The sequence below is a fragment of the Humulus lupulus genome, chromosome 7, assembly GCF_963169125.1.
Source record: "Humulus lupulus chromosome 7, drHumLupu1.1, whole genome shotgun sequence".
Classification (NCBI taxonomy): domain Eukaryota; kingdom Viridiplantae; phylum Streptophyta; class Magnoliopsida; order Rosales; family Cannabaceae; genus Humulus; species Humulus lupulus.
Window position 1 is genome coordinate 19,343,629 of NC_084799.1, and position 69,424 is coordinate 19,413,052.

The 69,424-nt window shown below is 35.8% G+C and overlaps 8 protein-coding genes across 15 annotated transcripts; 2 read left to right on the forward strand and 6 right to left on the reverse strand.

The window, feature by feature from the left end:
• Window positions 1-6,258: 6,258 nt before the first annotated feature.
• On the reverse strand, window positions 6,259-10,697 carry LOC133790865 (glutathione synthetase, chloroplastic). Its single transcript, XM_062228688.1, has 12 exons — window positions 10,356-10,697; window positions 9,767-9,936; window positions 9,492-9,567; window positions 9,065-9,195; window positions 8,851-8,973; window positions 8,664-8,745; window positions 8,266-8,345; window positions 8,069-8,138; window positions 7,774-7,895; window positions 7,162-7,301; window positions 6,900-7,092; window positions 6,259-6,699 (listed from the first exon to the last, which is right to left on the reverse strand). Exons 1-12 carry the CDS (start codon window positions 10,689-10,691, stop codon window positions 6,576-6,578), a joined length of 1,647 nt encoding a protein of 548 aa, XP_062084672.1. The 5' UTR covers window positions 10,692-10,697; the 3' UTR covers window positions 6,259-6,575.
• Window positions 10,698-21,561: 10,864 nt separating this feature from the next.
• On the reverse strand, window positions 21,562-22,369 carry LOC133790869 (uncharacterized). The gene has a single exon (XM_062228698.1). It carries the CDS (start codon window positions 22,238-22,240, stop codon window positions 21,695-21,697), a length of 546 nt encoding a protein of 181 aa, XP_062084682.1. The 5' UTR covers window positions 22,241-22,369; the 3' UTR covers window positions 21,562-21,694.
• Window positions 22,370-22,611: 242 nt separating this feature from the next.
• LOC133790868 (uncharacterized) lies at window positions 22,612-26,852 on the reverse strand. Of its 3 annotated transcripts, none has more exons than XM_062228695.1 (12): window positions 26,587-26,852; window positions 26,288-26,328; window positions 26,083-26,189; window positions 25,858-25,941; window positions 25,532-25,611; window positions 25,075-25,126; window positions 24,625-24,714; window positions 24,027-24,095; window positions 23,788-23,889; window positions 23,193-23,261; window positions 23,035-23,091; window positions 22,612-22,790 (listed from the first exon to the last, which is right to left on the reverse strand). In XM_062228695.1, the coding sequence occupies exons 1-12, from the start codon at window positions 26,655-26,657 to the stop codon at window positions 22,704-22,706; spliced, it is 909 nt and encodes a 302-aa protein (XP_062084679.1). In that variant the 5' UTR covers window positions 26,658-26,852; the 3' UTR covers window positions 22,612-22,703. The 3 variants fall into 3 exon arrangements, with proteins under 3 accessions (XP_062084679.1, XP_062084681.1, XP_062084680.1); XM_062228697.1 differs by having other exon boundaries at window positions 26,288-26,349; window positions 26,587-26,727; XM_062228696.1 differs by lacking the exon at window positions 24,625-24,714.
• A 144-nt stretch (window positions 26,853-26,996) lies between these two features.
• LOC133790867 (GLABROUS1 enhancer-binding protein-like) lies at window positions 26,997-28,310 on the forward strand. Its single transcript, XM_062228694.1, has one exon. It carries the CDS (start codon window positions 27,141-27,143, stop codon window positions 28,104-28,106), a length of 966 nt encoding a protein of 321 aa, XP_062084678.1. The 5' UTR covers window positions 26,997-27,140; the 3' UTR covers window positions 28,107-28,310.
• Window positions 28,311-28,339: 29 nt separating this feature from the next.
• LOC133790866 (sodium/hydrogen exchanger 1-like) lies at window positions 28,340-32,506 on the reverse strand. Of its 4 annotated transcripts, none has more exons than XM_062228689.1 (14): window positions 32,167-32,505; window positions 31,929-32,047; window positions 31,578-31,675; window positions 31,357-31,416; window positions 31,210-31,256; window positions 30,934-31,128; window positions 30,759-30,805; window positions 30,458-30,524; window positions 29,889-29,989; window positions 29,631-29,732; window positions 29,274-29,412; window positions 29,132-29,194; window positions 28,945-29,028; window positions 28,340-28,859 (listed from the first exon to the last, which is right to left on the reverse strand). In XM_062228689.1, the coding sequence occupies exons 1-14, from the start codon at window positions 32,338-32,340 to the stop codon at window positions 28,530-28,532; spliced, it is 1,626 nt and encodes a 541-aa protein (XP_062084673.1). In that variant the 5' UTR covers window positions 32,341-32,505; the 3' UTR covers window positions 28,340-28,529. The 4 variants fall into 4 exon arrangements, with proteins under 4 accessions (XP_062084673.1, XP_062084674.1, XP_062084675.1 ...); XM_062228690.1 differs by having other exon boundaries at window positions 30,759-30,801; window positions 30,930-31,128; XM_062228691.1 differs by lacking the exon at window positions 29,889-29,989 and having other exon boundaries at window positions 29,274-29,407; window positions 29,631-29,700; window positions 32,167-32,506.
• A 2,500-nt stretch (window positions 32,507-35,006) lies between these two features.
• Window positions 35,007-37,884, reverse strand: LOC133790870 (uncharacterized). 2 transcript variants are annotated; one of them, XM_062228700.1, is made up of 8 exons: window positions 37,507-37,884; window positions 37,203-37,282; window positions 36,912-36,972; window positions 36,689-36,746; window positions 36,415-36,472; window positions 35,919-35,991; window positions 35,550-35,654; window positions 35,007-35,315 (listed from the first exon to the last, which is right to left on the reverse strand). In XM_062228700.1, exons 1-7 carry the CDS (start codon window positions 37,831-37,833, stop codon window positions 35,562-35,564), a joined length of 750 nt encoding a protein of 249 aa, XP_062084684.1. In that variant the 5' UTR covers window positions 37,834-37,884; the 3' UTR covers window positions 35,007-35,315; window positions 35,550-35,561. The 2 variants fall into 2 exon arrangements, with proteins under 2 accessions (XP_062084684.1, XP_062084683.1); XM_062228699.1 differs by having other exon boundaries at window positions 35,007-35,326.
• Window positions 37,885-41,128: 3,244 nt separating this feature from the next.
• Window positions 41,129-42,761, forward strand: LOC133790873 (UPF0603 protein At1g54780, chloroplastic). Its single transcript, XM_062228703.1, has 3 exons — window positions 41,129-41,647; window positions 41,883-42,075; window positions 42,281-42,761. The coding sequence occupies exons 1-3, from the start codon at window positions 41,198-41,200 to the stop codon at window positions 42,526-42,528; spliced, it is 891 nt and encodes a 296-aa protein (XP_062084687.1). The 5' UTR covers window positions 41,129-41,197; the 3' UTR covers window positions 42,529-42,761.
• Window positions 42,762-42,930: 169 nt separating this feature from the next.
• LOC133790871 (GDSL esterase/lipase At1g54790) lies at window positions 42,931-45,250 on the reverse strand. 2 transcript variants are annotated; one of them, XM_062228702.1, is made up of 6 exons: window positions 44,979-45,250; window positions 44,419-44,669; window positions 44,106-44,306; window positions 43,810-43,976; window positions 43,443-43,713; window positions 42,931-43,352 (listed from the first exon to the last, which is right to left on the reverse strand). In XM_062228702.1, exons 1-6 carry the CDS (start codon window positions 45,221-45,223, stop codon window positions 43,084-43,086), a joined length of 1,404 nt encoding a protein of 467 aa, XP_062084686.1. In that variant the 5' UTR covers window positions 45,224-45,250; the 3' UTR covers window positions 42,931-43,083. The 2 variants fall into 2 exon arrangements, with proteins under 2 accessions (XP_062084686.1, XP_062084685.1); XM_062228701.1 differs by lacking the exon at window positions 44,419-44,669 and having other exon boundaries at window positions 44,983-45,250.
• Window positions 45,251-69,424: the final 24,174 nt, after the last annotated feature.

Genomic DNA, 69,424 nt, shown 5'->3' on the forward strand with positions numbered 1-69,424 from the left:
GAAGAGAAACCACCCCTTTGCTAGGAGCCTTATCTGACTTATCTGTCCAAAGATATACTCTGCCTTTGCCGAAAACCTCACAAAATTTGGGACTCCTAATTTTTCAGTAGGCCGAATCCATTTGGTCCTTAAATTCGTCATGGGCCGGCAGCCCTCACCAAAGTCCTTCAAGATTGGATTGAAGAGAGCCCTAATAAGGGTTTGATTTATTTTTAAAGAAAAAGCCTTTTTTTCCAAAGTCAAGGCCCAGCCCGAATATCCCACAGAAAAATCAAATTTGAACTTCCTTTTAGCACACGTGGCTTTATTAGAAGGAAGAAAGCTAAGACACGTGCCCTCCTCCTCCTTCTTTGAGTAAAATAAATTTGTAGAAAGTCTTTTGAAAATAGACTTTAAAGAGCAGCAATAATTTTGAGTAACCCTCCCTAATTTTTCGCGATCTGCCCCCTGAAATTCCGGATCCGAAATTAAATCCCCTACCGACTGGGAACCGCTTTGGTAAACCTCCGGCAACGCCTCGAAAGCTGGACTCCCTGTCACCGGCACAACCGCACCTGGTGGACTCTCCTGCTAACACTCCCTTGGCGGCTCCAGAATCTCTTGCACAGGCTTCGGATCCTGGGTTATTTTCCTAACCCAGATTTTTCTGCCAACCCTTCTTGAAGAAACTGACGAAACTCCCAACTTTGCAAGCTTGAACAATCTTAAAGTAATGAAGTTTCCGTCATAAGGCAAAGAGAGGAATTCTGGGATGAAACCATTCGGCTTACCCACTACTTTCAGCCGAGCAATTGACACATCTTCCATCTCTGCAGTGTTCTTATCCACCTCCATAAATCCCCCGCATAAATTTCCTATCACCTTAAAAACATGCATATTCCATAAATTCAAAGGTAAACCATCCACTCCTATCCAATCTTGGGAGCAGGAAAACTTCTTCTCGAGCAATTGAGCTTTCCAATTCCAAAGAGAAGCAGAAATCAAACAGTTATTCGGGAACTGGAACTCCCCTTTCGAGACTAAATTATTTTGCAAAACGTCAATGGGACACCAAAGAATGGCCCTGACATCAGACAAGAATGATAAATCAACCAGAATCTCAAACTGCTTTTGGAAATTCCTTAAAACAACCTCCCATGCAGTAGCACTTCCAGTTTGAATCACCATCACAGCAAAGCCTTTCCTCAACAACAAGGCCTGAGAAGTGTGACGCTTAAGAGTTTCCTTACAATCAGCCGCACCATTCACTGACACCACTTCTGCCCAGGATTGCTTAGAGACCCTGTGATCTGGACATATTTTGCAACTTGAAACCTTTTCCATCCTTCCAACCACCCCAATAAGGCACTTGTTCCTCTCCATCCAGCTTGACTCCCATCCTTCATCTGGGATAATAACACTTCTAATCGATCTGTTCCTTAATGTGGAAACCTTGAGGAACACACCTCGAATATTCTTGAAACATTCCACGAAAACGACCGTTGAGGAGCTTCTAAAAGTACGCTTGAAACCCACCCTATCCTCAATCTTCAGAGACGCTAACCTCCGGATCTCACCAATCAGCCACCTTGCTCCATCTAGAGGCACCAAAATCTCATAACCTGATATTCTCGTTCTTTCACACAAACGAACAGTCTCGCCATCATCGGTGAATGAAATCATGAAAACTTTGTGTGCTGTCCTGAAACTCCAATAGCGATTATTGGAAATCTCAGGAACAGAAACACCCTTACTCCCTGATTTCTTAACCCCATAACCAGAAGGGTCATGGGGATCTCTCCTAACTCTCCTAACGCTCATACTGTATCACTTAAAGACAGGCATTTCTATCTGTTCACTATATTTTTCTTTTGTCCAATATAAATTGACAACCAAAGCTCGCTCTAACTTTGAAAACCAAGGACAAAAAGTGCCCAATACTCAATATACTTGGGAAAAACAAGAGTATGAATCTACAAGAATCCACTTGAGAGATAACTAACAACCCCAGAAAGAGATTACTTCAACATATGGCTCGTAAACAAATCCTCTGGGATGAACATAGCCACTTCAAGTCTCTACAAAGTAACAGCATATGCATGTGTAATGCCATTGTTTTACTGTGTATAAGCAGAGGGGGACGAAGAAAACCTTCACAAGAGCATTTGACTAGCTCGAATAAATGACAATGGCTGATATAGAGACACAACCGAACTAAAACTAAAACTTATTCAATAGTGGAAAATCCCAAACCATTCTTGTGGGAAAATCTTTATTTCACAAATGGGTACCAAAGTGGATGATTTATTAGTTAAGATGTAAATTCCAATTAAATTAATTCATTAACTAAAGAACATATCCAAATTCCATTAGATGAACAAGCAGGTTTGCTTGTGTTGCTACCAAACTAGTGCCTTTTCAGAACTAAATCAGCAGCCGAAAAAGAAAACAACAAATGATGCCCAATAGATTGCAACAATGAAACATAATTTAACAAAGATTTAATGACAATTCTTCAATACATTGTCAATTTCTTATTATAGCCAAACTAACCATTTTAATGACATTTCTTCAATAAACAAGAAAGCATAAATGAGAAGTTGATTCTCTACTGGTCTCCGCTAACAAATTACCATTTGAATCAACTTGGTCACAGAGAGCCTGAAAATTCAAGCAAAACCTCTTCCAAAACATTAATTTCTATAAGTTTAAAGAAAATTATATGACATCCAAATTAAATTTCATAATGAGAATATCATTTCTGATGATTGATAATCAAATCAAAAACTAAGAAAAATAATAAAAATGGCTACACAAACTAAAAATTGTTGTACCCGTTTTTACATTTTGTACTAGCATTGGAAAGTAGGCTCACATAACGAGGATGGCGAATCAATCCCGAAGGATACAATAGTAACAATTTGTCTGTAAGCTTCGAAAAAAAGCCATTTCTAATGAGAAATCTTCAAAACCCAAACTTGGTTTGATCTCAGATCATTAATATGCGGAGGTGAAGCATGTGATAGGTGTCTTAAGCCATTAACTTATTGGGCTTGAGTTGGCCCAACTCTTTGGTAGGCTCGGTATTTTCGAATTTTTTTGGGGTTTTATCATATTTCTGTAAACTTTTCTAAAGTATATAAAGAAAGGAATATAAAATATTTTGCTAAAGATTATAATAGAAATTACACAAGTACGATTTTTTTTTTCAAAATTTTACAAAAAATGTGGGAATTTTATCTTTGTCAATTTGGGATTAGCATATTTTAATTAAAATTATGGGATTTATTTTATCATATATTATATTTTTATGAAAAAATGTCATATTTTATTGAAAAGTTTAATATTAATTAGTTTATATTATTTCTAAGTGTGTTAATATAATTTTAAATAGTTTTATTTATTTTTCTCCTCCTTTGCCAATAGGTATCCCGACTTTTTTTTCTTTCTAATTCTTCTTATGTGTTTTTTTAAATAAAAGGTGCAAATAATGTGTAATTAAATTTATTAAATATTTATTAAGTGGTTATAATAATCATATAACTTTTAAATAAATAAACAATATTATATATATAATAATGACATAAATATATTAAAGGAAAAATTAAACTTAAACATTGTTTATGATTTTTCTTAAACAAAATACGATAACATTTTAGATCATAAAGTATAGTAAAATTTACACAGAGTGTCTAATTTTAGATATGACATTTAATTTTTAGCCACTTTTTAAAAAAATTAATGTTATACCCAATATTTATTTGAATCTATCAATTATACTCTTTAATCATACATAAATTATGTGTATAAGCAAGGGTACTATGAGAAATGTCATTATAATAATGGGTCAAATTCAACTGAATTTATTTAATGGCTAATTTTAGTCAAGTAATCCTAAAACTAGGTACATATTAAGTTATTCCTAAAGTATACTATTTAATGTACAAAACACCCATGATATTATTCATATCACACATTTATGATTGGAGAAGAAACTTGTTTATTCGTGATTGAAGATAAATATTATTTTAATTTCTTATGTAGTTATACAATTATACTATTTATACACACACGACAACTATTTATATATACTGTAGAGTAAATAGAGGCTAAAATACTCATTATTTTCAAAAAGTTGCACTTTTATACCTATTTTTTTTTTGCGGTAAATATATTCAATGTCTTCAAAATATTGCACTTTTATACCCAAATTTTTTTTGCGGTAAATATACTCAAAGTTTTTTAAATGTTGCACTTTTATACCTATTTTTTATTATTTTGATAAATAATAAGAAAGTTAAGGGAAAATATAGAATTTTAATTATTTTTAAAATTTTAAATTATTTTCTCTTTCTTATTTTTTTCTCAAAATAACTATTTTAAATTAAACATTAATAAATGTTTTATTAAAATTAATAAAAATTATTAAAAACTTATATATTTTCATCAATTTAAAATATAATTTAAAAAAAAATAAAGGAAAAATATAAGTTTTAATTATTTTGATTAATTTTACTAATCTTAATTTTTTTATTATTTTGAAAGTGAAAATAATTTAAAATTTTAAAAATAACTAAAATCCTGTATTTTTTCTTCACTTTCTTATTATTTCTCAAAATAATTTTAAAAAATAGGTATAAAATTACAACATTTTAAAAACATTGGGTATATGTATTGCCAAAAAAAAGTTTTGATATAAAAATGTAACATTTTGAAGACATTTAGTATATTTATCGCAAAAAAAAGATTAGGTGTAAAAGTACAACATTTTGAAATCAGTGGGTATTTTAGCCGACATTTACTCTATATTGTATTTACAATGTTTGTTGTTATTGAATATGAATATATATTTAGTTAAGTTACATTAAATAATAGGGTTTACATATTTTTGGACCCTATATTTTTTCTGATTACCTGTTTGTACCCTATGTTTTAAAAAATTCAATTTTAGACCCTATATTTTGTAAAATTGTTCAAATAAACCCCTAAACTAAATTTTAATTAAGAAAAAATTGAATATAATAACACAGTTTTTAAGTAGAATGGTTTTATTTTTATTCTAAATTGTTAGTTTGGTGAATTATTTGTGATTTCAATTAAAAAAACTTTGTCCAAAATCAGGTTTCGGGTTCTATTTGAACAATTTTACAAAACATAGGGTCTCAAAAAGTATAAACCATAAATAATAAAAAAAATATGTTTTCTTTATAAATATAAATAATAAAAATTAAGATTATGTATTATATATTATCATAATAATGATATTTTATAATATTTATATTAATATAATTATTATTTATCTAGTTTTGTATTAAATATTATTATAATAATGATATTTTATAATATTTAAATTTATATTAATATAATTAATAAATTTTAAAGATATATTTCGTCAAATATTTGTAATATTTTATTAAAATTAACAAAAAAAAATCATTAAAATTAAAAATTTATGTTATTTACGCACTTTTCATATAGAAGAGATATATTCTTGATTTTCATTTTTCATTTTTTTCTAGTATAGTAATTGGTTACTCACATTTTATTTTCAACATTACGATACTATTTCCATTAAATCAACCATTGAAAAACTATTCACTTTGTTATTTGTCAACCAAACAACATAATCCAGCCACTTTTTATTCCATTTTTTTTTTAATGTCTATTTTCTTCGACCAAACACTACCTAATTTTATTCCAGCTATATTAATACACAAAAAAAATTTAAATAAAGTTTTTTACAATGGAAGAGAATGAGATTACCTATGCACATTTCATTTGTCAATGTTCAATGCATTCATACCATACCTAAAAAAAGGTTAAAAGTTGCCGATGTTCACTGTTCAGTAAAAGAGTTACCTTATATGGTGATTATTCTTTTGTTTGCAAATTAAAAATGAACAACTCTTTAAAGGTTCTTTTTAGGAACTGTTTAACATTGTGACAGTTTCTTGAAAAATGAAATAGAACAAGAACTAGTTCTTACATGGTTGTTACTTTTTGCTTTCATTTGGGACAGCTCCAATAATTTTTTTAATTATAATTTTATATATAAATTTAGAGCTATTTTTATTTTAGCCCATCCAAAAAAAAATCAGTAATATGCTTGTAATTAATTTTATTTTTCCATCATTATTATAAAATATGAGATATGTTTATAATTTTATCAGTAATGCATTGCAATGTCAGTTTATATTTTACCTGACAAAAAAAATCAACATTTAAACTAACAAATAAAACATATGAAAGTTGTGTTGATTAAAAGGACAACAAAATAAATAGCATAAGTGGCTTGGCTTGGACTTCACAAGCTATTTTTCGTTAGAGATTCCCCTTTTCCATCTCAAACAATTTTATCATCACAACTTCATTTAACATACATGAATTTGCAAAAAAGGTTCATTTGAAAGAAGAAGACATGAAAAGAAAACAGTAAAGAAGCTCATTCTGCTTTATCCAACATTTCTTGACAGTTTAACTCTCATTTCCAACATTGTACAATGAGCATAACAAATGATGTGTTTATGGTTGATCAGAATTTCTTTGGCTTTCTTTTATTAATAACTGGCAGCAACTAGTATGATGGCAAGGCTTCCTCAAGTCAAATATAAACTATCCAAAACTGCAAATCCTGCTGCAACCCCACCTTCATCTGATGAAGATATCTTTGTTCGCATGAGATAACCACATTGCTCATTGATGATAACCTTCTCCTTATTCCTGCATCATATTCCAATCCAATAAGATCAAATAAATACATTCTCAACTGAAATGTATGGCATAGCAATGAGATTTTGTGCAAAAGAAATTATATTATATATCTGGTCTTTCTCATTCAATGATCTCGTACAAGGAGAATCATCTTTGTTTATATTTATACTATATATTTGGTGATTTGCTTGAAAGCATTAGTTATATACCTCAAGTAAGCACCATATATGCCTAGCTCTGATATAGCATCATCTTTATGACAAATGCCATCTCGCAGCAAAAATGTGGAAAAGACAGAAGGGAATATCCTCTGCATAAGGATGTAAGCAGCATCTTCTTCAGTTCCTTCCTTCTGTAATGCTTTAAGCGCTTCCCTCACATCATTGCCATATATATTATTTCCTGAATTTCAACAATGACTGATTAGTAAACAAGACTTCAATTAAAAAAATGGCTACGCAAAGTTAGTACCTCCGCCTTCTCTTTGGGGTTTCATCACAAACAATTCTGGTCTTTCAATGGCTTTGTTAACGATATCTGAGTCGTCCAAACTCCATAGACCTGCAAAGCATTTTCTCAATTTGGCAATGTCCTCTTTATTGTCAAGAAACCTGCTCTCACAAAACACAGAAAGCTTGTAGCTTAGTGATCTGAACATATAAATACTCCTCAGCTGCTCAACATGAAAACCAGAATCATTTACTAAATCTTCTAAATGGCAGATAAGCTGGCAGGCTCAGATAGAAAGGACCCAATCACATTTAAATTTGTGAGCATTCCATCATGTTTCTTGACCCTCGTTCTAAGACCATATGTCTAGAAGAATGTAAAAGGATAAAAAAAATTACATGATATAAATAAATATATACATATACAAATAAAAAATCAATTCATTGAGCTATGAGCATGAATGCCTTCAAAACCACAAGTCACATATTCTGTTACCATTTGAAACACCATTCAATTTGTTTCATACTTTAAGACATTTAATCATCTTTTCAGCTCGTTGCTACCACTGGTATCAATTAAGTAATGACTTTCTGACTACTAGGACAGTATAAAGTATAAACCAAAGCTATGTACCTCTCAAGCACATTGGGTTTTGCAAGTTCTTGCTGAATCTTCTTGGTACCTACTAAATGATAAGATATTGATGGACACTTGACAGCAGATGACTGCTCCATCAGTAGCCTAGCGCTCCATTCCTACAAATAAGACAACAACATTTTGAGCTAGCAGACACCATATCCTGATGCCAATTTATGACAAAGAACTCACACTGAAAGAAAAAGCATTTGTATGATACAACAAAAGTTCTTTTGGTAAAATAAGCAAGGCATGTGTCCATGAAATAAAAATTAAATTGAAAATTGCTTACTGATTCAGATGGATAGTCAGTGGGTGCATACCCTGCTCTGAAATATATGACTGAAATTGCTTGGCCATCTCTGATATACAAAAAAATAGTAAAAGAAGAAGAAGAGGGGGAAAAAACAACATTGAAGTCAGAAATAACAGAGGTAGTCTAAACATTCATAGCGAAGACATTAATTTTCCATAGTCAAGGCCACATACACGATCAGTGACCCATCAGCTTGAAGTTCCCCTTCTGCATCAATTTCAGCCAAAGTTTTCCGAATACTTGTAATATTATGTGTGTCGTAAAGTTGAGGAACATACCCTTCCACTAATAAGCTCGACAAAATAACTCATCCAGAATAAAATTAAAAAAAAATAAGAATTGAAAAAATCTTTTTTTTTTATAACTTTGAAGCATAGAAGTGTTATTTCCCTTCCCCCACTCTTCAACTCACCAATCCATTTCTCTTCCTGTTAAAGAAGAATAAATTGGGCATGCACTACAGTATCTACCAGTATCAATCTTATACCCCATACATTTATTTTTACAAAATTGTATCTTATCTTACAAATACTACTGGTACATAGACATGAGCTTGTAATAGAAAAGGATATCTTTCTTTCAACACTGAAGAAAGCCAATGTTGGTCATACATGTTACGTTCATCTGCTTGGACCACAACCATAACTGCGGACCTGGGGAAACAAACCACCTCTGGAATTAACTTTCCATACAAACTTCAGTAAAAGCTACAACCAAAAAAATAAAAATAAGGAAGACAAGCATTTATCAAATCTAACCTGGGGTTGTTATACTCGGTCCAAGCTTTGGCCAATACATTTGCAAACTGACTAACAGAAGTGTTACCAGGAACTCTTTTGGAGTCTAAGTTAAGAAGCTTTCCATAATTATCAAGTAAACTCCTGGAAGATGAACACATAATAATTAGAAATACCAAACCACCAACTAAATGATAGCCTTTAAGAGCTCTCCTAATCCTAAATGCTACTTCACCTGTGAAGGTCACTGACAAGACTACTAAGACCAGCAAATGAAGAGGAAATCGTGTTCATCTCTATTTGGAGGAGAAATTTAGTCTGTTCATCAAGCATATAATCTGATCGATGTAAACCCAAACGTATTTCCTGTGTAAGTGATTTAAAAAGGTTACAAAATTTTCATGTTCAACTGATGAACCACCTCAAGGAACCCGAGATGAGACAAATAAAATGAACAAATCTGCACAATTCAGAAGCCACATAATTCTCGGATGAATTCCATCACTGTACCTTAAAAAAATATATTCTTGCAACTAACTGGAACAACAGCATTGCACATAGACCAAAACAAAATGACCATGAAACCCAAACACAATCAACTAAATCCCCAACAAGTCTTAGGTGCATTTCAGATTTCAACAGTTTACTAAAAATACAATTACCTCTTTCTTGTTGATCTCAAGCATCTTCGAGTGAATATCTAGAAGTCTCGACGTAAAGGCGTCCGCTTTCTTAGTTCTGCGATTTGATTAACATGATAATGTTAATATCAACTGACAAATATTTCCTACTTCAAGAAGCGAAGTAAGCTTAGCTTAGCTTAGCGGTTTATATAAAAGAGCTACTACAAATGCAAAACGCCTATTACAAAATTAACACAATCTTGAATAAAGATAATAATAAATGAATACACATGAGACTCGGTGAATGAGAGAACCTGGATAGTGAGTCTTGCAGAAATTTTGCTTCCAAACTCACTCTATCTACGAGCTCATTAAAAATTGGAGCTACCTCACATGCTTGTTTCCAGTGAGTTTCTGGGAATGGCATGGGCAATAAAGCAAACGGGGCATGAACCATGCCAACACCAGGTACTTTTCCTGATCTCTGTCCTTGCACAAGATAAGGACCCAACATCAAAATCAAGTTTATACTTACAAGTCAATGCATTGCATAAAATTTCACGATAACTGAAAATGATATACATATGCTTGTCTACAAATCTGATTCATTATCATATCGACATTTTACAAGCAAAAATCGTAGCTTTAATACATGATAATAAGAAAAATGGTTCCAAAAAACAAACAACTAGCTTTAAGTAATAACTAAATATTGACAATATCATTTTCTTGAACGAGCCTCTCTCAAAAATACAAAAAAAGTCAAAAGATATGATTTTGTTAAATTATATGCTAAGGTTGATCAACTTTCAAATAAGGGAAACACTCACAATCTAATTTCATGAATCTCCACGAGCAATCAAAGGTTGAAAATCAAAAAGAAAAGAGAGAGAGACGACAAACCTGAACAGATTTGTCACCGACAACAAGCCCATGAAGTGAGCTCCAAACAAGAGCGTCGTATATCATTTTGTCAACAAGTTTCTGATCAATCCCATGAAAATCCAACGAGGAAACTCCTTCTTGGGTCTCCATTGCTCTAACTTTCCCAGACTTGAGAAGCAGAGGTTGTGAAGAATGGAAGGTTTTGTTAGTGGATTTTGGGAGATGGGTCTGAAAGACTTGGTTGGTGAGACTGAACACAAGAGAGGCTTTTATTGATGACTTTGATAGCAATGTAGAAGAATACATAATATCACTGGAGACAGAGCCAGAGGCAGAGAAATGAGCAACACCCATTTTGACCTTTTGTTAGTGACCCAAACACTATATATAAAATATAATAATTTACTGTTTATTAATATTAATATGCGCATTAATCAATATTATATTATATAATTAGCATCCATAAACATAATTTTTTAGGTGTCCATTGGACTCATTTTGTATGGGCTATATTAATGATTCTTTGTTAAGATGTATTTAAGAATAAGTGAGTTTGTAAATTGGGGCATGATGCAAAATGACCCTTAATGTTGTGTGAAAGTAAGTAAATGTCCATGTTTTTAATTTTGTAGTAAAATAGCCTAATCATCTATTTAATATCACATATTACCAAATACACCCTTTAACAAATTACTATTTTATTCTAAATATTTTAATATTATAGTATATGTATATTAGTTTTGTTTAATTAGTTTTTATTTTAAAGCTATTTTGATTTTTTTTCGTTTTTTATGGGTTGTTGAATGATATACCATACCACAAAATATATATACTGAGTTGAAAAATAATATACCATCAAAACTTATAAAATTATTACTCAAAAATGTATATACTATGCTAACAAAGTTATATACTACCATTAAAATGTATATACCATGATACAAATTTATATACTACCACTATGTATAATAAAATAGAAATTAAATATCACAAAAAAAAAAATTATATACCATACCACAAAAAACATATACATTAATTGGAAAATAATATACCAACAACCTATAAAAAACTTAAAAAATAAATATAACTTTAAAATAAAAACTAATTAAACAAAACTAATATACATATACTACTATATTAAAGTCATACAATCCTAAATAAATAAATAAATTATAAAAAGGGGCAATTTAGATAATCAACAATGTAAAAGGGTCATTTATCTACAATTTTAAAAATAAAGACATTAGCTTCTTGATGGCTTTATTTTGGGCCATTTCTTATAATTTCTCTTTGTAAATTCTGAGTAATTACGTGAGTTTGCATATTTGTGACTACCACACTTATTAATTTTCTTCACCCTTTGAAAATTGGGTGTAATTACTAAATATTATCAATTTTAAATAATATTTATTGTATAATATTCTTTTTTATATGTAATTATTAACTATTTTATCAAACATCACACTATGAATTTATAAGTAATTATCACTTACATCCAATCACAACTTGTATTGTATGTTAAATAATTGTGTAATTACCTCCAAATTGAAGCATTGGTATTATCAAGGGCAGTTGATTGAGATTACTTTTTCTGTTGTCTTCCGTTTAAATCCATTTTGTAGTTGTTTTAAAACAGTTATGTTTGATTACCTCACGTGAACTTCTTTGTCTAAATTTTCGAGAGCATTTTTACATGCTTTTTGGCTAGACGAAGAGTTGATATTGGGTAGAGGATTATCCTCCTCCAGTTTGTACACTTTATCATTTCAATCTCCATAATAATAAAGTTATTCCTCACAAAAAAAATAAAATAATAGTGTAATTATTAGAATATGCAATTACACACGCCCTATATAAGATTATTAATAATCTTATGTCCATCAAATATAACTATTTAATTATAATATACTGTAATTATTTAATTTTGGGTTTTTTTTAATATTAATTTCGACTATATATTTCAAATAAGAAAATATATATTTTGTAAAGAGTTTATACCTTTTGGATCATGTTGACGTGTTTTGTTCCATTACTTGTTTGGATTTTGTATTTTGATAAATTATTTTTAAGATCTTATATTTTGTAAAATGGTTCAAATAGACTCAAAAACCTGATTTTGGTGAAAGTTTTTTTTAACTAAAATCACAAATAATTCACCAAATACAATCATTCTGTCTAACAACTGTGTTGTCATATTCAATTTCTTCTTCATTAAAACTGGATTTAAGAGTCTATTTAAACAATTTTATAAAACATATTGTATAAAAAATAATTTATTAAAACACATTGTAATGAAATAGGATTCAGAGTACAAAAAGATATAAACTGTTTTGTAAATTAATAACTCAACCCAACAAGTTAGACTATTTCTTTTTTGTTTTTTTCTTTCTCCTCCCACAAAATCAATTGTCACATAAAATATCAAGGAAATCTAAACTATTTTTTAATTTATTTTTATTTCAATTTTAGTTAAGGATATTTTTTTTAATAATTTATAAACACAAAGAATCTTGTTTGTAATTGTTTAAAATTAAAGATACAATTTGGTATCAAATAAAAATAGAAAAGACTTAAAATAGTATAACCCATTGTTTTCTATTCATACGGTTATTATATTGTTATTATTATGGGTTTTTTTTTTCATCATAAATCTAACTTTATTATATTTTAAACATTGTTTTTACATTATTTTGAATAAAAAAAAATATTTGAATTTGGGACGTTACATCTAATTTATTTAGAAGAGTAGTGTAATTTTAATTTTCTTTCAAAAAAATGTAATTTTAATTTAGGTATATTTTTATGAATAAAGTTTCTATATATTGAGAGTGCAAGAGAATTGGAAAGGAATTCAAAATTAATAACTACCCTAAAATCAAATAAATATTTCTTAAAAAAAATATGTTAGTTTCTCATCTAGATTCTTGATATCCTCACATTTATCATATTGGAATATTGGATTTTATTGCTTGCTCTTCACCAAAATAAAGTCTTGCTTTATGAACATTATCATGTAGTTTAATATTTGTTAATTTTGAGAACATGTTCTTCGAAAGATTTTAGTACACATTCTTTGTATTGTCTATTTTATTAATCAAATAAAAATAATTGTTTTTTTAAAAGAAAAACAAATATTAGGGCTTGTTTGGCATTATTTTATGTTTTTGTTTTCAAAGTTGTGTTCTCAGAAATGAGAACAAAAAACTGTTTTTGTAGTTTTCAAAAAACAAAATGTGTTTGGTTAATGTTTTCTAAAAATAATTTTTTAGTTTTATTTTTTTCAAATCTTAAATAAAATATTAACAAATATATTTACAAAGAGAAAAATATTTTAAAAGTTTGTAATAAATAATGAGATAAAATAATTTAAGAGGCTTGAAAAGATAAACGTAAGCGTGCGACTCTCTCTCTTCTCTCTCCACGGGGCGGAAGAAGAAGGAGTTTCAGAAGCTAGATCTGAAGGTCATCGGGCGGGTATCGACGGTAGCAATGGCACAAGAGGTCCCTTCAATCCAGGCACCGGTGGAAACATCGACTCCGACTGAGATCTTCCACGATTCTCAGACCCAGCTTGATGTCGAGACAAATGAGATGGTTACAGAGTTGGTTGCTGGAGGGAAACTTTGGGCAGAGGAAGTTGAAGGTGTGGAATCTCAGAACAAGGGGACGGTGGAGGGCTCTAATTTCTACAACTCAGCCAAGGATTTATGGAGTAAATTCAAGGCTAATCAGGTGTGTACCCCTTCTACCAAGCTTGATTTTACTGAACCAATGAAGCATGGGGATCAATTGATTGCAAAAATTGATACTGATGAAGTTGCTGTTGAAGCATCTTTCTGGCAAAGCTCGGTAGTTTGTGTTGTTCTGGGTGCGAACCCTCCGTTTAGATTTTTCGAAGGTTTTATCAAAAGAATTTGGGGGAATTTGGGGGTAGACCGGATTGTTCGAATGCATTCTGGCCTAACGTTGGTTAGCTTCCGTGATGAAGCAACAAGAGACTTGGTTCTTGAAACGGGAGTGATCCACTTTGACAAGAAGTCGGTTGTGGTGCGACCATGGACAAGTGATATGGATACAGCCCGAATGGTTCGATCGGTCCCCATTTGGATTCTTTTGAACGGTTTGGGCCTTCAATACTGGGGTAGAAATAGCCTTAGTGCTATTGTTAGTACTATTGGCAAGCTTATAATGATCGATAAGGTCACTCGAGATCGATCGATGGTTAAATTTGCTAGAGTTTTGGTTGATGTTGAAATTTCAGATAAGCCGCCTCTGTTTGTTAATTTCATTAACGAAAGGGATCAATTGGTGGAACAAATGGTGGAGTATGAGTGGCTCCCAACCAAATGTGTTGCGTGTGATATGCTTGGACATAATGTGAGTAACTGTGCTAAAGAGAAGGGTGGGACTTGGGTTAGGAAATCCAAACCAGCAAAAGGTAAAGAGACAGTGACTGCTGATTTAGTTAATGATGAAAGCAAGATTGATCCTGGAGTGCTAAAGGGTAATGATGAGACAGCAGGGAAGGAGGCTACTAACTTAGTTGTTCCCTCTATGGAGATTACAAACCAGACACAGGTTCATGTGCAGCAAGAGGATAATGTTTTGAAGCAGAAAACTGTTTTGGAGCATATTGATGCTAAAAAAGGGGATATTGAAGGGGTTTGGATTACTCCAAAGAGGACAGGGGCCAAAATTGCAAAAGGAGTGGTTGTTGTGGCTTCCACAAGTAATCCTTATGATGCTCTTCAAGAGCAAGCGGTTGGGAATGGCACTAAATTTTCTGATGTTATTGTTAATGGAGTGGTGCAACGTATTGAGTTGGAACGTTAGAGGAATGAACAAAGTCAATAAACAAAGATCTATTTTGGATCTTTGTAGATTGAATAAGGTGGGTTTTGGGGCTCTCTTGGAGACCAAAGTTTGTGGTAACAAAGTGAGTGAGATGATGTTGAATAACTTCCCAAATTGGGATTTTTATTCTAGTTCTACTATAGAGGGGAGGATATTGTTGATTTGGCAAAAATCGTTTGTTAAAGTCGAGATAATAAAAGAAGACCCGCAATTTATCCATTGTAGGGTCAATGTTACTGGTTTGAGCTCTGTTTTTTTTGTTACTGCAGTGTATGGTAGGAATACCATAACTGAAAGGAAGGTGCTTTGGGATGGTTTGACTAGTCTCAGAAGTGTTCACCAACCGTGGCTCGTCCTTGGAGATTTCAATGCAATGTTTGCTGGTGATGACCGAATAGGTGGTAAACGGGTAACTCAAAATGATTCTGAAGATGCGCAGAAGTGGCTTGCTCTGGGCCAAGTGGATGCGATGAAATGCACTGGGTCCCAGTTTACTTGGTCTAATAAACATGACCAAGGGGCTAGGATCTACTCTAAACTTGATAGGATCTTCAAAAATGAGAGTTGGGTTGATTGTTTCCCGGATACTGAAGCGATGATGACTTTGGATACTTGTTCGGATCACTGTTATTGTGTTGTTAAGAAGGTGAAGATAGATGTTGCTGGTATAAAACCTTTTCGATATTTCAATTATTGGCAGGAACATGATCAGTACAAGTCAACGGTTCTTAATTGTTGGGCTAGGCCTATCATTGGTAGAGGGCTGAATGTCATTATGGGCAAGCTGAATAGACTTAAACATTGCTTGAAAAAGTTTAACAGGAGGGAGCTCGGGGTCATACCCATGGAGTTTCAACTTGCTAAAGATCAATTTATTATGGCTCAAAATTACTCAGCAGCAAATCCTACTGATGGGAGTCTTATTATGGCTGAAAAAGAGGCTCAAAGGCACTTTGAAATGGTCAACAAACGGTATGCTAGTTATTTACAACAAACTAGTAAAATCACCTGGCTCAAATATGGTGATGAAAACTCAAAATTCTTTCATGCTAACCTCAAGAAAAGAAAAGATCAAAATAGAATTACAACCTTTGTGGAGAATGGGCAGATAATTGATTCTTATGATCTGGTTGTTAACCACTTTCTAAGTCATTTCAGGAAGTTCATGGGCAGCAAGAGCTCAGCTACGAAAACATTGAACATGGATTGTCTAAAGCTTGGCAAAAGGCTCAATCTGAAGCAACAACTTCAGCTTGTAAGACCTTTCTCGAGGAAAGATGTTCGAGATGCTTTGTTCAGCATTCCTTCGGTTAAAAGTCCAGGCCCAGATGGCTATGGAGCAGGTTTTTTCAAAGGGCTTTGGTCTGAGATTGGTAATGAAATAGCTGATGCAATCTTAGATTTTTTCAAAGGGGGGCTAATTCCGAATGAGCTCAACAAAACGGTGATTTCTTTGATTCCAAAGATTGATTCTCCTTCCACGGCTATTGACTATAGGCCTATTGCCTGTTGCAACACTTTGTACAAGTGTATTTCGAAAATGATCTGCTCCAGATTAAGTGAGGTGCTTCCTTGCTTGGTTCATGATAATCATGGGGTTTTCATCAAAAATAGACTTCTAGCCCACAACATCTTGATCTTTCAGGATTTGCTTAAAGGCTATACGAGGAAGAATATTTCAGCTAGGTGCCTTATAAAAGTGGATTTGAGCAAGGCTTATGATACGGTTGATTGGGATTTTGTTGAAGACATTCTTCATGGTCTCTGTTTTCCAACAAAGTTTATCAATTGGATCATGGTTTGCCTTCGAGGCACGTCATACACGTTGATGCTCAATGGTAGAGTCCATGGCTCGTTCAAGGGCGAGAAGGGCCTTCGTCAAGGCGACCCCATCTCTCCTTTATTATTTGTGTTGGTGATGGAGTATCTAACTAGGTTGCTCTCTCAAGCCTCTCTCTCTAAGGGCTTCGGGTTTCATCCAATGTGCAAATCTCTCAACCTTGTTAATCTGTGTTTTGCGGATGACCTTATCCTTTTTTGTAAAGGAAATGGTACCTCTTTGAAGCTTGTACTTGAGGCTTTTGATGAGTTTGGTGCTGCCACAGGGTTATCAGCCAATGCTTCCAAATCTTCAATTTACTTTGGTGGAATCAAAAATGAAACAAAATATGATTTGCTTAGACTTTCAAAGATTGCCGAAGGGTCTTTCCCCTTGAAGTATTTGGGAGTCAATCTTCGTCCAACCAAATAGAAAGCTTCGGATTGTGAAGGAATTCTTAGCAAGTTTCGAAAGAATTTGCATGGTTGGTCTTCTCGGCACCTGTCTTTTGCTGGACGGTGTCAACTCATTCATTCTATTTTGCTGGGTATCCGAAACTATTGGATGGGAATCTTCATTCTTCCTCAGAAAATCACTACGCTTATAGATAAAATGTGTCGAGATTTTCTTTGGGGTTGTAATGGGAATAGAAGTAAACTTCACTTTTGTTCTTGGGAGCATGTTTGCTTGCCAAAGGACCATGGTGGTTTGGGCTTTCGAGAAGGAAAGAAGTGGAAAATTGCAATGATGTCTAAGTACATTTGGGCTGTTTCAACTAAACAAGATAGCTTGTGGGTTCGTTGGGTTAATGTTATCTATATGAAGAATGTGGACTTCTGGTTTGTAACTCCAATTTCGGATGCAAGTTGGTATTTCAAAAAGATGTTAAAGCTTAGAGGTTGCATTGATAAACAAGCTCTTTTGGAGGCTGGTTCGTCAGGAAGATTCAAGGTGAAAAAATTCTATCTCTCTCTTATAAGTCATGAAAAAGTTAAGTACCATAAGATGGTTTGGCATAGATGCACAGTCCCGAAGCACAGATTTATTTTCTGGCAAGCTATAAACTGTCATCTCTTGACTAGAGATTTAATTGGGAAGATTATGCCTATAGACTCCCTTCTTTGTCCGGTTTGTGAGCTTGATGTTGAATCACACTCTCATCTTTTCTTTTGCTGTACCTTTTCAAGGAAAGTTATAGATGAGATTATGAGTTGGTTTGGTTGGTTGGTTTGGCTGAAGAGCTTGGCTGATTTGCAAAATATGGACCCGAAGCCTTTGAAAGACCTTGTTGAGGAGCTGAATGTGGTCACAGTTGCTGCAGTGATCTATCTGATCTGGTGTAATAGGAATCGGTGCGTATTTGAAAATATTTGTGGCTCGGTTGGTTCTATTTGTGACCAAGTGAAGAAAATTGTCCAAATTAGAGCTCAACTTTATAATTCAAAGCTGAATGCTAAAGAAAAAATTGTAATGTTGTCTTTAAACAACTTGTAACTGTTTGGTAGCTGCTTTTTGCAGTGTGTACTGGTTGGTTTAGTTTGATTGAATAAATCTCTTCCTTTCTTTCAAAAAAAAAAATGAGATAAAATAATTTGAAAAAAATGATGAAAAATAAGAAGTAAGAAAGTAAGGAGAGAAAATTTGAAGAAATAGAAATTGAGAATAGAGAAATTGATCCAAGAAAAAATGAGAGAGAATGTGATGAGAAAGAAAATGAAGAAAGTAGAGAGAGGAAATGACGAGAGATAAAAAATGATGAGAGATAAAATGAGGATATATTAAGTGATGAGAGAGAAAGTGATGTGAGAGAAACTGAAGAGAGAAACTAATGACAGGGAAAATTATGTGACAATAAATGATGTTAGATAATAATAAATAAATAAATTATATGAGAAAAAAAAAAGATAGACAAAAATTTTTTGAGAACAACAGAAAACAAATTTTTGTTTTTCTCAAAATTTTCTGTTTTTTGTAACTTTGTTTTTAAAAATTGTTTTCTGAAAACAATGCCAAACACCCTAACTTGTTTTCAAAAAACAATTTTTAGCTTTTAAAAACAAAAAACTGTTTTTTAGTTAAGGTGTCAAACACCCTCTTAGTTTCTCATCTAGATTCTCTTCACTCTTGATATTCTCAACATTTATATCATATTGGAATATTGGATTTTGTAGCATGCTCTTCACCAAAATAAAGTCTTGTTTTGAACAGATTATATCATCTAGTTTAATATTTGTTAATTTTGATAACATGTTCTTTGAGAGATTTTAGTCATATTCTTTGTATTGTTTATTTTTATGAAAGTGTTATCAGAACCTAAATAAGGGAACTAATTAATGAGCATGTAGTTTAATTAGAAATTAACTACATGAAATATTTTAAATTAATCACAATTTTATTAGTTATTTAATAAATAATTTACCTTAAAAAAATTAAATTGATAAATAATATAAAAATTTGTGAATTCCTTGAGTTTTCTCCAAAATAAATTTTAGCTCTATTTTCATCAATTATTTACTTATATATAATACTTACATTTCTGTGGCATATATAAATATTTTAAGAAGCTTTCATTTAGTTTTATTAATAAAAAATAAGTGAATAACCCAAAAATATAAATTTGAAATTCTTTTAGTGTATTTTTTTTTCTTTCCAATTTTTATATTTTACTTAATACTTATAGTTGACAGATACACTATTAAAAATAATTTGTCTTTAATAATTTTTTTAATTATTTAATCAATTATATAAGCCAACAAAAAATTCACGTAATCAATTTCTATTAAATATGGGGTAAAAGATGAATAACTTTTTTTAAAATATATATGTAACAAATGAATAATAATAAAATCAAGTGTATGGTCAAATTTATAACAAAAACAAAACTTTATGGGTAAAACTAAAATAATTTTATTATGTATGTGATATTTTATGATAGATAGGAATGTAAATAGGGCGGGTCTGCCCCGCTCCGTTTAAATTCCTAGCGGGTCGGGGCTGCCCCGCTCCGTTTCTACCGGGGCAAAGATGTCCTGCCCCGCCCCGCCCTATTTTGCCATCCCTAGATAAGGAGTTTTGAGACAAATTTATATTAAGAGAATTAGTTACCCAGAGGAATATTTGAAGACAAATTTAAAAGTGAGGGTGAAAAATTACACTAAATTGACTAATTATTCAAAATACTTATAATGCAACAAAGAGAAATGAGGTCATTTAGCTAGCTAGCTTCATTTCTCCATCTATACATATCATGATGATATGTCTATAACTATAATAATCTATCATATACAGAAGTAGTTGGTGCTGGGACGAAAGGGCTTGAACTGTTTCAACCATTAATGGCTCCTAAAACTTCCATGTTCATTCACTTATAGCGCTTGCCTTGTCTGAACTACTATTCCTTGGTTGGCCCAAAGTCACCGTTTTAAAAGCTTGTGCGGCTAAAAGCTTCATCATCAACTCGAACAACCTCTGGCAAATACCAAATGGTATGAATTGGTATTGTCTCTCATTCATTTGTTTCTCTTTTTTGGGGTCAAAAAGAAACTGTTTGGGATCTGAGTGAATGAGATCGATCCAAAAGAAGAAGAATACTATAGACAAACTCCTTTATGTATGGAAAGAAAAAACCACAGTTGTAGTGGTATATATAATGTTATTTGAAGGTATACTCTGAGTTAAGAAGCAATGGAAAAGAGATCCTGCAAGAAACCTTTGCTTTAATAATGACATTACCTAGCTCTATCTAAAAGCAATAAAAGAATAAATGTAGATAAAGAATTAAATTAGATTGAAGATGTTATCTAGTTTTAAGTCGATATTTACATAGAGCCACATTTGGTAGATTAAGTTGGTATTTGTTTTTACTGAACATGTCAGAAGAGCATAACTTAGTGATGAGTAGTAGTTAGTTTCGTGTTTAAGACTTGCTGTAAAAAAAAGATATCCACTGGTGCCTTGACTTAGAAGAGAAATTTCATTTATATATAACTTTTAAGGCTTTCTCACAGTCAATCAGTAGTAGTGTCAGTCTTGTCCGATAATATCTCTGTTACCTTTGCTTGCAGAGAAATCTTAGCCTTCAAAGCATTTCCAAGGCATAATGTAACTTGTACATATTCCCCACCTTTGTTTCTTCATGTATATATATTTTAACTCAAAAGTTTCTAGCTCTCTATTTCTCATGTGGACAACCAATGAAGACACCATTAACATAATTTTTATTTGATGAATTGGATTATTGAAATGTTATGATTGTATAGTACTAAATTTCCAATGGTTTCACTCACTCTAATGGATGGTCTAAATCCCTCAACTGCGTGATTGTAGTAAAATTCTCAATGATATGTAATGGTTATATGTATTTATAATAGTTTTAGAAACTTTGGCATTGCTTTACACATAAATCAGTACTTGGAAATTCAGGTTAGCATGAGAATTTATTTGTACATTCAACATTTTAGAAACTTTGGTATTGCTTTACACATAAATCAGTACTTGAAAATTCAGGTTAGCATGAGAATTTATTTGTACATTCAACATTTTAGACGTTACTGCACAAGTTATTGTCACCATAAATTTATGTACATGTAGCTCAACCATGAGCAACATTTAACACACGATTGAACAAAAATAAATAAAAGAAAGGTCAGGATGATCACTTGTAAATATATCAACTGTTTTAGTTTTAGAACCTCTGCGAGCCCACCTTCAGAATTGACTTCAAAGGCTTTACCTCATCATCTTCTCCATTGTCAAACGAGTTATACTTATCAAATGATTTGCTCTTCATTCTTTTCTTCACAATTTTGTGTATATCCTCGACTCTGTCATTTATACTAACCATTTTCTTTGGGGCCTTTTTTTGTTGAGGTGCTGCTTCTCTTTCTTCTTCTGGTATCTCATCCACAGCGCTCGACTCGAACTTGTTCTTCAGCTCACCTTGAATTGATTTGAGTTTCTGGTCTGGGTCTTTTGTATTGTTGTTCTCTAACATAAACCTGGCCCTTGAAGCTCTGGTTTTGCCTAAAGTTTCTTCAATTATTTGGTCGCTTTTAGTGCCATTTCTATCATGAGTAGCAGCATCAGATGGTGATGGATGGCCCAAAGTGACCCTCTTAATGGCTTGTAAAGCTAGACTTTTCATCATGAAGTTGAAAAGTCTGTTGCATATGCCATGAGGTTGGGTTTCCTTTTCATCCATTTGCTGTGTTCTTTTTTGTAAAATAATCATACGGCATGTTATTCAAATGAGAATTGAACGAATCAGGATAACTTCGGATGAATTTTGAGCATACTTGGATACCATTTTCAATAAAGAAGTAAATTGAAACGTGTAAGCAACTTCATTCTTTCTTGCAAAAGAAACAAAATAAACTAATAAAGGTTCATTGGTCATTGCTTGATGGAATGTGGAATGCATTTCTTGGAGGAATGGTACCCAAAAAGAGTTGATTTTTTTTTATGAGATCTCAGTGGCCAACAGATTACATAAAAGAAAGAAACATTCTACTTCAGGATTGTTTACGATGTCCCTAATAGCCGCCATAAATGTTATATTTCTCATTCAGGTAAATAAATAAATAAATATCAAATCATATAACCAAGTTTGAATCATAAGAAAGTTTATTAATATCTGCAGCTTACAAAATTGGGTACAAGAATTTATTTGTCATTAGCATGATACACCAGCTTGCTTACAGCGATATCCGCCCACAAAGACGCCAATAAGAACCAGGATGAAAGAGGGATTTCTCAAATACCCAGATATCTTTAACCAGAACCTATGGAGATTGGTAAGAATCAATGAGCACAGAAGGAACTTAAAATTGAAGTATCATAAATTTTACTTGTAACTAGAATCTATTGGAACCAAACTAAACTAAGGATATCTATTGAGGTTATTGTCACAAATGGTGAGTTGAAAATTCAAGAAAAGTATAAACCACTTGTGATGAAACCCTCCTAGAAAAGCTTATTCAAGTAATGCCCAATATAAGAGAATGACAGAAATTAAACGAATTATACCTCTTTAGATTTATCTCCAGCAACTACATTACCATTTGAATCATAAGCTTCAAACTTCTGTAAAAACAAAATGTTGCAGAGTTCTCAAGAATTGAATTTACTCAAAAATAAAAGCATAACATATAGAGAATGAAACAATCCGACCCCCACCAGTTTACCTGCTTTGATAAAAACTCGAGTGTAAGCTGTATAAACACCTTATTGGTGTCATTTCGATCAACTCCAATCTACAAAATAGTAATAATAATAAATAAAGTTGAATAAATAAATAAAAGATAAGTATTAAGGCTTAAATTAACTTTAAGAAGCTTTACACTTCATCCTTTTATCCCCTTTTGCATAATATCCTACAATGAACCCATCAAGAACATGATGGATGAGCAGTAACCAAACTCAATGAGAAACTAAAATTGTATCATACTCCCAACTTCACTAATTTAAATTGGACATTCACAATATAGTTAATGATTTTATATCTCTCTATTACTAAGTAGGAGAAAAAGTAGCTAACTTTCAGTGGAATCATAAAGCAGCAAGCAATTTATTATTACCATTGAAACAAGCAGAAACACCTCCAATCCTATCCACTCACCACTCTTAATCTACAGTCTAAACAGGAAATTAAGGACCCTCTCCAACCACAGTGATATTTACAAATCCTTTTTAATTTTTAATTTTTAAAACTGATATGGTCTAATTTTTAAAAAAAAAAAATCGTGTGAATTTTTCTTTAAATGCAAAAGAAAAACTTGCCAGTCTAGCTCGAAGAGTTCGGATTTTGACAATAGGTTGAATCAGCTCCCAGTGGACCTCACTCCATATGGATTCTCTTTGTTTGATTTCATTCTTTAGTGTCTGAAAAGACAGAAAAGTATGTCTCAGGAAAAGGTGAAGTTAAAATTACATCAGTGTGCTGATACTGAAAGGAATATCCTAATTTTTAATGGCAGAGACTATATAGAAAGGAAAAAGAAGAAAGAAGGAAAGCATACTGAGTACATCCTCTCTGTAACTGCCTTTCTAAGTGAATTTTTGTCTCCATTTGATATTAGAGTATTGATCTGGAAAAAAGGGAGATAAATCAATATAAAGCCATTAGATAACGACTAAACAAAACTAAAAAGGGTAGAATGGAAGAAAAGCTAGAAAGGTAATAAATTTCTATTACACTATCAACAACAATTAGAGGCCAACCTCTAATTTAACAACAGGCAATCTTCATGTCAAATTATTTATCTTCGCAGTGAAATTCCAGGTCACAAGATTATGTATCTTACTCTGATGGATGGTAGGTGAGTTTGATTTAGAGCTAAAATTAATTTGTATATCAGAATATCGTTCATTGGCTTCATGAAATTCCTCATCTATATCATGCAATTCAATGTCATGTTATGTTCCAAATATCAGTGCATGCAAGTTACATGTAAGAGAGTTCTTTCAATTATGTTCAGGACTATGAAATAAACTTCTTGAAATAGAAAGAATTTTTTTACTAAACTCTGAAAGACTAAACATTTGCCAAAGAAGTTCAACCTAAGCACACACAGCATAACAAGGCAAAGGAAATATAATAATAACAATAATCCAAACCTCTTTGTATAACTCTACCGCCTCTTTGTAGAATTTCTGCTTAGAGTATCCAGTTTTTCTTAATTTGGCAATGGCATATGCATTTTTCAACTGAAAAATGAATAACAGAAACATCCCATGAATATAAGGACTCCAATGCCGTATCAAAAGTTGCATTTTAACTTATATGTTCTTCAGTCCACATGACACATTACCAAAATACTTTAATAAACATAAAAAAAAAAGGATCAGGCGTTGCACCAAACAATAAGGACTAAATTTTATTAGAAAGTAGAACAATAATTTTAAGTAGAACAATAATTTTATTTTTACAAGAACTGAGTAAACCAGCAGCTGTTTGAGTGGAAAACCCCGCAAGAGGAAATGAAGAAGGAAAGCCAAATGTAAGCAACAATAATAAAGCCAAAAACAATACAAAACAGTTTCTACAATGCTTTAAAATAACCTCACCTCTAAAATCATATCATCTTTCGTTCTTCTCCAACCAGTTCTTGTAAACCATCTGAGCAGCATACATTAAAAGATTAGATAAGTGGACTGTATTAGGAAATGTGGTCGTTACATAAGTAGGAATGATGAGCTATCTATAGTATGCCAAAAGTAACTAGGTAGTCTTAACAAAGACATTTGGGGATACTCTGATATGTCCATTTTGAACATGCCAGACCAAAGTGGATGTACGCATATCTATCTGTGTCCACCAGAAAAATCAAATTTAAATGATTGCAATGAAATTTTTGATAGTACAATCACATCTCCAAAAGAATACAATTTTTTTAAATAACATCAATGAAACTAAGCACTTTTGCCCCCATCACCTTGTTATAACTCCAATTTACTGAAATGAAAATTAATAAGAAGACATTATCCCCAAAACCACTCTAACTCACTTACAAAGATAACTAACCTCCGCCAAAAAGAGATTGCTTCACGAGGACCATATGGCTCATAAACAAACCCAGGACTGAACATGGCTACTTTAAGTCCCTGCAAAGATAGCAGCATATGCATGTTGAATGCCATTGTTTTACTGTAACTATAATATTTCCAGAGTGCCTGCATATTCACTAGTGAAAATCCCAAACCACACTTGTGGGTGGATCTTTCTTTCACAAATGGGATCCAAAGTGAATGATTGATTAAATTCAAATTCATATTAAATTTATTCAAATAAACAAGAAGGTCTCCACAAGATTCAGTAAAAGTGTAAACAATTGGGTATAGACATCACACCGTTTTTCGTCCTTGTGTGGGAGCAGCTTTTGCTTGTGTTGCTACCAACCTAGTGTCGTTCCAGAAAATTGCTAACTCAGCAGCCTAAACCAAAAACAAAAATGATGCTAAATAGATTGCAGCACTGAAACAAAATTTGATCGAGATTTCAAGACAGTAGACTATTGTATAACAATTCTTCATCAATATCCAATTAATTGTACACTTCTTATTTGCCAAACTAACCATTGTGGAACGAAGTGTCATAGCGCCTCGAATTGTCCACGGAAGTGCATTATGGCCCTTGAATGATGATGAAGACAAATTCCTGCAATGAATTTCCGCCAAGATTTCTGCAGTATAGATTTTTTTTAATTGTCAAACACTTGTATAGCATCCCATGAATACATAAATGAGAAGATATCATTAATGGTCTTTGATAGAAAATTACCATTTGAAAGACCACTTGAATAGCTTATTGAGCTTCCAAGCCTGAGAATTCAAGCAAAACCTCTTCAAAAACATTAATTCCATATGTTAAGAAAAACAGATTACAACTAAAATTAAATTTCATTATAAAAAAAACCATTTCTGAGTGGATGCCCAGAAACTATAGACGAAGAAAAAAAAATTTGAGATTATAATGTAACCAAAAACTAATAAAATTGATAAATATATATAAAAGCTACTCAAACTGAAATTATCGTACCGGTTCTTACATTTGATACTAGGATTAGAAATTATACTCACATATAAGAGGATTCCCGAATCAATGCCGACCGATACAAAGAACGAATCGTCTGTAAGCTTCGAAAAGCCATCTTTAATCACAAATCTTCAAAATCCAAACTTAGTTTATTCCCAGATCATGATTCATGAAGATGGCGAAGAGGTTTTTGTTCAAAGGGTTTAAGGAAGAAGCATGTGACAGAAATTGGGCCTTGAATTTGTTGGGCTTGTGTCTTATGCTGGCCCAACTTTTATTTTACAGGCCATTAATGGACTCCGTATTTTTAAAAAGTTCAGAGTTTTATAATATTTCTGTAAACTTTTAAAAAAAATAAATCAATAATGAAAATTTTTGAATTAATTATTATTATAAAAAAAAAAAAAAACACCCGAGACCGAGAATGAATTTAACGAGGAGGCTCCGCCTGAAATATAAAGAACAGCTGTTAAGCCATTAAATTCATTCGTTCATATCATAGTCAACTCAACAGTTTCTCGTTTTGAGACCCTAACCCTAAATTTCGAATCTGAAACCCTAACACCAAATTTCAAATCTGAAACCCTCGTTCTCATCCATGGCACCGAAGCGTCCTTCCCATCTGGACGACCCACCTGTTGCTTCTTCATCAGAAGCCGAAGAGGATTCTTCGTCCGAAGAAGAAGAAGATGAAGGGGCTTCCGAGGAAGTAGAGCAAGAATCACAGAAACCAAGAATCACGCCTTTGTCGAAGCCTACCCCGATTTCTAGTGCCAGGCCGTCGGCGAAGAGACCGAGCAATAGCGAGGTTAAGGACTCGAAGCGAGCAAAGAAGAAGGGCTCGGAACCAGACGGAGGTTCGGCGATGGCAGAGGATGAATTGAAGAAGTCTGGGGATGAGTCGAAGAAGCTGTTTCAGAGGTTGTGGAGTGAGGATGATGAGATAGTGATTTTGAAGGGTATGATGGACTACGCTGCGAAGAAAGGAGCGAACCCATCTGCGGCGGACATGAATGCTTTTCATGATTTCATCAAGAAGTCACTACAGATTGATTTCACAAAGACCCAGTTGTCAGATAAGGTCCGGAGGTTGAAGAAAAAGTACGAGAACAATGCTGGTAGGAAGAAGTACAACCCGACGAAGCCTCACGAGAAGGAAGTGTTTGAATTGTCTAAGAAAATTTGGGCTGGTGGTGAAAAGGTCGTTGTGAAAGCTGAACAGCCCAAGGCTAATGGCACCGGCCTTGCGAAGGTTTACAAGATGGTAGCTTCTCCGCAGAATCTTTCCTCGCCGAGTTCGAGGCCGCCGGAGGATTTACTTTCCTCGCCGAAATTGGGTGCACTGGGGGATCTGCTTTCCTCTCCGAGCTTGGGAAGTCATGGCATATCGGAGCATGTTTTGAACAAGGGGCTTGAGTTGATTTCGGAACTGAAAAGAGCAGAGTTGGAGGCGAAGTGGAAGAAAATACATATGGCTGAGATTGAGCTTTTTGCTAAGAGGAGTCAGTTGCTTGCAGACCAATCTACTCTGATTCTGGAGGCGTTGAAATCAGCGGATCATTAGGTGAAGAAAGGCAGATCAAACCTCTATCTTAGTTGATGAATATGTATTTAGAATTAATGTGAGAACTCTTTTTTTTTTCCTGCAGTTAAAGTTAATTTTTCCTTATTTTTCATGTGAGAACCTTAGAATTCTGCAGTAATTTTACCTTATTTCATGTTTGTGACGAATTTCTACTTTGAAAATAAATGTGTAGTTGTATCCAAAGTTACTTGCAGTCAGTTTTTATAGGCAGATAAACTAAAAGATATTGTAACTTCTGATTAAAGCTTTAAAAAACTTCTAAATGCATGCACTGTTTACATGCTACCATGCTTTGATACTTTTAGTTTAATACTAGTGTCGAGCTTTTGAGTAGTGACCCCTGCCCCTTTTTGTACATGAAAAGAAATACGTAAATTTAGAATCATATGGTTCCTTTTGGCTTCAAGAATTCTGATCTGCAGCATCAGTAGGAGAACCAGGAACAAAAGGAACAAAGCCCCGTCCACCAAAAACCGGCCTCATGAATCTGTTATCAAATTTTCTCCAGAAGTAGTGAACTGTTGTAGTTGGATTGCTGATCAGAAGCCTTAACCTGCTTCTTTTAGGGAGTCCTGGCTGATTGTTTCCCTGATCGGTGGAATCGCCATCTTCGATAAGCAGAATCTGATGTAAATCTTCCTGGCTTGGAGCTTCAGCTGCATCTGAAGTGGATGGTTTTGAATGCCGAAACATCACAGCTTCAATAAGCGGTTTTGTTATAGAGCCAAAGACCTGTTTTGAGAGGGGAAAGGAGTAGAATTCTCATGTGGACGTTCAAAATTATGTCAACAACTTGCTCAAGTACCAGAAGACGTACCACAGTGCTAAACAAAACAACGATTATTGTACAGGTAATCATTAATGCTTTATCACCGGTTGATTTTTCCTTATAGTCTGCAAACTGAAAGTTTGGATGGGAAAATATCAGTATATGGCTGTTTGTTTGCCATGCCTGGGTGCCAAAATTCCTTATTCTTAATGGACCTGAAGAATCATCAACTTACTTGATTGTAAGACAAAGCAATGGTTACTGCACCTCTAATTAGGCCTGCCCACCATATTATGAACTAAGAAGCAAAAAGTTAGCTAATTAGGGAGTATTGGTAAATGAGAACAACCGAGTGCGTAAGCGCCAGCCAATTATACCTGCTCTCGAAACTCAATTTTTGAACCATCTCTTCCCCCCACACAGTTTTTAATATTTGCAATTGGGAACACAAATGCCGCCCTTCCTATCAAAACCAATGTGAACAATGTTGCACTGACAGCAATTGAAGTTCCTGCACTGAATTAAAGAGTGTAATCCGGGTCAGACCAGACTACTTTTGTTATTGCCGCATCAAGTATTCACAGGAAAATGTATGTGGAAAGGATAGTGTCAATGTGTTAAAAATCATGAGCCATTTAATGGTAAAGGCCATAAAAATACAACTAGCTTCGATTCAATTAGATCAGTTTCAAGTCATTTACTGCAAGTTTTACAGATGAAAAAAATGATATTACCTTGCACTGCTGCTTTTCCATTTGTCAATGTCCAACGCATCCATACCAACATAAAGGAATATGAAAGTTTCTGAAATGAAAGAAATTGATGCAAATGCATGCCTGAAATTGTCAAATTTTTACAGATGTTTAGTAAAATCGTCATCTTATACTGAAATTATTCTTTTGTTAGCAATTTGAAAACGAGCAAAGGCTCTTTTAGGAATTGTAATTATGAAAGTTTCTCGAAAAATGAATAGAACAATAACTAGTTCTTACATGGTGGTTATTCTTGAGCTTTCTGTAACATTGTGCCATGTGTAGTGCGACATGACTATGCCACAGAAAAAGACTGTCAAAATCCCACTGAGACTTAAAAGCTGCAACAAACAAAGTTGTTGATTTGAAATTCACATGAAGCAACACATTCAACCTTGTCACTATTCGATGTGATGATACCATTACAAAAGGGAAAACATTTCCTTCAAACAAGATAATTTTAACAAAATTTCTGTTTCAAATTGTTAAATGGTTTCACTGTCGTTCTTTGTGTGTCGAATGTAAACATGTAAAATTCTAATCTCGACGAGAATTGAAGCTCAAAAACTTGAAAACTTCATTGGTGCCAGAGTGACAGGATTTTGATTTCAGGAGATATGATCATCTACTAAACATGCTTGATGAATCACCAAAATTGCTTAGCATAAATTTGTTCCGGTCTGATAGAATCTAATCATATTGCACGACTGAAATTTAACATAGTCCTTGCTGCTCTGGACTGATTGGGGTGACTAGTATGTTTTCAAATGAAAAAAAAAATGATAGAAAGTTAGCTTTGAGTTATCTACCTCTGCCACCATGTATGACAAATACGCCATAATCATCATGAGTGCAACTTCACGATTTGTAGAATGTCTGTTGATAACATAACGTCACAGGTCAGTAAAATCTCATGATTGAACAAGACAGTTTATTATCCAAATTAATAAACATGAAAAAGTAAGTTTTCAACAATCTTTATGTGAAGAGTTTACAGCTCGATACATCAGAGAGATAAAAAAGGGTAAATATGCTTGCTTAAATGTATAGTTAATGAGTAACAATTGAACAACATATTCTTGGAAAGGCTAATGAAACAAGCTTTTATACCTTCCAAAGTAGAGAGTTTTTATGATATATGCACTCACAAGACCTGCCTGAAATATAAAGAACAGCAAGTTAGCAAATAAATTCACTCACACAGCATACATCCGTCTCTTTTCATCACATCTAGTCTTAGTGGTTTATCTTCCAAAATTGCCCAAATGTCGAATAGAAAACTTACACACACACCAAGAGCAGTACTAGTGAAAAAGAGGTAAAGGAAAGTCCCCAACAACTTCAAGACTGTACCAGCGTCAATGTTGCTGATGTCTAGTGCTTGCACTGAGTAGAAAAGCACAATAGAGGTAGCATCATTCACCACTCCTTCACCAAATACCGTGCTGTAAAGAAAGGGTGTCTGGTCTTGACTAAGAACCTATAACATGAGAGTCGTGATTCAGCCATCAAAGTAATTTGTCAATATTCTGCAAAAATTTATGCTTGGATATATGATTACCTGAAGTGTACAGACTGAATCTGTTGCAGACAGTATGGCACCAACAGCTGCGCTTAAAAAGCAAAATCATTTTTTAAATGAAAAGGGGCCGTTACATGAAGAAAAGAAAAACCGAGAACAAAAAACTTGTATATTGATAGTAGTCACCTAGGTAATCTTTGACACTCAAGCTTGAGATACCAATTCTTTTAAACAGCAGAAAAGCACCTAAGAAGTTTTAAGAGTGAACAAAAACAGTTAGATTGTGAAGTAGTATCAGATAAAAAGCATGATAAAATAAGCTGCAGCCTGCATGGTACTTTTAAGTAAAAATCAGTGTCAAGCTTGAGAAAACACAGTAGTCAAGTGTTTGAGTCGAAAGATCATACCTAATGTTATTATGCAGAATGATATTATGGTACCAAACACACCAAACAACAATATCGTTGAGAAATTCTTAAAGAATTGCTTCTTCTTGACCTGGAAACTGAAACAAGATTGTGAAATTGTTTAGCAGAACATTAATCGACATTTCAACGTTAGTTCTTTTAAAGGACCTCCCAATCCTAACACAAATTTCATTGAATTGCAGCCTTGAAATAGGAGGGACAAACCCTTCTTTCATTATTGTTATGATTAGTTACAGGGTTAATGAATTAGCAATAATATCATAGTTGACCTTCAATGATGGAGTATTAAATCCATATACAATTAATCAATTAGAGAAAGAAAAAGAGTACCCAGCATTGAAAATGATTGGAGGAAGCAAATAGAGAAAGAACAAGTCCTCGCTGAACATTAACAAGCGCGAACTCTCTGACTTCCTCACCAGCAACACCACTCCTCCAGCGCACAAACCCTATAGTCGAACCACATACATACAACTCCAATCAAATAATAATAATAAGAAGAAGAAGTAGCAGCAAGCAAGCAAGCAAAATTTTCTATTAAAATCACATAAACACCAACTCAGCGCACCAAAAGAAGAGCAGTAATGGATTCGTTAACCCAGGGATTCTGCTCGAGAAGATGGCCAATAATGATACAGACACAGAGAAGCGCGAAGAAGACGGTGAGTGCAATAACGGTGCTGCTGTTCAAATAAGACGATGAAGACAACTGAAGCGGTGGTACGGCTTCGAGTAACGTCATTGCTGGAATTCTCAGTATCTGAAGCTATGCATTCATGGAGTTTCTGAGTTGGTTTGGAGATTGAAATTTCATTTTCAAGAATTTTGCGGACGAATTTGGAGGGAAGAATGGTAGTTGAGACACCGGTTCGGATATTCTAACGATTTACGATACTATATAATACTTACTCTATACGTTTAGCCACGCGCCTTTGTTTGAAAATATATATATATATATATATATATTTCTCATAAATATTTTAATTCATTTAAATATAAAATGGTCTAAAATATGACATTGACCCCTCAATGCGTGTTGATGAATTAATAACAATTTGAAAAGAAAAAAAATACAGAAATATTAACTGTGTGATCTAAAGTAAATTTATAAAATTAAACTAGTGAAAGAAAGAATACCAATAAAAAATTAGACCAATAAATTAGAATTTTGAATAATGACTCCAATACTAATAAGCTTCGTGTTCTCATTTGTAGAAGCATCAATTTATATTGACATGATAATGGAGACAACCATTTTCAAGAAAAAATACAAGCTATCGATTTAATTATTTTACGAGAGATTTGAACTTGTTCATTTTTTTTTAACAAACAAAGTTTTAATTAAATGAGCATTGTTATAGAACATACGTAGTACCCAACACCACCTAATATTAATTGATATAATTTAGTATCAAGTCTTACTTATTATATTTTAAATTAAAATATGTTAAACTCAATATTAAATTGTACCAATAACAATATGTCTTATAAAGTAATGTTAGACATCATTGATATCTCTTAGCAAGAAACAATATTATTTTTAGAATTTTCTCTCACCCTAGAAGACCAACTAGTTTGGAGAAAAAGTTCAAAATCTAAGTAAACTTCTCATAAGCTTTTAAGATAAGTAATTGAAATGTATCTTCGTGTAAAACATTATGCATTAGTTTGAACTTTAATAAGCTCTGAGTCTTCCTAAAAAAAAGACAAAAAATATGACCGTTAGAATCCTTATTAAAACTACAAAGAGGATAATTTAAAATTAGAATCACTTTCATTTTAAGTAAAAATCAAGAAAAATATCATGGAACCCTTCCCAATAAAATGTAAGATATTTTTTTAGTACATGTATCTTCCACCAAACAAATAAAATTTCTTAAAAGGGAGTAGGTGGATCTAAATAACTTATTAATATTGGAGTAAAGATTTAGAACACATTTTTTTACACATAAATTATGCACATACTTTTTTTTTTCTCATAATATAATGTATTAGATCAAGATTGCAAATGCAGCACATATATATTACAATATGAATGAGAGATTTCTTTGCTTATCGTTTAGCCTAATGATATGCTGCTAAGTCAATTCGTAGGTCACGGTGAACTTTCTTAATAAAATATTTTTAATACAATCTCAAAAATAGTTATTAAATATATTTTTTATTTTATTAAGAAAAGTTCAAATGTATTATTTAAAAACTTTAATTCTTAAACTGCAATAAATGAAATACACAATTTTATTTATTTATTTTGTAAAATGGCATACAAATCAAAACCTAATATATGAAATATATATAAATAAGTACATGTTTTAATTTATGATTAGTATATGGTGTTTTTTTTTTAAAGTGATAGAATCCTCCTTAAGATTGCAAAACAATTATAGCTCCTCGTAAGTGTATTTATGTTTAAAAAGTATGTGTCTTGAATCACTTTTAGTATTAAGAAAATGACACTCTTTAGTGTTTGAGAGATGGTATAAATAATAATTCTAGGTTTAAGGTTATATTGAATAATAATAATAACAGTGAGGGAATAATAATTGAGGTGGGTATATTCTTTGCACAACCTACTTCTCTGTCTCCATTGAGTCTAATAATAGTCATTAAAGATTTCGCAAAGACAAGTTCCTAACTCTTTATTAAGACATGTATTAGTTACCTAATTTTATTATTTTACATATTTAAACTGTACATAGGAAAATAAAAAAAAAATTAAAGTACTACAGGGAAATATAAAACGAAGAAGATTCTCTCTTCCCTCCTAAAATTTATTTTCCTTTTTTTTTTTACATTTAATACAATATTGACTATTAGTGTGTTGTAATTGAATTTAAAATTTAAAATAAGAGGTGATTTTAATGAAGGTGCAAGTGGTGTCCATAGAGTATAGCCTGTTATTATCACTACTGTGAAATTGTTGTCTGGTATGGTGAGGCCTTTAGATCAGAATATTTTCCTTTAGAAGAGTTTGCAAGATGGGTTGGCGTGGCTGTTAGTTGGCCTTATGAGAGTTTAAGATTATACAACTCTCATAAATGCTCTAATCATGCTATACCAAAGCCATATTAGTCTTTCACGCAAGGGAAAAAAAACACGATGGCATAAATTTATTATATCATCAACCAAGTGTCTTTTTGACCCATGCGGTTTCAATATCTTATCACATAAAGAATGATATCTTTAGTAACCAAGTCATTTGTGTCATCCAATGAATCCACATTCAACTACCGAACACTAATTAAAAGTAATGAAGCAGACTACTAGCTGTCTGGTCTCTCTTTTCACATGACATATAAAGAAAGCTATCTGTATGTTTTAATTATTTTGATTGGGATGTTTTAAGCTACATTATTCACTTTTATGTACTAGTTGTTCAAGCACAAATCTAATTTCACAACCAATCACTTTTGTGAAAACTGGAAATCATTTCAGTTATACCAAAACTTAATGAATTCTGGGCATGGCCTTCGTACATCCTAAAAATGACCCCCAAAAAAATAAGTTCTCAAAAGAATTTTGAATCCAATATCAACTTAGCTACACAAGCTCTATGCTGCGTTTCAGCCATCTTAAGACGGCAAACTAAAATTACAATTACTACGCTAGAGATGCCCATATGACCATCAATAATCTTCTGGTCACATAGTTTGCTCCAATAATAGAGTACAAAAATTGTTTGTATCATCTAGACTGCAGCTTCCAACTACGAAGAATCTGTAAACAATCTAGCACAAGATAAGACGTGTAAATTCGTAGTAGAACAGGGGTTGATGATGGATCAAAGAAAAAAAAAAGGTCTGTGACAAAGACTTTAATGCTAGAATTTCTTTCAATTTCCTGACACCTTCAATGTGCTTGAACTTAAGGTGTAAAGGTGGATCAAAACATTATTTATGTTCTTACAGCTTTTGGGGAAAATGCATGATGTAAATATACTGGATTACAAACCTGGTGGCACAACTATACTGCTGTCATCGATATAGCAGCAGAACGAAGCTTCACGCCATCTTCATCCCACTTGGACTCTGGGGCAGTTGCTCCAGCTATAATTGCCTTTAACATAGAGAAGGGAGATAATTTTTCTTAAAATAAAAAACTTACTAAGGGGATAATAAGAAATGTTTAGACCCTAACAATCTTCGAAGTTAAAAGGAGACTAAAACCAGGATCTTGCTGTTTATAACACAAAATTCAGAAACGAAACATAGCATTCGCTGTACATATGGAATGGATACTTATAGCATGGATACTCCAGTGTAATTGATTTTATTCTTTCCTTGTAACTTTCAACAATAAAAATTCATGTAAATAACAAACCTTTCCACTGTTAACAGCAGCATACAGTGCCACATGCTGGTCGTATCGGCCAAATTCATAGAAGTAATAAGTTCTGAAACATATCAGGCATACGAATCATACTTAAGAAGAAAGATAATATAAATATTAATTGAAACGACTCCTTAAAAAGAATACTCCATAAAAAAATATATAAAAAACATATATTTGTTAAAGGAAATCATAAAAATCAAATGGGCAGTCCTTAGTCACTTACAAATATATATATATATATATATAGATATACTGATATGAATAAAATAAAATTATAAAGATAAAAGAGCAGTTCTGAGAACCAATTGAACAAACAGGGGGGAAGGTTTCTGATTAAGCCCAATAGGTAGGCAAAGCTCAAATATTTCTTTAAATTATCAGGACATTGTTAGTTTACTAAAGAAGAATCAAAAGCAGAATTCATTTCCACAGGTTGCTATATTATGCTCAGGTACACCGGTCATCAATTTGAAGATGAATTTACCTGAAGCCTTCATCTTCCTTTATTTTTATTGTTCGAGCGGAATACAAAGTTGATCCACCTGCCATTGCCACATGGTCAGACCAAAGTGCATATATTATATATAGCAGAAGAAAGAGCCAAGGAAAGATATAGAGGTCGCTGATTTCAGATAGTAATTGTCAAGCTGAAAATGGGATATAAAGAGTCTAAACATAGACCAACACCGTCTAGAAAGTCGATCAACGAAAATTAACAGCAACAGAAAAAATCAGAGAAAAATGCAAACTTCATATACCTGGAACAAAGATTCTTGCTGCTTGTTTCAAGGAACCTAAATCTGTTATGTCTTGGGCCTGTTCAATTACTTAATATCATGTAAGTCCACGGAAAATTCATTGAAATATAAAGAAGAGTAACCAGAACAGCCTCATAAAATGGTAAAAGTATAAACTCATTACATTCATGTGACCGAGAAAAAAAACTATCTTGCAAAAACAATGAAAACGACTCTTACAAACCTCTAAAAAGGTGATCTTGAGTTGATTGGTCGAGCGAATTATGACACTAACAACTTCAGATCTGTATGGACAAATAACAAGAAGAAGAATTAATAAAAACTTACAATGTACGGAAAACTAATAAGACTGTACTAAGGTCAGCAATCTAACAAACCACTCTGAGAAGGAAAGAGAAAAAACTCCCTTATAATAAACAAAAAGATACGAGTAGAAACTATGTATGGAGCATGTTATAGATGAATAATTGATCAAAAACATCGAAGATAAAGGGAGTTTCATATAGATACATACCCATCAGAAGATGCAAACCGAGCCGCAAAGGTCTTCGGCTTTACCTTATCTCCATAAAGAGACAATCCCTCATTGAAATCCTAGAAAAAAAAAATCAGTCATTAAAAAAATATATAAGGAAAAAAACGTACGGGTTATCTTATTTCAGCAGTAAGGTATGCATGCAATTAGCTAGTATGTAATCACCAAATACAGGGGAAAGAAATTGATGCCTAAAAAAAGCTCAAAATGCAGCTAAAAAGGGTACAGCTTCCAATTGCAGAGCCAACATAAAAGTTCATTTCACTCAAATTTACATAGGTACCTCAGGCTCCATAACGTCCTGAAAGTCAGGGGGAATCCTAATGGAGAATCCATTGCCAAAGAACTGGAACCAAGATTTGGTGTTGACGATTCCGGAAAGCAAGGGTTTCGCCGAAGCCGAAGAATGGGCAAGTGGGATTTGCAGCGGGGCAAAGGAGAGGAGGAAGAGCGAAGTGAATTTATGAATCAATTGTCTCCTGGTGCCGATGGGGAGAGCGGTATGAGTAGGGTTTGCAGCGAAAAGAGAAAGGGTTTGGGGGATTGAGGGTTTAGGGTTCGGGGGATGAGGAGATAGACGAGAGAGTGAGAGGGAGAGAGGAATGGCCATGAGAGAATGAAGAAGATGGTATTCATGGCTCGGCAAGGCAAATTTTGGAGGGAGATGATAATGTGGGGACACCAGCTTTTGTAATGTGGATCAGTGAGGGGTAGTTTCGGTATCTAAATTACATGTCGTTCAGAGAAAACGACATATCCTCAGCCCCTCTTTCTAAGTAAGAAGTCTACTGTCGTTACATGAATGATGAGCGTGGCTTCTCGTTTGTAGTATAATGGGTTTAATGTCGTTAAATTAGTACACGACTTGTCGTTTATCAATGAATGACATTATGTTAGTATGAGCTAATAGTGGCTCGAGTGACAAAATAAGGTGTTTTGTAATGGATACTTACAATGGAAAGATTTTTAGGATGATTCTATGATTATTTTTTAATTTAAATGTTCCTAGTTTGTAGGCTAGTTGTAATGTATTTTTCATTCAATAAAATAAAAAATAATAATTAGAACATACTTATTGGAACACACTTAAATTATACACACACTATTTATACACAATAATATGTAATTAATATCAAGCGCACAATTAACAACCTCAAATTTATCAAATTCAATCATACTTTAAAAACATAAATAATCTCCTTTAAAGTTTAGAAGAAAGAAAAATATTATATTTTATTATGGTTTGTTTTATAGGTGTTCATTTGATGAGATAAAAATGGGCTTTAAGTGTTTTATTTTTTAATCTTTTATTGTCTAATTTTCTGATACATCTTTGCATGTTCTTTGACTAGCCAATAAAGTTAAATTGTAATCTTACGTTTTTTTTTCAATTTGAATAATAAAGTCTAATCCTAAGAAAAAAAATTAAAAAATTTATATTATTTTAGTTTAGGTTTAATATAAGTTCTAGTAAAGTGTGTGTATAATTTTGTTTTGGAATGTTTTTTTTTTTTTTTGGAATAAACTTTATTATTCAAATTGAAAAAGTGTAAGATTATAATTTAACATTATTGTCTAGCCAAAAAGCATGAAAATATACCTCTAAAAATTAGACAATAAAATACTAAAATTCATTTTCATGTAACCAAGTGAACACCTACAAAATAAAAATTGAAGTGGATTAGTATCAAATAGTAAATATTTTTATATTATAAAAAAAATATTTCTTAATAATTTTAAAATGAAAAAACTAAAACTTATCTGTGAAGTCCCTAAAATTGGATGTGTCACTTCTAGATCTAATTAGTTTTTTAGGCCAATAAGATACCTGCACCACAAATCAACTAAGATAAGTTATGTTGACGCTGTTTTGCGTCAACTTAGAAATGAAGAGCAATTAAACAAAATACCATAAGAGACAAACAATGAAAGACACGATTTTTACGTGGTTCAACAGTTAAAATCTGCCTAGTCCACGAGTCGATGTTATTCAATTATGGAATTCTCTCAAAGCTTTCTGGAAGCAATTTAACAGAGTATTCCCCAATACAAATTTCTCCGTCCCCTACAAATGAATAGCTCCAATCTATTTATAGAATGATTTACAGAATATCTCCCCTCACATTTTGGGGAGTTTTTATTCAAATCACAAATTAAATATAATTATACAATACGCGTATAAACCCCATGATATTCAGGATTTTTCAACAGACTACCACCAATCCCTTATATTTAGAGATTTTCAAACAGTAACTATGTTCACATTGGGCTATTGACCTCGAATAATTGAATGCCTTCGAGATCGGCCGACCATCATGAGCTCGCTACCTTGGTTTACCTCGGTCTTAACAAGAGACTTTGTCGAGTCATCTCTTATCGAGCTCACAACGCCTGGGCTCGAGCCGTCTTGTCTGATGGAAAAAGTTGAATCAGGAGATTTATACAAGTGTTAAACCCATCATTGTAACTTCGAGCTCGACTTGTAACCTCAAAACACCTTCGAGACCACGTAGCCCCGAGCTCACCAATTCAGACATCGTCGTTTTAATACTCAGCGAGACCGTCCTTGACTTTCTCATTAATGCTGATTATATGACGAATATGCTTATTTCGAGCTTACACCTCACGAGCCTGAATTTTGAGATCAAAATTTCAATTCTCGAAATTTGGGTGTAATAAGTTATCTCTTAGCCAACAAAGATAAGTAAGCTTAAAGATAAAAATATAAGTGATTTTGGAGTTTGGAGTATCCACCCAATAGTTTGGTACAATGATATTAGCAAAAATTATAATAATAACAAAACAAAAAATAAAATATTTATGTAAGATGAATTTTTTAAAAGGAATTAAATATTATTCTAAAAATACTTATCTCATAAATTTCTGAACTGATGGTGTCACTGTTAGTCTAAGCAGACATACAAAAATCCTGATAAGACACAACTAGCATGAGAAGACACAAACCTAGCCTAACACAGGCACAAAACAAACACAAACATGCACTATACAAGCCTAAACAGGCACAAAACAAGATGAAATAGGCAAAAAACAAACCAAAGGTTGCACCAGGCTAGCCAAAATCCTACTTACTTTTTTTTAGGTAATGCAGAAAAAGTATTCAAACAATTTTCTCATTCAAATGATTAATAATATTATCAATCTCAAAATGCAATAGGATGATTTAAAATTAAAGTCTACACTAGTCCTAATAAAATTCATAGATAAATGCACAAAGGAAACTTTATAGAAATTTTGAAACCATAACCTAAAAGTTTTAAAATAATAGATAATATATTATTTTGCAATAAATACTTAAAATTTGTAATTATAATCTTAATTAGAAGCGTTTTTTTTTAATTCAGTTAATTTTTTTAAAAATAAATATGTATCATAATAATTTTATTTAAAAATATTAAATTTATTGTAGTTTACAAAATGCCACAAAAAATTGGAGGTTACAAACCCAAAATAAATGTGGTAAGAATCAGTTATCCTTTTCAAAATAATAAATACCTCCAAGGAGTATATAGCTCATAATCACTATTAAAAATTGTGTTTTGGAAGGGTTTTGTTAGTCATAATTTTGACTTATTATAATTCCTCTAAAAATGGACATATAGTTGTCGTTTGCATGATGATTTTGTCGTTGACTCACTAACACTTGGTTTCCGAATTCACCCTTAAAAATTACAATGACTCGGAAGGTATTAATACTAACCAACAGAAATTTAACATGAGTGCTTGGCCCAGAGAGACTATCCTCAGCTTTTTCCATGGTTGATAAACGACCAAACGTTATCCATATTCAGATTTAGCTGGCCAATCTTAATGAAGACAAATCCAAGCCACCCAAAATGCCAGCAAAATTGAAACTTTTTTTTTTTAAGAAGAATAATTTAGAAAAAGAAAATTACACTCACTCTCACACACTCTCTCATGGTTTAGTCTTTGCTGAAATCTGTTTTTGCTTTACCATGGAAACGATTCTTTCATCTCAAGCTCTCTTTCCTCTCTCGAATCACAAAGCTTCTTCTCCAACAACTTCTCTGTCTTCCTCTCTCCAACCCAGATCAGGTTTTGTGTTTTTACCAAAACCCATTACTTCAAACCTCAAGAATCAATCTTCTCAATCGCTTAAACCATCTTTCGCATTACCAACTAATTGGTTTTCTTATGCCCAACAAGGGTTAGCAGCTCTAGCTCTCTCTTTAGCTCTGAACTTTTCTCCAGTGGTTTTATCAAGTGGCACTGCTCTAGCTTCTGAGTTTGATATCCTTAATGATGGACCACCGAAAGAATCCTATGTTGTTGATGATGCAGGAGTGCTTAGCCGAGTTACAAAGTCGGATTTGAAGAGATTGTTGTCTGATTTGGAGTCGAGAAAGAATATTCACATCAATTTCGTCACTGTTAGAAAGCTCACTGTAAGTTCTTCCTTCTAAAACTCCCCTCATAATGGGAAAATGTTGTTATCTTGTTTGGTTGCTGAGAAAAATGAAGAATCTGTAAGAGTTACTTAACTCAGGCTGTAGATAATTTCTTAACAGTGCATTTGTTGCATTGTCAATAAATAAAAAAAACAAAGCTTGGGAATAACCAAAACCAGAATCCAAATGCCTTAAGCTTTGAATACTAAACATTTCAAGCATTGTGTTTCAGAGCAAAGCTGACGCTTTTGAGTATGCTGACCAAGTTTTGGAGCGTTGGTATCCCACCATTGAAGATGGCAACAACAAGGGCATTGTCGTCCTGGTGACCAGTCAAAAAGAAGGAGCTGTGACTGGTGGTCCTGCTTTTGTTCAAGCTGTTGGAGATACTATCCTTGATGCAACTGTATCAGAGAACCTTCCTGGTAAATGAAAACCCTTTTCTTCTAATTCCTCAAGTCAGGAATTTTGGTTTTGGTACTAAAGTTCTAATGATGATGACTTGTTTTAGTTTCTGAAAACTAACCCACCCCCTAAGAAAATAGTCATGGGAAGCTAACCTTAATCTGCTTTTGTTTGAAGATATACTACTAGTTCTAAACATTTCCTTCATATTGGTTTTGGTTTCAGTCTTGGCCACAGATGAGAAATACAATGAAGCCATTTATAGTAGCGCGAAAAGACTCGTTGCAGCAATTGATGGGCTTCCAGATCCTGGAGGTCCCCTGGTTAAAGAAAACAAAAGGGAATCCAATTTCAAAAGCAAGGAAGAGACCGACGAAAAACGTGGACAGTTCACCCTTGTTGTTGGAGGCTTGCTGGTGATTGCCTTTGTTGTTCCTATGGCACAATACTATGCTTATGTCTCAAAGAAGTAAAGTGAATGTGACAACTAAATTTGCTGTCATTGTAGATTATATCCAGCAAACTCCTTTAAACAAATGTCATTGTTTGAAGCTTGATGAGAAATTTGTTTTAAGAGAAAGAGCATAGTTTTTGTTCAGCTTATAAGATACCAACTGAACTTGAGTTCTCTATTAACTTAGGCTGCTCATGTTCATGATTAATGATATTGTAAGATATTACTGTAATACAATCAGCTTTTCAGCCAGGTATTGTGTTCCATACATGATAACATGATTACACTGTTAATTTGCATATCATAACATAACTGAGGAAAGAAGAAAATACTTTTATTTAGATTGTTTATTTCTATATATAATTTTCTTAGCAATGAAAGAGGGTGAACAGAAGCTAGTATATGAAAGATTCACATCCAATGTCAAAAGAAGTGAAGTTGCTGCACTGTTATTTATTGCTTCTGGCTAATAAAAAAATACATTTGTCAGAACTTCCTTTGAGTTATTTGGTTCATAATAATACACCGAGGAAGAACAAAGAATGTAATAATTATGAGAATAACTCTCTTATGTTTAGAACTTGAGTTTCAGAAGGAAAGGCATTTTGTCTGAGAAAGGTGGATCAGAATATTTTCCAGTGAGTATTTGTGAAGAAACAAACTGATTTGCAGCCTCAGTGTAATGAATTCCATCCCAACTGATATAGTCAGTACTATCAGTGCACCCTTTTGCTGTGACTGAAGTCCCATTCAAGATCTTTGTTTGTCCACAAGAAATTCTGAAATCATAGTTCAATGGTGGACCTCCATAACCGCAGCAAGCCATGATAGGCTGTTCAAATCCTGGTATAATAAAAGCAAAATCACTTAATTCTATGAACCTCAACAGAAATCAAAACAAGTGGATTTTAGTTCTTGTATATGTATACTGACCATATTTGCTATAGTTTGCAATAAGGTTAGATTTTATTGAGAAGATATCAACATATGTGAAATTTGTATCTGAATATTGGCCCTGCAATTTTTTAGATAGAGCATGAAGCTGAAGATTGAATAGTTTAGCGGCTTGGTTGTGTGCGCTGACACATCCTTGTTCGTCAAGCTTTGATGGATCAGTTCCGAATTTGAGAACATTCTGAGTCAAGCATCCAAGAGGACCAGTGTTGTGTATCCAAAAATTTCTGGCTCCTTGATCATACAGTTTCTGAATAGTAAACCAACAAAAATTAAGAAAAAGAGATGAAAATAATTTGAATCATTACTGGTGTATATAACTATGTTCTGTGCTGGTTAAGCTTACCTTTATTCCATTTTCAAACTCTAACAAAATTGTTGGAATTGAAGCAATTATCTGATCGAATGTCTTGGAGTAAAATGCACCAGCAACATCATTCTGGCCTATATCAAACATGTACAGCCCCTTGGAGAAAAAGTCTTCTGTTGGAATATACTTGGCAAACTTCTTACCTAAATTTGTCCCCCAAAAAAAAAATTCTCAGAAACCATTCACTTATTTCTATCTAAAACCCTTTGTAAAACAAAAGAAGTTTTGTACTGTTGTAGCTAAAAATTTATCAAAATGAATAATGAAAACACCTTTAGCTAGCAATTCAAGAGTCCGAGCTTTAAATCTGCCAAACTGAGACACTTGAACTCCAAATGAAAAAGGACTGACTGATGTTGCAGTTGCTGGGAGTACTGTAGATCCCGCTGCTGCGAAATTGCAGCCTTTTTGGAAACTCGGCGCGCCAATGGAATCCAGATAGGAATTTAGAAATGGAAGATCCATAGCATCCACTGAAATATTACACTAAAAAATGTAAAAAATCTAAGCAAAAAATAGCAAAAACAACAGAGGATATAACAAATGAATGCAGCAGAACAGAGCTATAATAGATGATTTGTTTACTCAAAAAATCAACTAAGAGCCGCCCATCAGAGTATCTCCCAGATGGGATTTTGAAGTAGTTTTGTCCATATGGAGGATTGATGGTTTCAATCCCAGAAGATACAAGCCCACCAGTGTCAGAGTTAGAATCACCAAAGTTAAAAACAGCAGGAAAGTTGAACTCAACAGAGTTAGCCAGAGGAAAACAGAGATGAACAAAGGTGAAGATGAGGAGAGCTATAGTCTTGGTAGCCATGGCAAATGAGAGACAAGTTTGTTGAGTATTCAGCTTTCAATCTTATAATAAGTACCAACAACCCAAAAAAATAAATAATAAGAAGTCTCTTACTATGAAAGTGTTGATGTTTTCTTGTGGTGGGCCTCATGAGGCAGTTGGCTATACCTTTGCTTTTAATTTTGGTGAGCCAAAGGAAGAAAACCAAAATATAAAGTTATCTTCCTACCTTCTATATGTACTCTACAAAGGGTCTCTACTAAAACCATTTTTAGTATAGAATCATGCATATAACTATACATATATATAAATAAGTGTGTGTATTTGAGTAAAAAGGTGAGAGAATTTACTGAGAAAATCTACAATCAGACGGCCATCACAGAATCTTCCAGATGGTGTTTTGAAGTATGATTGGCCATTAGGGGAGCTAAGGAAGGAGCCATAAGCAGCAACAAGCTCACCAGTGTCAGAGTTTGAATCACCAAAATTGAAAACTGGGGGATAGTTGAATTCCACAACTGAATTTACACAAGGTGTAAGAATGGATAACAAGGTTAAGATATGGGGAATCATCATGGTCTTGAAAGCCATGGATAAGGAGCTTGGTTTCACAATTGAAATCCACAAGTGTGTGTGTGTGTGTGTGTGTGTGATATTATAGGTATACACTATTGGCAAGTAGGACCAAATGTTTGCTAATGAAAAAGTTTAGTACTTAATATTTTGTCATGACAAAAAGCTACTTTGGAGTTACATATATGGTCACATGGGAATAGTGACAGTTTGCATTGGATTATAGAAATGAAAAAATGAGAACTCAAAGCATCGTTTTTTCTGTGTTTAATTACCATTGGGTCCTCTTGTATGAAAGTGTAATTATGTGTTGTATAATAATCCCTTGTGTCATTTTTGGGCTTAATAGTGAATTTAGTGATGATTGATTTTGTTGGGTAATCATTTTGGAGGGGCAGATTTGATATTGTAACAAAAACAAAATATATATATATATTTTATAAAATGATGAAAATTTAAGTCACAGATGTAGCACTATTTGGCAAGCAAGAGGTAAATTTTCCTTCCACGGCTGCCAATGAACAACCTTACACGCCGAGTGAAGGTAGTATTGTAATAAAATGAAAAAAAAAAAATCATGATTAGTAATATTATTGAGATGTGATTTAATGATATTGTGTATGAGATGATTGCAAGGTTTTTTATCCTCTATATTTTTTTGTAAATAATAAAAATATTAACAAATTGATACAAAATTCACTCATTTTTTTCCTCTCTAAATACTTATATGATAATAAAGAAAGTCTTAACCATTTTTCAAAAAATGAAGCTTAATGTTGTAGATAGACAATACCCATATGTAAGCACTGCAACTCAATTAGTACACATGAAAAAGGAACTTAAGAAAGTGATATCACGATCAAGTACGTTAGACACCATAAGTGATAGCAACTTTGATGTGAGGTATATGAATTTATTTAAGGAAAACAATAAAGTATCTTTAATTCTTTACATGAAAATAGGTACCTTATCTCTCAAATAAATAAATATATATATATATAAAGTACCAAAGAAATATATAAATAAAGTACCTTATAAGTGATGTAACAATCAAATAAGCTAAACGTATATTGTAGCACAAAAAAGGTAACAATAATTTTTATTTTATATTTTAAAAATATATATTATTATTCTTATAAAAATAAAGTTTATTTCACTAATGGTGTGAAATATTCTCATTGTACCCAATTGTTTCTTGAATTTTTAAGTTGTCCTTTAGACTATGCAAAAATGTCACTTAATATATTGGGCCCGGCAATCATTTTTTAAATGATTTAGATAAAAATATGTTCGATTAGATTGTTTTTGTTTTTTAATTTTTAAAAATTTAATTAAAATTTCATAAAATATGATAACAATTTTTGGAAGTTTTTAATTTTTTTTTCATTTCTTCTTTGGAGGAATTTCTGTTTTTCTCCAATCCCCTGAAAAAAACCAGTGTGCCAACGCTACTTTTTCTCCTCTCCTCTTTACACAGTTTTTCTTTTATTTTTAAAAAGAAATCGTTAGTAATCATGTTTTTATTTTCAAAAATAAAAAACTTATTTTATTTTCTTGATTAAAGAAACAAAAACACAAAACTTTTGCCAATATTCCCATTATTTTACCCGTTTTAAATTAATAACAAGTTATTAGTTTGTCAAATTTTAAAATATGACAAAATAACTAATTATTATTATTATTTTTTAATTTTTGAAGTATTAACCCGTACCTAGTATGCAATAAAATTAACCAAAAAAAACAACTATATGAAAACCAAATAGTAATCATATGTATATTTTGGGCAAAAAAAAAATGAAGAGTTTAATAAATTGACTATTTTTGCAACAAAATAATATAATGTATATAAGTTAAACAAAAAAAAAGTTACAAGTTAAAAATTTCAAAAAATAAAGTGGTAAGCACAGGTGCATATCTTTCTGTTTTGGCATGCGGAAAAGTTATAATTCTAATTTTTTATATGACGTTGTTCATTTTAGTTATTTATGACATCTTACAGATTTTGAGGAAATTTTGAATTATTTAAGGTGCTGAAATTAGAGTTCAATAGTATGTCCTGAAAACTTGTAGGATGTCGTAAATAACTATAATGAACACTGTCATATAAAAAATCATATCAAAATGAAAAGGAATGTACGGGTTACACCAAAGAATTTTCCAAAACTATAAACAAAAAAGACCAAGATAATTATTTCTATCTTGGTTAATTAATTGTTTTCTTTAATGATTTCATTTTAATTTTGAATATATTATTTTTAATTTATTTTATATGATTTCTATTAAAAATTGTAGGATCATAGAATTTAAATCTAGATGCATGCTCTCTATTATTTTTTCAAAAAACATTATAGAAACATAGAATAGCATGACATATATATGAACATCAAATTCGTAAATTAAAACAAACACAAAGATATAGAAACTTATAAATACGCAGTGGAACAATGACTCGTTCCTTTAGATTCTCTATCTTTTTGTCCTTTCTGAATGCTAGGAATTGTCAAGAATCTAAACTGCTTAGATTGTGTCAAAGTCTTCCAAGTCTATCTCTATATCAAGCCTAACAAAGAGTGGGAAAGTTCTCAACACATGAGATAGAATTAGAGACGGAAGAACAAGAGAATGAGCAGCCAAGAAATGATTAGACTGTATAGGTGTTGACTGACGATTTAGCCAACGACACGGAGTCACTAAAAATGATACAAACGTATAAATTGAATGCATGAATTAAATGGCACAAGGATTTTATAGTGGTTCGACCCCAGAGATTGGTAATAACCTACGTCCACTTAGTGTTTTTATTGATGTAAACTCTAAAACCTGCAATCAGCCAACTAGGGTTCCCTGAGTTTCGCAAGCTCCAAATGGGGATACAAAAGTCGTGTATAAAAAACACTAGTTCTCTCTGAATACAAATTATTGTCCTCCCCCATTTTTGAATCCAATGAGTCATATTTATAGGCTCAAGGATATACATATGAGTCGGTGGGTCGTCTTTAAACTTTGTTACAAGTATATTTGAATAATAACATAAATAATAATATTTACATATAAAGAGGGTCAAATATCTTAGAAATATCCTACTTATAACTGTTGGGGTTTTATGCCCTAATTAAAACTCAAATTCTTTGTAATCTCTTTTTATTATCAATAAAATAATAGAAATCATTTTTTGACTTGGTCAATCACTTTGCTCACATGTTTTATTTTCATGATTATTTGTTTAATATAAACTTCTATTAAATCCCGAGCATATAGCTAATCTTATTTATAGTGACGTAATCACAGTGAAATATAAATATGATTATATGTTCAAAATAAGTTAGTCATAAGATTAGTCAGTGCCCAGGATTTACACTGACTTGCCAATCTACGATATGATCTACTTACACATTATAGTGTTATGTTCTTTCCAGAATATTAGCAAAGTAGATAAGATCGGACTGGACCGATATTGACAGTTGATAAGATAAGTAAACATACTGTTATTATCTATTCTAGTCATATCGTACAGTTGACCATAGGTCAATTTAATCTCAATTCTGAATGGTTAGTATTCTAACTGATTGTATTATTTGAGTTCTTTAACTTGTTCGTTACCAGCTTACCCTACGGACTAGCCCATACTTACATCTTGGGAACTCGGTAGTATAATTGAGTGGGAGTGTTAATCATAGATATGAACATCTATAGCTTCTGATGAAGAAGTGAAACGATGGTTTCCTTTTAGTTTGGTTCAAGGTGTTAAATGATAGAGATCTCATTTCAGTAATTAAATTAGTTTACTGAAATGTCATTTACAAGGAACTAAGTGTTTTAAGGATAAAATACAATGAGGGGTAAAACGGTATTTTAGTCCTATCTCATTGTAGACCGTCTATAGAGGATTGAGTGATAATTATGGTTGTAACAATGGATAATTAATAGCGTGTCTATATTTGTTATAGAGCGTTCTATGAATTCAAGAGTGCAATTCCAAGTCTATAGTGGAGTCACGAGGAATTAATAAGTTAGTAAATTTATTTGTTAGATTTATGATAACTTATTGGAGCTTGATTTCATAGGCTCATGGTCCCCATTGTACCTTGGATAAAATCATCTACATAGTCTCAATTAATTGATTTAATTATCAATTAGAATTATCAATGTTGACCAGGTCAATTTTGGATAGTTTCACAGAGTTGTGTAATTTTGAGAAGAAAAGAGAATTTATGGTAGATTTATTAATTAAGATAAATTGGTATCTAAATTAATAAATAAATTTAAATCAAGGTTCAAATCATAAATAATTAATTTAATAAAGGATTTAAATAATTATTTAATTAATTAAATCAATAGAAAAATAATGCAGGCCTTGATTTTAAGTCCAATGGGCTTATAATCAAATGGGAAATTTCATGGGCCTATAGCCCATGATAATTTCGACCTAGGGCTTCAAAATTGTTATTATTTTATTGATTTTTTAATTAAATTAAATGGCCTAATTGAGTCTATAAAATGAGTACTTAGAGAGAAGTAAAAAAAAAAAAAAGTTTGATAAGTCACAAGTCAGATTTTCTGATAGTTTTAGATTCTCTCTAAACACAAGTCCTTTTCTAAGCCTCTTTGTTATTTTCTATTCTTCTCTCTATATCTATCTCATGTGTTGAGAATTGCCCACACTAGTCTAGGTGGTTCTAAGGATACATTGGAAGATTGTGAAGAAAATAGAAGATCGGTTCAGTTTCTTGATAATACTCTGCGACAGAGAGGATACAAGAGTTAGAGAAACTGAAGGAAGGACTCTTAATTCCGCTACGTATACTGTAAGTATTCTATTATTTGTTTATCTTTGAATTCAATTTTAGAAACATGTTTTAAGCTATCTCGTAATAATTTGTTTAATATTAGATATACATGAAAATAAATAAAGATCCTGTATAAGCTAATCCAACAATAACTGTATTTGAACTCTGGCTTCTTTACTGTGATCAAACCTAGTCGTACTATTCAGCATCTTTCTTGAATCCATCGAACAACTTCTATTCTGGTCGTTGGTCGTCCAGACTGTCATCACTAAATAGTCACGTGTTATCCACGTGCACCCCGATCGTGCCACATCAGCAATCAAATATTTTTTGGCTAAACATTAGCCCCCAAGTTTATTTTAATGCGTTCAACATTTAATAAACTTACTCGACCAACAATTAATCTGACCTGTCACATCTGTCAGTACTTACTTTTTCGAAAAGGCAAGTAATTATGACTTTTACAGTTTCCCATAAACGTTTTGACGGTGATCACGATTCCCCATGCATCGAAACTATATTCCCATCATTACCTTCTATTGTTAGGAAAAATAATATTTGCCTTAATGGAGATGGTAAGAAAATACAACTCTATGCAATAATATTACAAATAAATATTGATTGATTAAATAAGGTTATAACTCTATAACTGAAAGTACAAATAAACAAAAGAAGAAGAAGAAGAAGAGAAGAAGAATAGAATAGTGAAAAATACAACTCTAAGCAAAAGATTACAAGTAAAGTAAAGGTGTTTGAAACAAAAGAGAAGATTACAACTCTAAACAAAAGTTACAAGCAAATAGAACAATAGAATAAGAAGAAAAACAATAGAATAAAATGTAAGAACAGAAACACAAGTAAACTCTCACTTACACAACCTAAGTGGAGAGGGTTGGGGATCACCAACTTGAACAAGGTTTAAAACCTTTGTTCAAAAGCTTATTTCCCCCTAACTCAAGCACTAAGAGATCTCTCTCAGATTAAAAGAAATGCTTTATGGAATTATCAAGCCTCAAGGTGTTTCTAGCCAAGTGCTCTAATGGATAGAAATGTTGTGTCTTTCAAGTGAGCTATAGACTCCTATTTATAGAGTTTAGAGACACCCTTTGAATTTCAAATTCCCCCAACCTCCATGCCTATTACCCATGTTTAATTGGATTAATATGGAATTAAAAATGATATTTGTGAGTTATTTGGGTTTTTTGAGCCGTTCAACAAAGATTGAAAAAATTGAAAAAAAAATGGCCTAAAATGCACCTGTGGCCGCGGCCAGGGACATCAGTGGCTGCGGCCACTGCTCTCTGTCCCACAGGCCGTGGCCTCCAACTTCCTGTGGCCGCGGCCACTGACCATTTTCAACACACATTTTTGTGCTGTTTTTCCAAACAGTTCTACACCCTCCCAATTGATTTTGTAACCCCCAAAACACATTATTGAGGTTAAAATCATATCTCTAACAGCCATTTCACATATGGCTTTATGAAATTCATCTCAATATTGTGTAACACCAAATTTACACAATAAAGGGTAATATTTGGAAGTTACAAATTTGTAACACCAAATATGTCTAAATATTGTAACTCTCTATCATATGTTACAATATGTGACACTCTTTGTCATATTTATTTAATCTAAATCATTATATTATAATATAATATAATATTATATTATAAAATAATATAACATTCCCCCACTAGATTAAATAGTTATCTATTGTAACACTTATTTAATCAATTATTATATTTTAAAATATAACATCTCCCCCACTTGATTAAATAAGAACTCTCTCTTATAGGAGTCATTGCATTAGTGCATAAAGTAAAGTGTTTTTCAACTTGAACTTTACTATAGTATAATTATCACAAAATTTGTCAAAAATTTGGTTGCACTAGGCATTGAACCATCTTTTCATGATAACAAATCGGTGATAACACACACACCTTGCTATGTTCACTTGAGACCTCTATGTCTCGCTTTGCACCGTTAATGGCCATGTGCACTTTCCATTCATGGTCGTTCTTGAGAATACTCCCAATTTTCATGAAAGACGGCACCACCTCTAGGTCCATATAGGTAGAATTCTTACAGTATTTTGTTACCAAAAATACTTGTCTTCACAAGACTGAATTCTATTAAAAAATCTTTCGGTTTTAACCCTTAACTTGGTAGCACACAAGTACTCAATATCTCAGATGGGACTTGTTTTGAGTACAACTAATATTCACTTGATTGACTTGTTGTTACCTATTGAACCTAATACTAGTTGAATAACTAGTGTTAAGTTATGTTACCATCAATCGTGAATCTCTTTAGGGAGTTTAAGTCCCATCCCTCGAGATGATGCAACCACTAAATCTCTCGTTACTGGCTTAGTGAAAGGATTCGCTAGATTTTCACTTGTTCTCATATAGGATATTGAGATGACTCCTCTTTGAATTAATTCTCTTACATATCCATGTCTTGGACTAATATGTCTAGACTTCCCATTATACACTCCGCTGTATGCTCTAGCCAATGTCGCTTGGCTATCACAATGTATCAATATAGTTGATACACTCTCTTTGATTAGGGGAATCTCTATCAACATATCCCTTAACCATCCGGCCTCTTTGCCGGTAGCAGCTAGAGCTATAAACTCTGCTTCCATAGTGGAATGAGATATACAGGTTTGTTTCTTGGCAATTTCTTGGGGTTCCAAGAAATTGCACCTCCACCAAGTGTAAATACCCAACCAGTTGTGAACAAGTTGTCCCCAAGATTGGATATCCAACTTGCATCTGTATATCCTTCTAAAATTGAAGGAAATTTGGAGTAGTGAAGGCTTAGTCCTTTGGTTTTCTTGAGATAACCTAGGACTCTTCCAATTGCCTTCCAGTGATCCACACTTGGATTACTTGTAAACCTACTAAGTTTACTTACCGTAAATGCTATATCAGGTCTAGTACATTAGGAAACGTACATTAGACTCCCTATAGCACTAGCGTGCTCCAATTGAGCCACCGCTCTTCCTTCATTCTTCTCTAATTTTACACTATGATCGAATGGAGTATTGACATCTTTAACCTTGAGATGGTTAAATTTGTTCAATAATTTCTCAACTTAGTGGGCTTGCCCTAATGCAGAACCCCCACTATGTTTCTTTACTTTGATACCAAGTATGGTGTCAACTTCTCCAAGATCTTTCATCTTGAAGGTTGATGATAGAAACCTCTTCGTTTCTTCTATCCCTTTCATGTTATTACTTATAATAAGCATGTCATCCACATATAAGCAAACAATGATCACATATCCCTTACAAGTTTTGGAATACAAACACTTGTCTCCATTGTTATGTCTAAACCCATTAGAAATGATGGCTTGATCAAATTTCTCATGCCATTGCTTAGGAGCTTGTTTCAATCCATATAAGGATTTTACAAGTCTACACACTTTATGTTCATATTTTGGTAGGACAAACCCTTTGGGTTGTTCCATTGTCACCATTTGATGAACATACAGATTGTGTATAAAGGCTAAAGCGAACAAAATTCTTATAGAAGTTGTTCTTGCAACAGGCGCATAGGTATCAAAATAATCGTTACCCTCTTTTTGCCTAAACCCTTTAGCTACTAATCTAGCTTTAAAGGTTTGGATATTGCCGTCAGTGTGGTATTTTCTCCTAAATACCCACTTACACCCAATTGGCTTAGACCCTGGTGGGAGATCTACCAATTCCCAAGTGTTGTTGGAAAAAATGGAATCCATCTCATCATTGATGGCTTCATTCCAAAATGCACTATCTCTCGATTGCATAACTTCTCTATAAGTCTTAGGATCATCCTCAATGAGAAGTACAATAGGAATTTTCCTAATGACTTCCTCTCTATTTCCTTCTACCATGCAGAATAAAATTCGTTGAGAATCTATCTCATCCACTACTAGACTTTTATGATTTTTAAGCCTTTGACTTCTTCTAAATTCAAAGGGTTGCTTTACATCCTTTTTAGAATTTTCCTCTTGAGAATCAACTTTGGATGTAGAAGCTTGAGAATTGGTCTCATATAACAAATTCTCCTTTAGAGATGTTGAAGCTTGAGAATTGTTGTCACATAACATATTCTCAAAAAATTAAACTTCTGTAGATTCAATCATAATATTAGACTTTAAGTCTAATAGCCTATAAGCTTTACTATTGTTGGCATAACCAACAAAAGCACACTTTATGACTCTTGTTATACCCAGATTTCGAGCTATAGTAAATATGACCTCGAAAGCCGAGTTCGCAATAAATGGTCTCGTGAGGGTTAGGGTATGCTCTAGGATTGTAAATCGAGCCTGCAGAGTACGATACACGACCTCGAGTATCGTGACCTCGAAATGATCTCGAGCTCGAAAGGGAGCTCTGAGAGCACTCTCTTCTTTAGGAACAACTTCGGAGCAGGGGTCTTGAGCTCGACGTACTATCTTGAAAGCCACGTTAGCTCGGGAGATGTCACTGGCTCGGGCAATGATGTGAAACTTGGAAGGCAAAAGCCTTAGAGATACGCGATCGCTGCTTTGAATATCAACAAGTATTATAAACATGAGATGTAATCCTCATTTATTAATGTAAATCCCCAAGAATCATGGGATATTATTTAATCAGTTATGCGTTTCCTGGTCTTCAGGGACGTTTCCTTTTTTATCTGATTATAGGCATTTAAAGCCATTTATTTTATTCACAAAAGAGTAACTACCCAAAATATGTGGGATAGTATTCTGCATCCTTCTCTATAAATAGAGAAGCCATGCACAATTGTAGAGGACCGAAATTCTGATCCTTGAGAGAAAACTCTGGAGAATTCATTTTTGAAGAATTCCTAGAGATAATCTTGAGTTTAATAACAAAGACTCGTGGACTAGGCAGATTTAACTGCTGAACCACGTAAAAAAACCGTGTGTTTGATTTGTTTGTACCGTTTGGCCATCGTTATTCATTGTTTTTGTGCTCTTCTTTTATCTGTTGACGAAAAACGGCGTCAACAGTTTGGTGCTTTCATTGAGAGCCTTAAGCATTCATCCCTGAGAGATTCATGGCTGCAAACAATCAGAACACTCCTGAAGAAAATTACCCAAGGCGTCCTGGAAAACAACCAATGGAGAACCCGGATGCTGATGAAAGAAGTGGGTCCTCTGATTCCCGGGGACCACCTCCACAACCAAGGGATGAGGACATGTACTACAATCCTGAGCGTTATGTTCCTATTGTAGAACTAGAAAATCGGCAATTGAAACAGCTGTTGGCAGAAGCCAACAAATGGAATGAGGAGTTGACTAGGATGGCCGCAGAGGCGCAGATGGCTCAGCCCCCGCCTCCGCGCGAAAACCAAGTCCCTCCTCCAAGGGACGTGCATGTTCCTCCCCGGAGGCCCCGTGGACGTCCACGGAAAGATGCTGCCACAAGGAGGCCGACTCATCCTCCGACACCAGCAGAGCCATCCGCTCCTTCTAGGCCCCAGAGGAGTACCCGAGCTCGGGTCCCGCCTAATCCGCCTGTGGAAGTGCCTGCAGGAACTGAGAATAACCGAGCTCCTGCCGAGGCTCGGACTCAGGTTCCTGGTAGTGCACCGAACGCCACTGACCCATCTCGGGCAAATTCTGGACCCTCTAGGCCGAGGCAAGAGCGACCACCACCGTCGCCCATACGGTTCCCTCCGTCTCCCGTAAGATATCCTTCACCTCCCCGTAGAAACGCTCAACCTGTTCGAAATCAGGATCAAGGGCGTACGGGGGATAGACAAGGGCACAGGGAGACTTTCCAGGAGCGGAGAGGCGCACAATCCGAGAGAAGTCAGACGTCCCGGTCTCGCACTGCGGAGACGAGGACATGGGAAGAACCCATCGCGAAATGACCGATCAATGAGTTTCACCAGTGATGAGTCCGGAGAGACCAGGTCCGTCAGTAAACACGACCGAGGTCGTAAAAATACTGGAAGCCGCAAGAATCGTCCTGACCTGCGAAATCATCTGAATCAGAGCAGGGGGAAGGGAGATCAGACAAATCCGGACCTGAGGAATCACCTGAATGGGCGTAGAGATCCCTCACGGAGACGCGAGCCTGGAATCATGATCAATGATTGTCAATTCCAGACACCACCTAAGGACCCAGTCCAAGAAAGGATCGATCAGCTCGAAAAAGCCTTTAGGCTTTTAAAGAATGAACGAGGGAATGGTCGATACGAAGACTCTGACGAGGAGCTCGAGCCGTTTGCTCCCAATATTTCTAACACTCAGTTTCCCCAAGGGTTCCGGATTCCTCACGTCCCAGCGTTTGAGGGAAAAACCGACCCATGTAGTCACCTGAGTACATTCAACACTATTATGAGAGCTAGTAACGTGGGTTACGAGCTCAGGTGCATGTTGTTTCCAACATCATTGGCCGGACCTGCCAAGAGTTGGTTCGAGAAGTACAAGAGACACTCGATAACTTCATGGGATCAGTTGTCTAGGGACTTCAAGAAGCAGTTCCGAGCTATGATGGGAGTCAGACCAGAGGCATCCACTTTGACTAACGTCAGACAACAGCCGGGCGAAACACTGAAAAGCTACCTGACAAGATTTAATCTAGAGGTCGCCCGAGCTCGAGATGTGGATGACAGTGGGCACCTGATGGCTATCCGAGCTGGTGTTTTACCCGGAAGTGCCCTTTGGGATAACATGCAAGGGAAACCGGTGAGGTCAATAACCGAATTTAACAGACGGGCGCAGAGGTTTGTCAATGTAGAGGAGGCGAGGTCAACGCTGAAGGCGACCTCGCAGACCGAAACTACAATGATAAACATTAACTCCGCCTCAGCCTCGGCTGACCCAGCAGCTCCACAGCCTACCTCGGAGAATCCCTCCAAGAGGAAGAAGAGCGAGGGAAATAACCCCGAGGCTGAAGGAGGAAAGAAGAAGAAAGGAGAAAGGTATTTCTCCGTATATAAAGTGCATACCAAGCTCAACGAGTCTCGGGAAAACATATACCTGGCTAATGAAAACCAGGTCCCCTTCAGGCGTCCAGACCCAATGAGGAATCAAAAATCCAAGAGGGATTCTAGTAAGTATTGCCGGTTCCACAGAGACACCGGACACACAACTGATGAGTGCCGACAGCTGAAGGACGAGATCGAAGGGTTGATCTCGAGAGGTTATTTCCGGCAGTACGTCAAAAACCAGAATACTGGACAGACTACTGCAAGCCAGAGAATAGCCGCGCCTTCGGCGGCACAGAATAATAACTCCCGATCTCGGGAAGAAGATAGGCCCCCGCCGATTGATGGAGAGGACGTAATAACCATCTCGGGAGGGCCTCATCTCGCGGGAGGAGGTAGAAATGCTCAAAAGCGATACGTGAATGAGCTGAAGACGGGGGACGGGTCTCCTTATGAACCCGAACCAAGGGCACCAAAGAGCCAAAGAGTAGAAACTCAACCTATAACATTCATCGAGGAAGATGCCTCCCATGTCCAGTTCCCTCATCATGATCCACTAGTCATCACCCTGCAGCTTGCCAACAAAAGAGTGCGCCGAGTTCTCATAGATAATGGGAGCTCAGTTAACATTCTTTATAAAGCAACACTAGAGAAAATGGGACTCTCCCTTCGCGACCTGAAGGCTTGTGCAACCACTTTGTACGGCTTTTCTGGAGAAGGAACCGCCTGTATGGGGTCCATCGAACTCCCTGTGACCTTGGGAGACTATCCAGTCTCGGTGACCAAGATGATGGAGTTCGTGGTGGTAGAGTTACCATCTGCCTACAATGTACTGCTCGGGAGACCCGCCCTGGTCGGGCTGGGGGCAGTTTCATCTGTAAGGCATCTAGCCCTTAAGTTCCCAACTCCGAGCGGGGTCGGAACATTAATGGGAGATCAATTGGCAGGGAGAGAGTGTTACAGCATCTCTTTGAGGGGAAAGAAACAAACGAGCGCTCAAGCACTCGTTATCGTACAAAATAAGGACGGGACGGTTTTAGAAATTGAAGAGGAAATCGATCCAAGGATTGAGGAGAAAGTTGACCTCGAACCATTGGAAGAGCTCGAAGAAGTTCAGCTCGACGAAGCTGAACCCTCGAAGAAGGTAAAGGTCGGAAAACACCTCCAAGGCGAGGCAAAATAGCAATTAATTTGCTTTCTCAAGAAAAACCAGGATGTCTTCGCATGGTCACACTCAGACATGGTGGGGATAAGCCCAAATGTTGCGAGCCACGCATTGAATATAGACAAAAGCTTTCCCCCGAAGCAACAAAAGCGAAGACAGCTGGACGAAGACAGAAAGAAAGCACTAAAGGAGAAAGTTGACAGGCTGAAAGCAAACAATTTCATCAGGGACGCTTTTTACCCTGACTGGGTAGCCAATCCAGTGTTGGTCCCGAAGCCCAATGGGACGTGGAGAACCTGCATTGACTACTCGGACCTCAACAAGGCCTACCCGAAAGACTGTTTTCCGCTGCCAAGAATTGACCAGCTCGTGGATGCCACGGCGGGGCATGGCCTGATGTCGTTCATGGATGCCTATTCTGGATATAACCAGATTCCCATGCATGCCCCCGACCAAGAGCATACAAGTTTCATCACAGATAAAGGGCTCTACTACTACAATGTCATGCCATTCGGACTCAAGAATGCTGGAGCCACGTACCAGCGGCTTGTAAACATGATGTTTTCAGAGCAAATAGGTAACAACATGGAAGTTTACGTTGATGACATGCTTGTAAAGTCTCAACTTAACAAGAACCATGTTGACGATCTCGAAGAGTGCTTTGGCGTACTCAAGAAATACAACATGAAGCTAAATCCTATGAAGTGCACTTTTGGGGTGTCTTCGGGAAAATTTCTAGGCTTTATTGTCAACTCTCGAGGGATCGAGGCTAACCCCGACAAAATAAAGGCCCTGATTGATATGCCTTCACCTCGGAAGCATAAAGATGTCCAAAGCTTGACTAGGAGGATGGCTGCCTTGAGCAGATTCATCTCAAAATCAACGGATCGTGGCCTTCCATTCTTCAACTTATTGAAAGGAAGTAAGAAGTTTGAATGGACAGAGGAGTGCGAGCTGGCCTTTCAGGAGCTCAAAAAGCACTTAGCCGAACCACCTATCCTCTCGAAGCCTGAGACGGGAGGAGTATTGTTCCTGTACCTCTCAACCACCGAACACGCGATAAGCGCGGTGCTCGTTCGGGAGGAAGAGAGGGTGCAGAAACCCGTCTATTACATTAGTAAAAGATTACAGGGGGCAGAGTCAAGATATCCATTGATGGAAAAGCTTGCCCTCAGCCTAATCCATTCATCTCGCAAGCTCCGCCCCTACTTTCAAGCACATCCCATCCATGTATTAACAGATCAACCACTTAGGCAAGTTCTGTCTAAACCAGAGGCGTCAGGTCGGCTCCTTAAATGGGCTGTTGAGCTCGGACAGTTCGAGATCACTTACCATCCAAGAACGACCATTAAGGCACAAGCCTTGGCAGACTTTATAGTGGAGTGCACTGGTATAGCCGACGACGAGGTAATAACCACGGCCCACGAGCTGTGGAAACTTTACGTCGACGGCTCGTCAAATGAAAATGGAGCGGGGGCAGGAGTTATTCTAATCACTCCTGCAGGGAGCAAATTTCACTCTGCTTTAAGATTTGGCTTTAAAGCATCTAATAACGAAGCTGAGTACGAGGCTTTACTTGCGGGACTACGAATAGCAAAAGAGCTCAAGGCCAAAGCTATACATTGCTACAGCGACTCCCAGCTCGTGGTTAATCAAATCTTGGGAGAATACCAGGCTCGTGGCACAAGAATGGCAGCTTATCTGGAGAAGGCAAAATCCGCATTGGAGTATTTCGAGTTTTATGCTATCGAACAGGTTCCCCGAGAACAAAACTCAAATGCAGATGCCTTAGCTCGGCTCGCCACTTCCGCCGAAAATGAAGAGCTGAATGTTATACCCATAGAACACCTATCAGCACCCAGCATTACTGAGCCAGACGAGGAAGATGTGTGTATGATTGAAACAGAACCAACCTGAATGAGTCCGATAGTTGATTATCTCGAAAATGGAATTCTTCCAAGAGATCGAAATCAAGCTCGAAGGTTGATGTATCAACTTCCTCGTTACACCATTCTGGACGGAAAGTTATACAGAAGAGGGTACTTCATGTCGTTGCTTAGATGTGTAACTCCTCCCGGGGCTAAGAAGATCATTGAAGAAATTCATGAAGGGTTTTGCGGAGACCATACCGGGGGGCATAGCCTATCCAAGAAGATTATACGCCAAGGATATTTTTGGCCAACCATTAAAACGGACTCCTTCGAGTACGTGAAAAAGTGCGACAAATGCCAGAGATTCGCCACGATACCCCGAGCTCCACCTTCCGAACTGACCATGTTGACATCCCCATGGCCTTACGCGGTATGGGGCATCAACCTCATAGGCTCACTCCCAACTGGCAAAGGCGGAGTTAAATATGCTGTGGTCGCCGTTGATCACTTCACGAAATGGACGGAGGCTGAACCATTGGCGACCATAACTTCGAAAAAGATCATTGATTTCGTGGTAAAGAACATCGTATGCCGATATGGAGTACCAAGAAAGATTGTATCTGATAACGGAACCCAGTTCGATTGCGACTTATTCACCAACTTTTGTAACAAGAACGGTATAATAAAGAGTTTTTCGTCAGTGGCTCACCCTCAAGCGAATGGTCAGGTCGAAGCCGTTAACAAAACTCTCAAGAGCTCTCTAAAGAAAAAGTTGGAGGAGGCAAAGGGACGATGGCCCGAGGAATTGCCTCAAGTCCTTTGGGGATATAGGACTACAGCTCGGACTTCAACAGGACATACTCCGTTCTCTCTAGCGTACGGCTGCGAGGCGATGTTGCCCATCGAGGTCGAAATTCCGACGATCCGAACTCAGATTTACGGTCAAAGTTCCAATCATACTTAGCTCGAAGAAACCCTAGACTTGATCGAAGAAAAAAGAGAAGAGGCTCAGCTGAGAAATGCTGCTTACCAGCAACGAACCACGAGATATTTCAATAAAAGGGTCCGAGATCGAAAGTTCGGAGTGGGAGACCTGATTTTGAGACGCGTATTCTTAGCAACCCGAGATCCAGCAGCTGGAGTGCTCGGGCCAAACTGGGAAGGACCATACCAGATAGAATCAGTCATCCGACCTGGCGTATACAAACTTGCGAGATTAGATGGGAGCCTGATACCACGAGCATGGAATGGCGAACACCTTAGACCATATTATCAATAGTGTAGGAGGTGTTGCCTGTAACCATGAATTTCTATCTGTACTAGTTTGTTTGTTTGTTTTTGAATTTCATCAAATAAAAGGTCTGCTTTGTTTCACATGTAATGTATTTTTATTTTTGCAATCTCCCTTAATTTAATAACCTATGGTCACACTCATAGGATATTAAGGGGGCATCATTGGTATACATACCACGAGCTTAAAAAATAATAAATATATATAAAGTATTTGGATGTAACCAAGTACGCGATTTAGATAGTTCGGACATAACCGAATTATCAAAAACATAAAGTATTTGGATGTAACCAAGTACGCGATTTAGATAGTTCGGACATAACCGAATTATCAAAGACATAAAGTATTTGGATGTAACCAAGTACGCGATTTAGATAGTTTGGACATAACCGAATTATAAAAAACAAAGTATTTGGACATGACCAAATACGCGAGCTTAGATAGATCGGATATAACCGACCATCAAGAACCTAAAACATTTGGAGTTAACCAGATGTGCAAACACAACAGGTTTGGAACAAACCAGCCAAATTATCGATCGATGATAAATGGGAGCCTAAACCTATTGCGAAATATGTCGAGATCGAGGCTGGAATATCTTAAAGGAAAATAGTTTCGAACTTATAACCTCGGAGGCAAAATACTGAGGATAAGGAAAAGTGACTAAAAAGATAACCAAATCATTCATATTACACACCATATAAGTACTCTTGAGTTCATGGTAAAAGTAATATCCGACCTTGATAAGTAACGAGGTCGGAAGCGGATAATTCGAATAAACTATGCATGAATGCATCGAATTTCGAGCCTAAAAATCCAAACTATGTTTGTATGAATAAATAAACATAACCGGTTCATCAATGAAAAAATGTGCAAAATATTTCGAGCCAAGAAATGTAAGCATATAAAAGAATAGTAAAGGGAATTGTATCAGTCCCGTGGGCATAAATTAAAATAATTACAGAAATAAGGGGACGCAGCCCCGAAAACTGATCTCCCCGAGGTCAGATTCAAAGAAGAGGAGTCTCCTTGTCCTTCTCAGCATCAGTGGCATCGGACCCCTCAGGACGAATAGCATGACTATACTCCTGAGCTTCCTCCGAAACAGTGCCCGGAGCAGCCTTTTCCTTCTCGAGCTGCTCAGCCTTCTCCTTCTCAAGCCGTTCAGCCTCTTCCTTCTCGAGCCGAGCATTCCATCGCTCAAGAAGCGGCGCCTCGTGGGGACCCAAAAAGCTGGTGTCAAGCTCTTCGTTATAAGCCCACATCCGGTACATGGCTGAGTCAACCGCCGTTTCCTTCTTTTCTTTGTACTCGGCAGTAAGGCGAGCTTTGACATCCTCTATAAGGTCGAAGGTGGCGGTCTTGTCCTCCTCGAGCTTCTTATTGGTCTCCTGAAGTTGGGTGTTATCTTTCTTTTGCTCCTCGAGTTCAGTTTTCAGCTTTCCGAGCTCCTTGGCCATATCCTCACGCTCCTTAACCACTGCGTCGAGCTTAGCATTCGCCGCCTTCAGATCATCATTCGCTCTAAGGTGGAGGTCTCTCTCCTCTTGAGCATGAGTCTTGCTCGAATGGATCTAGTTGTTCAGCTCGTAATTGAGCTGGGCAGTGAAGGCAAGAGCCTGAAAAAAGAAAGAAACCACCATTAGTCTCAGGACAGTATGAATGTAAGCAAAAGGAATAAAGAAGGATACTTACCGCGGCAGTGTGTTCGATACTCTTCTCGTACAGGACAGTGCGGTCTCGGGTGCCAGTTAGGCACTGCCACTGAGGAGCCTCGAAACTGCCGTAGCTCTGGCCGATCCGAGACATGACATCCGAAATCAGCGTAGATCCATGAGGTCCGACAGCGTTATCCACCACATATGAGTCCATATGGGTGGAGATGGTTAGCTTCTGATCTCGAGAAGCAGAGGGTCTCTTGGCGAGCCGAGCAGAAGACGTTTGACCCGCCACAGGAGGTTGGGATTCGACCACGACAGGGATACCAGCCAGCGAGGCCGGTACCACCGCAGAGACGACAGCCTGCGAGGTCATGGGGGCGCTGATCCGGCCAGTCGATGTAGCAGCAGAGCTCGAAGCCGGCGGGGGAGGAGGAGGCGTTTTCTTAGATCTCTTGGAGCCTTTCCCCGGCTGGCTGGTCTTCACCGACCCTGCCCTGGGGCGTTTTCTCCTCTTGGCGCCTGCATTGTCGATAAGGGCGTCGAGGTCGGAGTCCATCTCGCCTGCACAAGTCACAACACTGAGTCAGTAAAAGAGAAATTTACAGCAAGTAATTTCGGTATCAGACACAGAGTGATATGGAGGAAACCTAACTGGAACTCTCCCCCGAGCTCGAACTTGGGGACCATGAAATTCCCCCGTCTTCAGAGGAGGCGGGGGGAGTGCCTTCCCTATAAGTAGGGGATAACCTCGAGAGGTCCCTATAGTCATTGGTCCCGTACTGCACCGCTATCCCATTCCACACCTCGTCCGTGGTGTACATGGTATCATATTTCCCGAGCCCACTATCGAACCTATGGACACAGTCGTCTACCCAACTCCATATGTAGAAGTGGTATCTATCCTGTGGGCACGAGACTAACCTATTGGGCCTGTGTTCTAGTAGTGTGGGGGACCACATCCTCGAGGTAGGGAGGACTTTACCTTCATCTGAGTCCGAGCTCGAGGCTTCATCGTTGGCCTCATTTCCGGACCGCGGACTCCTCAGACGAACTGGGAGTGTTGGCCTTCTCTCTCTCCTCGGAGGAAGAGCGCCTGTGGGCAGGGGCACCTCCTCCCAACGTTCGTATTTTTTATTAGACCAGTCAGAGGTTGACTGGCCTTCTCCCAACATCCCACAGGCTCGGAGCTTGCCCTCTTGAAGAAGATACGAAAGGGACCTCCTGCCATAAGGAAGTCGGAGCAAGGCCTCTCTGTGCTCCCCCATTGCCTTGGTGGGGGAGGGACGCTTAAAATTAGCTGAAAAGTGAAACACATTTCGGCTAAGTACGGTCTTAAGGGCTAAAATTCCGAGCTCAAAAAATATAATAATAAAAGTAACAAGAGTACTTACGAATCCGCCTGAACGAACGATGTCGAGACAGGGACAAACCGTCTGTCCAGGAAAAAGCCTTTTTGGAGTCAGGAGGGTGGTTTGGAAGATCTTCAAAAATCTTCGTCTCCTTGGGGTAGCTCGAAAGATAATAAAAACCATCTCCTCCCCGAGCTCGGGAGGGGTTACTTTTCAAACAAAAGAGATATAAGATCTCTTGAGGTGAAGGTCCTTCCCACCCCAGCTCGTGGAACAAGGACCTCAGGGTAGACAGCACCCTGTATGAATTGGTGTTGAGTTGGAATGGAGCCAACCCAACGAAATTAGCGAAGTCTCTGAAAAAGGACTTCAAGGGCAGCAGAGCTCCTGCCCTCATATGTTCCTGGCTCCATGCTGAGTACTTCTGTAACGCCCTGGTTACCCCAGAACAGTTACGGTGAACGGTGAACTGGAAATTTGACCCGCTACCCGAGTCCTTTGGTTAAAAACGTGATCTAGGTACCATTAACCGATTAAGGTGAAAAACCAATAAAAAGGAAAGGGTACATTTTATTAAGTAAATAAACTGCTCATGAGCCTTTTAAAATGTTTACAAGTAGTTCAAGTTACAAAAGAGTTGCTACAGTTCCAAATATACGAACTCCGCCGGCCTAAGCGGCAAAAATAGGGTAAACCCCTAGTCCCTCTGAGAACTCCTTGACCGTGGCGGTCAAGCGGCCCTGTATGTACATTACATCGCCCAAGCTCTCCGCTCAGGGTTGGCCAAGCTTTTCCTTCCCTTTACCTACACCACATAGCACCCATGAGCCGAGGCCCAGCAAGAAAAACATAATAAAACATGATGGAATATCAACAACATTCATAATAACCACTCAGGACTATCAGTCCCACAGATAGGTGACAATAGCCAAAAGTCACAGTAATGAGCATCGCTCCCTCTAGCCATGTGACGATAGGGTCACCAGGGCTTAACCAATAGGTGATTTCTCTCATAAACTTGATCAGGACAGGTGCATGGTGATTGGTCACCAACATAACCTTCCTCACGACTCTAGAGTCGAAACTATGGACAACGTCCCTTAGCCTTGTGACAGACAGTCACCGGGGTCATATACCTTGGCTATAATCATCTGGTCGTAGACCAGGCAAGCGCTTATAAGTTTCTCGACCTTAGGGTCGGTCTGGCATTAATGCTATAGAGCCATTCAATGCATAATTCTCGACTTTAGAGTCGGTCCCTGACTAGTCAGTGTCTTAAGCAGGTAATCAGCGTTCAATAGCATTTAATATGCAATCCATGTCCACATATATCAACCAACATGCCTCCAGTATCAAACCACGCATGTCATATACCTATACAGGGTGCAACTGTATTCATACACTGTTTTCTTACCTCTGGTTCGAGTGAGTATTATAATATGAACGACCCCTGAGAACGATCAACCTTTAAATTCCTCGACGGTCACCTGGTCATAACCAAAATATAGGATTCATCAATAAAAAAAATGATAACCAAGGGTTCCCAAACCAAATCCCAGCCCCCGAGACATCAAATACTACCCAACCGGGTACTAGGTCCAACCCCGAGGCCTATGGTTTGAATCCCCAAGCTAAAAACCTTATTTTAGCAAAATTGGCTCTAAGGGCCGCGGCCCTCCCTGCTTTTGCGCCGCGGCGCGCCTCCAGACAGAGTGGCTCCCTGCCTGCCAAACGCCAAGGGCCGCGGCGCACCCCTGCTGCGCCGCGGCGCCCAGCCCAGATCAGCAAGTCGGCCACACACGAACCAGAATTTAACCCTGCGTTTTTCCCTTCAAACCAGTCCCTCGAATCATCTTAAAACCTTCTCCAAACATGTAATTGAACCCCCAAACCTTACCTATAACACCTCCTCACCAAAACCCAATCATCTAACACCAAGAACTCCCTTTAATCCTCACTTCCCACATCAAAAACCATGAACTAAATACCAAAGATAAAACAGAGCACCAGCTGTGATATATAGTAAAAACTCACCTTGGAACTAGCTTTAAACCTCCCACACCAGCTAAAACAAGTGCTCCAACCTTGCCTTTCAATTTCCTTAGCTTGATCCCACTCCTAGAGCTCAAAACCTCAAAGGAGTAATGAAGAGGGTGATGAACGGGAATGGAGGAGGCAAAACTCTGTTTTTACACTGTTTTATTCCACAGCCTTCAGCCACTAAACCTTATATATATCCTCCCCTAAAAAGACCAAAATGCCCTTGTGACATCTAAAGCCTTTCAAACTACCCTAGGGGTAAAATTGGTACTTCTAGCTTAACCCGTTAATTATAATTAACGCTTCCCAATTCCCGCTAATCTCAATATCCTCAAACACCAATATTTCATAACTCGTTACCCTAAAATCCCCGGTAACGCGATAGCCTTTAATATCACCCCGAGACTCACCCCGAGCCCCAAGCTCAAACCTGTTATGACCAAACCAATAAATCATGTTTAACGATCGTCTCATGTCGAAATTCTCGAACCAATCCACATTATAATGTGGTCTCACAATATATCATTAACATACAACAATTATTCAATTATACCCTCAACGGGCCAAATTACCATAATACCCCTGTAAACAAATGTGGACTCACAAACATGCGTTTAACATCATATGATAATATAATTCGCATAAACATACATAAACACATTTAATGGCATAATTAAACAATTATGGCCCTCCCGGCCTACTATTCCGGCCATTGACCATAATAGGGAATCCGGGGCATTACAACTTCACACTGACGTCGCGGCTCCCAGGGGCAAAACAGCTCCGTTCATGACTAGCTGGAGCTCGACACTTCAGGGTGTCCAACGAACTAAGGCCATGGAGGGCCAAAATGTCAGTTATTTGGTCGGTGGTGGTAACCGAGCTCTGGTAGTGCTCGGCTTCGAACATCTCTCTCCGAGGCTGCGAGGACGAAGGTTCCGCCATTAAAGAAAATTGGAGTTCCCCTGGAAGATATGCAACCGTGACTTTTAACGCAGGGTCGAGGGGAATTGGCCTAGGTCCTGGGTTGGGCTCCGGATAGATGGCCTCCCGAAGAACTCTTCTCTTCCTTTCAATGACCTTGTCTATCTGACGGCGATAGTGAGCTCGAGTGTCCTCTTGCTCGCGCGCAAGCTCGTATTCTTGTATCCGACGCTGATTCCGGACGAACAGTGATTCTGGGCTCGGAGATTTAGGCTTGTAAGGGATGGCTCGCAATGACCCCCACCGTCTTTCCAGATTCTGTGACATCTAACGAGAAAGAAAAAATGGTGAGGGACATGCAGACAAGAATCACGAGCTCGATGGTGTGAGCTCGGGGATTTAGGAACAAGAAATTAAATGTTAAGACCCTTACTAAAGAGTCAGAGCGTGTGTCCCACGGGAGAGAAAAGGGAGCGTGGAAGATTTTTTGAAAATCCCGAAATTCAAGGGAAAGAAAGGTGGCGGTTAGCCAGGAAGGGCATTCTCGGTTTTCGTGCATTTGTCAAGGACAAGGGTTTTTACCCGAAAACTTATTAGGCAAGGAACATGGCCTAAAATTTTCAAAACCCAGAAAATTGAGACTTTGCTCAAACGTTAAAACTGGATACAAACCAGTGATGCGAAGTCCAGCAGGAGAAGTCTAGAAAACTTGAAAGCCTATCGAAATGAAACCCCCTATCTTATTGTGCTAAGAGCGTAAACTAGCATACACAGCAAAAACAGTATAAAAAGAAAAAACAACATAAATGGCATACTTACACAGTGATGGTGATTGCAGAGAAATCGTCGACTGAAGAAGAGGTTGCAAGAAAGAACTCACTGACTCGAACAGACCAGGATTTCTTTGTTTCTTGGGTCGAGAAAACATGCGCAGGACAGAAGCTTCTTAGGAGAGTCTGGTTTTCTGGTTGTTTTTCTTTTCTTGCTTATTATGAACAAACGTGAAGAAGAAGATGAAGAGGGGGGGGGGGGGGGGGGTCTTGTATATATAGGTGGAAAAATGGAATTAATCGGGAGCGTCGAATGAAATCCTCACTAGATCGAACGGATGGGGATCAATGACAAGAAGGCGCCGAAAAGTTGTCAGATGGACGATCGTGGGCATGTTTCCAAGGTACTCAAGTGCCTAAAGTGAGCAATACCCAGCTGACGCGTGTCCATTTTCAAGGGTGTGACGGTACAGTTCTCAGAGAAAGTAGTTCAAAAGTTTCCTTCTCTTAGGATTCGAACAAATACTTTTGAGGGGGCAAGATGTTATACCCAGATTTCGAGCTATAGTAAATATGACCTCGAAAGCCGAGTTCGCAATAAATGGTCTCGTGAGGGTTAGGGTATGCTCTAGGATTGTAAATCGAGCCTGCAGAGTACGATACACGACCTCGAGTATCGTGACCTCGAAATGATCTCGAGCTCGAAAGGGAGCTCTGAGAGCACTCTCTTCTTTAGGAACAACTTCGGAGCAGGGGTCTTGAGCTCGACGTACTATCTTGAAAGCCACATTAGCTCGGGAGATGTCACTGGCTCGGGCAATGATGGGAAACTTGGAAGGCAAAAGCCTTAGAGATATGCGATCGCCGCTTTGAATATCAACAAGTATTATAAACATTAGATGTAATCCTCATTTATTAATGTAAATCCCCAAGAATCGTGGGATATTATTTAATCAGTTATGCGTTTCCTGGTCTTCAGGGACATTTCCTTTTTTATCTGATTATAGGCATTTAAAGCCATTTATTTTATTCACAAAAGAGTAACTACCCAAAATATGTGGGATAGTATTCTGCATCCTTCTCTATAAATAGAGAAGCCATGCACAATTGTAGAGGACCGAAATTCTGATCCTTGAGAGAAAACTCTGGAGAATTCATTTTTGAAGAATTCCTAGAGATAATCTTGAGTTTAATAACAAAGACTCGTGGACTAGGCAGATTTAACTGCTGAACCACGTAAAAAAACCGTGTGTTTGATTTGTTTGTACCGTTTGGCCATCGTTATTCATTGTTTTTGTGCTCTTCTTTTATCTGTTGACGAAAAACGGCGTCAACAACTCTTGAACCTAACTTTGTTCTATTAGGTTCCTTTTTCTTGCAATATGCAAGACACCCCTACACTTTGAAGTACCCTATGTTGGGTTTTCTT

Excerpts from the sequence above, each read along its gene's own strand:
- LOC133790867 (XM_062228694.1), top strand. The coding sequence starts at position 27,141 with ATGGCACCGAAGCGTCCTTCCCATCTGGACGACCCACCTGTTGCTTCT.
- LOC133790865 (XM_062228688.1), bottom strand. The coding sequence starts at position 10,691 with ATGGGTGTTGCTCATTTCTCTGCCTCTGGCTCTGTCTCCAGTGATATT. Across the intron at positions 8,974-9,064 it reads CTTGTCAGTGACCTTCACAG|GAGTTTACTTGATAATTATG; the intron begins GTGAAGTAGCAT and ends TTCATCTTCCAG. Across the intron at positions 8,746-8,850 it reads ACCGAGTATAACAACCCCAG|GTCCGCAGTTATGGTTGTGG; the intron begins GTTAGATTTGAT and ends TTGTTTCCCCAG.
- LOC133790873 (XM_062228703.1), top strand. The coding sequence starts at position 41,198 with ATGGAAACGATTCTTTCATCTCAAGCTCTCTTTCCTCTCTCGAATCAC. Across the intron at positions 41,648-41,882 it reads TCACTGTTAGAAAGCTCACT|AGCAAAGCTGACGCTTTTGA; the intron begins GTAAGTTCTTCC and ends ATTGTGTTTCAG. Across the intron at positions 42,076-42,280 it reads TGTATCAGAGAACCTTCCTG|TCTTGGCCACAGATGAGAAA; the intron begins GTAAATGAAAAC and ends TTTTGGTTTCAG.
- LOC133790866 (XM_062228689.1), bottom strand. The coding sequence starts at position 32,340 with ATGACGTTACTCGAAGCCGTACCACCGCTTCAGTTGTCTTCATCGTCT. Across the intron at positions 31,257-31,356 it reads GAGTGTCAAAGATTACCTAG|CTGTTGGTGCCATACTGTCT; the intron begins GTGACTACTATC and ends TTTTAAGCGCAG. Across the intron at positions 29,029-29,131 it reads TTGCTTTGTCTTACAATCAA|TTTGCAGACTATAAGGAAAA; the intron begins GTAAGTTGATGA and ends CCAAACTTTCAG.
- LOC133790869 (XM_062228698.1), bottom strand. The coding sequence starts at position 22,240 with ATGATTATTTTACAAAAAAGAACACAGCAAATGGATGAAAAGGAAACC.
- LOC133790870 (XM_062228700.1), bottom strand. The coding sequence starts at position 37,833 with ATGGCCATTCCTCTCTCCCTCTCACTCTCTCGTCTATCTCCTCATCCC. Across the intron at positions 36,747-36,911 it reads TCAAGATCACCTTTTTAGAG|GCCCAAGACATAACAGATTT; the intron begins GTTTGTAAGAGT and ends GTAATTGAACAG. Across the intron at positions 36,473-36,688 it reads AGCAAGAATCTTTGTTCCAG|GTGGATCAACTTTGTATTCC; the intron begins GTATATGAAGTT and ends TGGCAATGGCAG.
- LOC133790871 (XM_062228702.1), bottom strand. The coding sequence starts at position 45,223 with ATGGCTTTCAAGACCATGATGATTCCCCATATCTTAACCTTGTTATCC. Across the intron at positions 44,307-44,418 it reads GCTCTTAGTTGATTTTTTGA|TGGATGCTATGGATCTTCCA; the intron begins GTAAACAAATCA and ends GTAATATTTCAG. Across the intron at positions 43,977-44,105 it reads TCTTGAATTGCTAGCTAAAG|GTAAGAAGTTTGCCAAGTAT; the intron begins GTGTTTTCATTA and ends GGACAAATTTAG.
- LOC133790868 (XM_062228695.1), bottom strand. The coding sequence starts at position 26,657 with ATGGCTTTTCGAAGCTTACAGACGATTCGTTCTTTGTATCGGTCGGCA. Across the intron at positions 25,127-25,531 it reads GCAATCTCTTTTTGGCGGAG|ATGGTTTACAAGAACTGGTT; the intron begins GTTAGTTATCTT and ends TATGCTGCTCAG. Across the intron at positions 22,791-23,034 it reads CTGGAGATAAATCTAAAGAG|GTTCTGGTTAAAGATATCTG; the intron begins GTATAATTCGTT and ends CAATCTCCATAG.